General features: G+C 41.5%; 1 protein-coding gene across 1 annotated transcript; it reads left to right on the top strand.

The window, feature by feature from the left end:
• The first annotated feature begins 32,253 nt into the window (after positions 1 to 32,253).
• On the top strand, positions 32,254 to 52,662 carry Sypl1 (synaptophysin like 1). The gene is made up of 5 exons (XM_051175133.1): positions 32,254 to 32,430; positions 43,091 to 43,215; positions 45,413 to 45,620; positions 49,910 to 50,098; positions 51,306 to 52,662. Exons 1-5 carry the CDS (start codon positions 32,362 to 32,364, stop codon positions 51,438 to 51,440), a joined length of 726 nt encoding a protein of 241 aa, XP_051031090.1. The 5' UTR covers positions 32,254 to 32,361; the 3' UTR covers positions 51,441 to 52,662.
• The last annotated feature ends 19,427 nt before the right edge of the window (positions 52,663 to 72,089 follow it).

Here is a 72,089-nt window from a genome sequence, read left to right on the forward strand (position 1 = left end):
CTCTTGAGTGATGAGATTACAGGAGTGTCCTCCATGCCAGGCTTCCTATTTCCGACCATTTTCCAGCTGTCCCTCAGTTGCATGCCTCCTTCCCTTCCTTCTCCTCTTAATTCTGCCCTTGCTCTGCTCACTTGCTTAGCGGTAAGTAGTTCCCTAGAGGAAATCTCTGGAGCTTCCCCAGAGCTGTCTGCTCTTGCAGAGTTTCAGGTCTGCTGTTGTTTCCCTTGGGGCCCTATCAGCCTGGAGCTGTTCTAAATTTAGCAATGTTGCAGGGTTGTGGTTGTCTTTTTAATCATACATTGTATATAAGTTTGGACCTGGACTCTAAGAAAGCCAGTTTCTCATTATAAATTGTCAGTATATTTTGAACAATTTTCTTCTATCTAGTGTTAAAGTAGAAATAGTGACATCTTTTTGTTCTTCCATGTACCAGGGTTATCTGTGCGCCGTCCTACACTCAGACCATGCCTGAATTCTCACCCTGGTGCAGAAGGCTCTCCTCATAACCAGCCCATGCTGCTATGCGCTCACCGGCCCTGGGTTCTATACTCTGCCATCCTCTCTACTACCAACGATGACCCTCAAAGTGCACAGCCTTCTCCCCAACCTCAGAGTTCTCTTGGCAGTGTTTCATGAGATGCCTCTCCCCTCTTATTTCCGAACCACTGTAGATTTCCTTTATTGAAGCTTACTGATAAGTTTCTTAAAGCTCTCGTTTTATCTGACATTTTAAACTTCGTTCTTCCAACTGAGAAACCGGTCCTACTGGCCACCAAATCTGATGATCCAAGTTTGATTCCCAATACATATGGTCAAAGGAAAGAATCAATCCTGCAAGTTGTCCTCTGACCTCTATATGACAGCTGTGACACTCATGTGCACAATAAATAAGTAAAGAACAAGTGACAGAGAAGCAATTTATGGTTGATTTATGGTATCTAATTTACTATATGACCCAGAACAATTACCTCACCACACAAGGGTAGGCCAGTGGTCTGCAGGCCTCTGCCTCAGTGTCCCACAAAGTGGCCAGTAACTGGAAGGGGCCTGAGTCTATTATGTTTCTGGGGCCAGGCTTCATTCTGCAAGATCCTGAAAGAAAAGCCTTCTAGGAATTCATGGTTAGGCTGGCAAATAAGGATTTTGCAAGACCCTGGGATAGCCTTCCTCTGCAAAAAGGCTGCTTCAAGAAGCATCTCCTCACACACTGTGGTGATAACACAAAGGCATGTCACCTCAGATCTGCATGATCTTGCAATGACCAATGGAGAATCTGTGGCAGCTAACATCACTGTCTGTTTCCATCTTCCTCTCTAACACACACACTGAGTGTCTTACCAAAGAAATTCACCCTGGGTATGAGGTAACTCGTGGGTCCAACTTCAGGGAGCATAGATCAGAGGACCACAGGGAGGATAAGCACAAAACAAGATCCAGACTCAGGTTCTTCAGCTGACAAAGATGGCAAGAGGGAAAAAAAAAATCTGTGATTAAAATTTACTTGGTGGCGTATCAAACAATTCCTAAGGGAAGGGACAATGTTAAGCCACAGTGTGTAGGGTCACACATTAAATGGCCAACTAGAAAGATGCAAAGATGTCAAAACGCGGTGGGGCCTGGAAGGGGAAAGAGGCAGCTGTGACGTGCTGTCTTTACCATCGCTCATTAAGCTATGCTTTTCTGTGGTTTTTCTGCCTTTGCTTTCTTCCACAGTGACGGGGGATTTTAAATGTGGGCTGGGGCAGAGGCTTGCTCCCAACATACCATCTCACTGCCCAGTCAATTTTACCCAGTCCCACACAAAGGTGTCAGTCACACCGTACTTGCTGTTCTACCTAGCTGGTTGCTGTCTCCTGGGTAAAACAGTCACACTTCACCTTGGCATGGGTGACCTTCCCTGTTCCCTGCATCCGAACTCTCTTTCCCCTGAGCTCCGTCCACCGCCCCCCCACGATATTTTGGTATGTCTCACTTTATAATCATATTCCTCTTTCTGGGTCACTGCTAACTGAGAATGTCTAACTGGTTGCATGTGCCCCTCAAGGATGAGCACGGTGTATTACAAAATAGTCATCAACAAGTACTTGTTTTGCAGTGTAAAGCACTTACTATCTTTTCTTTTAAAAAGGCAACTGTCACCAGTGGCTGCTCTTAACAGTCTTGTCGCTCATTCTGTTAATACAAAACGACTCTACTCAGTATTCTGCTATAAGTCACAAAGTCTGTAACTTTCTCGGAAGCTTCTGTTACAGACCACAAAAAAAAAAAAAAAAAAAAAAAAAAAAAGAAAGAAAGAAAAAAGAAAAACCCTGCAGTGAAGAACTGGCCCAAGTATTGAAGATAAGCACGGTTCGTGCTGGCAGCTAAGTTCCAGTAGAGGGCAGTAGAGGCCCAGAGCGGGGGCGGGGCAGCAACGCTCTGCGGGTTGTTTGCCCTGGAACCCTAAGAACTAAGTGTGGGGCTAGGAACCGGAGGAAGTCTCCGATTTCAAAACGGGGTGTTTCCGGGATTAGAAAATGAGCAGTTTACCACGAGCCTGAGGATCTGAGTGAGCACAGTCCCAGCAGGGCCCACACTCCTTCATGGTTCACACGGGCGGGGTGGAAGCCGATGGTTCTGCTTCTTTTTGTTCCATATGCAGCAGTGTTTCGCCTGACTCAGAACTTCCTTCTGGAAATGGACCTTTCTTCCGAATACTGACTTCGCAGAATTCTTCAGGGCGTCTTCCCTTCTGTTCCACAGGGCGGCTTATTGGTGTTCCCTCCTGTGAAGTGCCCCCGCCTCAGTCCAGCCAGCGAATCCTTTGCTGCTGACTGGCTTTTTAAAGAGGCCAGTCTTGGCATCAGGTCCGTGGATCTCAGACCCAGAGAAAAGACAGACGAAAAGACAGACGTGCCGAATAGGAGCTGTGCACACCATGACAGGTGCCAGTCCGGAAGCAGATCACCCTACCTACCTAGCCCTGATCCACTGAACACAGCAAAACAGCCATCCTCCTACACAGACCTTCGCTGGGTTCTCTGCTACCTTTGGTCTCTTGATTTTTCAAAACTCCAACTTGATTTGGAAACCTCTAGAGCACTTAAAAATTAGGGAAGTTTCTGTAAAAGCAGAACATTCGGCTCAAGTGGTAGCACTTGTCATCGGGCCAAGGTCGAGTCTTCCAGGTTAGCTGGGGAGGAGAAAGGGGAAGGGATAAGGGAGGGAAAGACAAAAAAAAAAAAAAAAAAGAGGAGGGGGGAGGAAGGAGCTGCTGAAGGAAGGCCTAACCACCTGTGGGGTGCACATGGGTCCTGAGTGTGGCTGCACATGCGTTCTGAGTGTGTGTGCTCATGTGTTCTAAGTGTGGGTGCACCTGTGTTCTGAGTGTGGCTGCACATGTGTTCTGAGTGTGTGTGCTCATGTGTTCTAAGTGTGGGTGCACATGTGTTCTAGTGTGGCTGTACATGTTCTGAGTGTGGCTGCACCTGTGTTCTGAGTGTGGCTGCTCATGTGCTCTGAGTGGTAGATTCTGCGTGGTGAGATTGACATGCAAGAGGAGAGCCCAACTTCCACTCTTCTCCTTGTGAAGAAGCAGGGCTTCAGCTTGGAGCAGCTGCACCAGCAGGGTTAATCCTGTGCCCTAGCATTCTGCACAGTAAGAAAGTCTTCCACCTGACCAAAGGCAGCAAGGCCTATCCACTGTCAGGGCCTTTAGGAGCATCTGCTGGTAGGGTGGCTTCAGACCACTGGGGCATTTTACATAGACAAGGACGAGCATTGAGATGAATTAAGGACGTCTCATATCTGAATGCAGTATAAATGGAGAATGCTTGAGAACAAGAGATGCACTTTAAAGATAAATGTGGACATGTAGGCATACTTCTAAAGCTATAACCAGGGCAAGAGTAGGTATTCTAAATTCTATCAGACTACAGAAACAACCGGCTACAAAGATTGAGATTTGGTTCTGGGAATTGAACTTCTGTCCTCTGGGAGAGCAGCCAATGGTCCTAACTGCTGTGTATTGTGTGGGAAATAAGATTCAGGGACACAATATAGGCTGATGATGTTTATTTGGGGAGAAATCACTTACACCAGAAACAGATGACCGCTGTGGGTTCCTGCTCCAAAGATGTCCCCAGATGCTCTCTCCAACATGACCAGGAAGTAACTCAAATTCCCAAATATTGTTTACAAATGTTTTTTTTTTTCATTTAAATGGGGTTGGTTATAAATGGTTAATGATCATAACCAATCTCTTTTTAAAGGTAAAAAGGGGATTATGGTATAGAAATGAATACTTTGTCTCCCCAGTAAGATAAGACCACGTGGACACTTAAATTAATAGAAATGGGTTAATACTTAAGACAGAGCTATACTTAAGACAGAGCTAGCTAAATAAGAAATGCTAGTAACAGGCCAACAGCTTTATATCTAATACAGCATCTATGTGTTATTTGGGGCTCATGCGGCTCTGGGACTAGGCTGGCGGGAAAACTGCTCATAACAAAATGGTGCCTACAACATGGGTATTAAGAACTTCCATTTAAAATTTAACAAAAGCTTATAAAAGGGATTTTAGACACAAAAGAACAGAGATAAGCAAGGCTTCTTGGTAGCAGCTTTTTTTCTCAGTTGGGCTCTGTTTTGCTAGAGACAAGCAGAGATTTACATGGCTCCTTTTAAGGGAGATTTCCTGACTCGGCATTAGTGGCAAGCCCTGCTAACAACTTAACGGTGTTTTCGAGAGCTTGCAATAGCAGTGACCACATCTCCAAGCCGGCAACATGATGCTGGATGGCAGTGTAGATCAAGGTGGTGAGCACAGCTCTCAGTGCTGGTGCTAAACATCTTGCGTAGACATCTGCTAAAATAGCAGTGGCTTTAATTTTAGCAATGTTGTTTAGCAGATAAAAGATTCATGGCCAGAAAAAGGCAAAGATTTACAGTAAAGACAGATTCAGATAAAGAAAAACCTCTAATGGTTTATAGTGTGTTTTAAATATATATAGGCTTGGGAGAGAAAAGGAAACAGGATAAAGTGGTTTAAAAAAAATAGAAAGAGAGTAGCTGGGTGTGGTGGCACATGCCTTTAATTCCAGCACTTGGGAAGCAGAAGCAAGATTTCTGTGATTTCAAAGTGAACCTGGTATACAGTTAATTCCAGGACAGGCAGAAGTTACACAGAGAAACCCTGGTGACACTACTTAGAAACCTTAAGAGGGAAGCCTAACAGGTCACTGATGACATGCCCTTGTGTTTCATCTTACCTAGCCCCTAACTGTATTCCCCTCCTCGGCTTCCTGTCTGCCATAGGATAAATAGCCTAGTGCTCCCAACACCCTAGTATTATGCCTTTCCATGAACCAGAGTCAACAGAGCCAAAAACTATGGGCTGAAATTTCTAAGACTGCAAGCCTAAATAAACAGTTTCTTCTTTTAAGTTGTTTATACCACTCATTCTGTCACAGCAGTGAAAAAGGTTTTCCAAAAAGGCCAGGTAACAGGGATGTAGGTTTGTAGACTAGATGGTCTGCCATTTTACTGTGAAAGCAGGCACAATGAACTAACAAATGAACGACAGTGGCTGGCTCCCAATAAAATCTATTTACAAAAGCAATCAGCCCCTCACCCCCTCCACTGAGGCCATAGTTTGCCAACATCCAGAGTGGCAGATGTTGTAATAGAGTGAGGATGCCTCCAGGCTAGAGAAAGTGTAGTAATCAATTCATGCTGTCTACATATGCAACGTAAGTTCAGTGGCAGGTTCTAGACCAGCCAGTGGTCTATGGAATGAACTGTGCCTACTCCAGGGTGCATACATGTAAGTTACATGTAAGTCAATGAGGTGTGGGAGGTGTGTGTGGAATTTCTACATGTGTCTTGTCTACTTTCATTTTAGACTGCTGATCTTGTCTATCATTTGAAATAAGTAGGGTCTAACATGTTAGTCAGAAATCGGTTCTGAAGAAGACTCGGCAGTACATGAATCCTTGGAGTAGAAGTATATGCCCATTTCTACTCTGGGTTGGTCTGAGCTGTGCATGTCTGCCAGGAACCCCCACCCCAGGAAAGCAGCAGCACACACCCCTGCCCCCAGAACTGCAGGCATCTTGCCCCTCTAAAGGAGTCTTGGACTCACCATTCTGTTTTGAGAATGACCAATAGTTTCAGCAACTGGTCAGAAACCACCCAAAAAGAGGGCACACACACACACAAACACATGCATACACATAGATGCACATGCACATGCACATGCACGTGCACTCACTCACACACACACATACACACACACACACACACACACATATGACATTCACAAGTATATTGCACAGGCTGTGTCTCTTTTACCTGTTTTTGCAGGAGTTCAGGCCTGTCTTGCCAGGGGACAGATTATGTCTACGTAAGCATATGAAAAAGCATCACTCAGACTGTCAACATGGGAGACTAGTGTTGAGACAGCTTTATGGTATACGAGAAAGCAGCCTCTCGGTGGAATAACATTAGTAAAATTATGACAATTCTGACAGATGGGAGCACACAGTGTCTCGAAGGAGAGCCTTTTTATTTCCACAAAGGACACAGAAGACAAAATTGGGGCAGGGTGTCCTGTGGGATCCCTGCACCTAGCATAGGTGGGGGTAAGGGGCTCTTTCAGAGCCAGCATTTGAGTGCTGGATCATTATCATAGACCTGTGGGTGAAAGGGCTCGGAATTGATGTGTGCCCTCAGCAACTGCTCCTCTGTTCTGCAGATGAATGGAAAAATAAGAGGAAATGTTTTTCTCCTGTCTACTCTTTCAAAGACAGAAAATGAGGTTTGAGTAGGAAGGCAAAGCAGAGCAGTGTGTCACACGAACAAACCAGACCTTTGGAAAAGAGCCTGTGTGGGCCTAGTTCTGCATGCACATGGGCAGTCTGGGGCACTGCTAAGCAAAGCACCATGTCCTCTACTGTGTGAAGAGGTGAGCATGAGTCACACTGTCCCTTTCTTCCCCAAGGATGATGAATTTGACCACAGAGACAAAGTATTTTTCTAGGTTGTTTTTTGGTGCCATTAATGTTTTAATCAGGGCCTGGAGAGGTGACTCTATGGTTAAGAACACTTGTTGCTCTTGCAGAGGACCAGGGTTCGGTTCCCAGTATCCACATAGTGGCTCACAACCATCTACTACTCCAGGTATAGGGGACCTAACACCCTTTTCTGACCCAGTCCTAATAGAAACATCTCACACAAAGGTGATCTCAGCACCTGAGATCACATGCCTTTAATCCCAGGACTAGGAAGATGGGGACAGGAGGATATGGCTGGCCAGAGAAAGGAATATGAAGAGGAGATCTGAGAGCCTTTTGCCTCTGGGGATTTGTGGAGACAGGACTGCCATTTCAGCTGGGTAGAGGTAAGATCTGCTACGGGCTTGGCTGCTTTGCTTCTTTGGTCTTCAGCTTGAGGCTTGAACCCCAATATCTGTCTACTCTTGCACAGGACCCCAGTCAGTCTCAGCATCCGTGTCAGGTGGCTCATAGTCACTTATAACCGAGTCCCAGGGGAGCCCCTCCCATATCTGTGCTACTGCTCTGATGAGGGGAAACAGCCAGGGTGAAGTGACCAAAATAATCCTGGCTCTCAGGGAACTTATCTCTTAGAAAGTTCTTCCTGCTCAAGTAGAATAACGTTTTTTTTTCTTCAGTCAAGGCCTTGTAACATATAGCTCAGGCTAGCTTCAGATTCACTATGTAGACTGGGTTAGCCTCAAACTCCCAACCCCAGCTTCCTGAGACCTGAGATTACAGGTACATATCACTACACTCAGCTTCAAGAACCCAAGAACCTTACCTTTTTCTTGTCCCCAAAGAACCCTGCCAGATGTTCACTGTCTCCATAGAGACTTCAAATGCTGGCCCAGACACTGCTTTCTAAGAGGCACTGGAGAAAGAGGATCCATGCTCTGGAATTCCTGATGGTCTCTGCTCCATTCCCACACCAAGCAAAAACCCGGCACCACCATGAGGGCATGTGCAAAGTGCTTAATTTTAGTTAGTGAATGGCTCTGCAGGACCCCAACTCAGGGAAGCCTCAGTCTAAGCCATTTTAGGATGGAGATTAGCCGGAGAGTGAGCAGCACATCGTTTGTGCTCTTTTTATGACTTGTTTTTTCTTCACTGGAGCCGTTGTAATGTCTTCCAAAGCCCAGAGGATTCATTCTGGGATTAGTCAGGAGTGGAGCTGAGAGGCCCTCTGAAACGGCCAACCATGCTTTCTCACCAGACAGCACAGTTGGTTAACACAGACACAACTCTATCTTGCAGCAAGCAAGCATGCTATTGGCTTCACTGTAGGGGTTTTGATGACGATGGCTAGGAATTGTCACAGTTTAGTTTAGTGCTCCTGGCAAACTTTGGAGCCAGTTTGCATAATGCAGTGTCTAAAGATTCCAGCTGAACAGAGCAAGTTCGGTTAAAAATAGGACACAGGCACAGAGCTGCTCATCTATTAACCATGAGGCTGGGGGAGGACCAAAATTAAATAATAGTCCCTGGGGGTTCTTGAACACCTGTCCCTGTCACTCAAATCATGTAATAACTGGGAATTGCCAGCACATTGAAATAGGCCCTGCCCTGATGCCAAATGGCAAAAATAAACGACCAAACTGACCCAGTTAAGTCAGGGAACATGAACATACCTTTAAGCAGATCACAGTTCAGGTAGTCTCTCTATTCCAGGCCCCCTTGGGATTGAGATGTGTGTTGGCCCAGTCTACACTGCCTTAGCCTGCATAGCAGCCAGCCAGTTTAGACTGCCTTAGCTGGCACAGCAGACAGCCAGTCTAGACTGCCTTAGCTCGCACACCAACAGAGTGGGACTTATGGAAGCTGCCTCCTCCCTCACGCTGTGGTTCCTCAGCATCCAGCTGGGCAAACTGCATCTCTCCCATGTGACTGGGCTCTCTCCATACACAGTGCCTTCCCTCCCAAACCAAACAAAGTAGCAGAAGACTGATTGGATTCTCATGTCAGTATTTGTTTCTGACTCTGAAACTCTATAGTGGTAATATTCTCCATGTTATACAGCCAAGTGGGTAGGTTTTTAAAATTATAGTACCCAGGCTGCAGAGATGCGCAGCATTCACTGGCTGCCCTTCCAGAAGACCTGCTTTAATTCCCAGCACTCACAACCAGCTCAGAATTGTGTGCAAGTCCATCCCCAGAGGATCCATTGTCCTCAGTAGGACATGAACAAAGTTTTAAGGGATTGTTTTGCCCTGTTCTAACCAGGTCTTTGTATGTAACACAAGCTGGGCTTGAATTTAGGATTTTTGTCTCTACTTCCCAAGTTTTAAGTTCATGATCGGTGGCCACATTGTATCAACATGCCTATAGAGGATTTACCCTTTATGTATCAGCAGAAAAGTATTATTGTTCCTTTTAGGGATAGGCAAACCATACCCAAACCCAAAGCCTTATCTTACAGACATAAACCGAAGAGGCCATAGATAGTAAGGTACAGGACACAGTAAGGGATATGCTATTCTTAAGAAGCTCACACTGGTATGGCTGTAACACTGAGCTCCTTGGTGGCCTTGATGGATGCAAAAAAGCAAGATGATAGACCATAAGTGCTAAAGGCTGTTCAGCCTGCCCTATGGGAGTGGAGGGATAGCTTTCTCCCCCAGGATGACTTAGGCCACTCTGCACAGACTGACCTCAAACTCAGTGGATCTCTGCAGACCTTGGCAGTGTTTAGCAGCAGAGTCCTCTGAACTGGCTCCATGGTTCACTGGAAAAGACATCTGTAAGTAGTAAATTTTTCCTCCCGCTGCTGGCCTTGTCCCTCCACCCTCACCAGCCCCAATTAACCTTTCCTTTTTAACTGGTCATGTCCACACCTGTGAACACACCCAAAAGACGTGGTCAGTGCTGCAGTTGTGGAGGTGGATATATCACTATAGGAGGCAATCCCTAAGCAGCACTTATTTACATGTATACAGTGTGTATATGTTGTCTTGGAGTTTCTATTGCTGGGAAGGGACACTATGACCATGGCAACTTTTATGAAGGAAAACATTTAATTGGGGCTGGCTTACAGGTTCACAGGTTTAGACAGTATCATCTCAGCAGGAAACATGGCAGTGTGCAAAGCAGACATGGTGCTGGAGAAGGAGTTGAGAGTTCTACACATGGACTCGCAGCAATAAAAGAAAAAGACACTGGGCCTGGCTTGAGCACTTAAAACCTCAAAGCCCAGCCCCAATGATACACCTCCTCCGACAAGGCCGCATGTCTTAATCCTTTCAAAAAGTGCCACCCCATGAGCCTATGAGGGCCATCCCTATTTAAACCACCACATTCTATATGCCTTTACCTTAAACTTATCTTTTAGGTTTCACTGAAAGCAGGGAGCTTTTGTAACCAGGCAGAGGGACTCACAGAACCTGGTCTAGGCTGCTATGCTTAGAACAGACAGCAATCTTCATGGTGATTTTCAACAACATCTGCAACCAGGTGGAGATGTTGAGCTGTCATTCTCGGGCCATTATTAGTGAGGCATATAGTGTTAGCCATCCTTTTTCCCAATAACTATAGCAAACACTTGAAATTATCAACTCAAAAAGATAAGTTTGGCTTAGTGTTCAGCCCATGATCAGTAAATCTATTGCTTTACCTGGGTGAGGCACACATCACAGGGGAGTGTCTGGTAAACCAAGCTAGCAAGAATAGAGAAGGGTTTGCAATACCACAATTCCTTCCAAGGACATTCCCCCAGTGCCCCAAAGACACCTTTAGGCCCAACCTCCTAAAGTTTCTTCCCCCTTCTTAGTCCCACCCGTGGGCCAGGCCTCCACACACACAGGTCTTTGGGAGACATCTAGGATCCAAACCACAGCAGATGTGTTGGCATTAATTATGGCCACCCTGCTGTAAGATATGAATGTTCCAGAGACCCTGTACTAAGTGTATGATGTCTTCATGTCATTGGATTTTACTTGTTTTCCCTCACTCTCCCGCTAGGCTGTTAGAACCTGCTCCAACGAGTCAGCTGGGTTACCTGAGTAGGGGCATGAGGATTGAGAAAAGGCAGATAAAAGAAACAGACACAGAAACACAGGATAGGTTCAGGAGGACTGCCCAGTCCATGCCTTTCAGCACACGGGATAGCCCCGAGTTTAATTTAGACCCTGCTTATATACATATTAGAGGCAAAGCAGAACAAAGAGTAGCAAAGTCAATTAACTAGCGCCCTGCATTGTCCCTGAATAGAGGAGCAGTCAGGTTCACTATCATGAGTCCTGCTAGCAACAAGCAGTTTCATTCCCTATCTCTATGTGCCTTTTGGCTGGCATCAGAAGCTTGTTAGATAATATGCTCTTTTCCACAGGCTTAATCAGAACTTTCTCACAGCTCTCAAGGAGACTGGAACAAGCAAGCTTGAACTCCAATGTCTTATAACTCAGAATAGACTCCAGATGGAAACTGAGTCACTTGCGGACTCCCACACTAGGATCTATTCCCTTATGACGAATGCAGTTTTTATGGCAGAAGAAGAAAAGTAGTTTTTTTCTTACTCTTTCTAGGTTCATGACTTCAGGCCTTTGTAATAAAAGACAGGTGAACAAGGCAGGACACACAATTTCATCTAATGCAGACTTTATTAGATGCAAGAACCTTCACAAAGAAATGGAAACTTGAAGACACAGGTGAAACCTGTTTTTTTTTTTTTTTTTTTTGTATAGATTTATTGTAGAGTGCCAGTCATGTAGGAAGATGGGTTAAACAGTGTGATTTAATGGTAACAATCCAAGGGAACTGGACAGGACTGTGTGCTCAACCTCCTCCCAGCAAGCCCGTGTCTCCAGAGATAAGCATGCCTCTCTTTAGGCACAGGGACATCGTGTCTGCTTTGTGACCGGGCTTCATGTAAACAGCAGTGCAGAAAGAAGTCAGAGAGACTTTTCTCAGATCCCTTCAACTTTAACTCAAGACAACGGTATGCCCCAGCCAGGGCAGCCTGCCATTTTACCATTTATTCTGCATCTCTCTCTGTTCTTTGAAAATATTCAATATGTTTCTCCTGTGTGAATCTCACATTCGGCGGGAAATGAAAACCTTGGCAGAGACACCAAAGGGCCTGGCAAGGTCGTAGAGAAGAATGTGTTCAGGCACAGGAACCAAATAGTGGTAAGGATGACTCTTTACTCTGCATCCTTCAACACCATATTTACCTCTCTGTGACTCAGTTTACTCAACCATACGATAAAGTTTGCTATAAACCCTGAATCAGTAAATGATTGGTGTGATGGTTAAGTGTATTCCTGGCATCTTATGATGTCTTAAAATATTGATCACTGTTGCCACCAATGTTTGTAAGGGTGGGAGGAGCATGGCAGGCCGTTGGCATCTCTTCAGGAATGATGTGACTTGGGTCTGTGAAACCCAAACATAGACCCATTCCCTCTCTGTGTGAACTCGGTAAGCCATATCACCTCTTAGAACTTATTTCTGCGAGGTTGGAAACTGTGGTTTCCAACCACAGTTGGAATACTGTACAAATAATGCTGTCTTGTGGGTTACTGACAAGACTACTTTCAATAATGCATGTAATGTTGCTCTCCAAACCAAACCAATCATATTATATGCTCATATCCAATTCTTAACATGGTCTACGTTTGATCTGGACAAACCGAAAGGGGATAAATGGATACTCTTGAGAGTGGGAAGGTTGAAAAGAAACCAAACATAGGTTAACTCCAAGGCCTTTAACCTGCAGCTCAAAAGAAGCCCAGACCTTGTGAGGGGTCCACAGGCAGTAAGGAGTCTGACTAGAGAGGAGCCACACAATTAAGGGACACAATTATGTGATGTTAGGCTCGATTCAGCAACTATTTACCACACAATCTTACTAACTCGAGACATCCTAGTCTGAAAGGTATCGACTCATAAATGGTGCCATTCCTGGAAGTTGACTAACCTCACAGGGTATTAACAAAGGAGGAGGGAGAAGTGGAGAAAACCCCACAGGGATCCCTTCCTTTGAGGAGCCTTGATTGTGGGCTCTTGGGATTTTTAGTACTGTGCTGTTTGAAGTGTCACCTCTTGCAGGATACTTTCCTGCTATTTTATTGTTTGTAGGTCTCTTCCTCTGCTAACATTGCAGGGAGTATCAAAATCTCACTAGTCACCTGTAACTCCTACCTAGTGAGCATTCTCTCTGTGTCCTGGGTCATTAATTGTCTCTCAACTGTCCTTACAGCCACTGCTGACTCAGGCTGCTGAGCACTGAAAACATATGATGGGACTGGACAGATGGCTCAGTGGTTAACAGCACTTGGTGCCCTAGCAAAGGACCCAGGTTCAGTTCCCAGAACCTACATGGAAGCTCCCAACCATCTGTAACTCCCATGCAGGAAATACACACATAAGAAATTTAAATAAATAACAAACTAACACAGATGAAAATCATATACAACTTAGGGCAGTTTAAAACAGCGGTCACTAGTCCTCAGGTCTGGTGGATGGCTTGGTCTGTGAAGTGCCTGCCCTTCAAGCACAAGAATCTGAGTTTGGCTCCAAGCACTCATGAAAAGGAGCCAGGCAGTTTGTTCATACACATCTGTAACCCTATCATAGCCCGTGTCCATCCCTGGGCCTTGCTAACTATCCAGTCTATCAGATCTGAATTCCTGATTCAGTGAGACAGTGTGTGTGTGTGTGTGTGTGTGTGTGTGTGTGTGTGTGTGTGTGTGCGTACGTGCATGCACCTGTCTGTCTGTCTCCTCCCCCTACTCTGTTTCTTGAGACAGGGTTCTCTATGTAGCCCTGGCTGTTCTAGAACTCATATTGTTGACCAGGCTGTCCTGAACTTAAGTGGATCCTCCTGCCTCTGCCTCCTGAGTGCTGAGCATAAAGGCATACAGAAAAAGTCAGGCAAGGGAATGGTAGAGGGGGAAAACCCCTGTATTGGCCTCTGGCCTCCACATGTGTAGCGCCTGCGCTACGATCTGTTCCACGAATTGGGTGAAGGCCTAGAGATTTAAATAAAGAGACAAGACAATGGGTCATTTGTTCAATGTCAATGTCGGAATGCCGAATGCTGTTTATTGAGGGGATGGAACGGGCTTAAATACTGACTTACAGCACAATGGAAAATAAGAGGATTTTTAGGCTTAGCGCTTCCCCACGAGGTGTTTGTTATCAAGAGGTGTGTGTTATCAAAACAGGAAGAGTACCAATAACAGCCAACAGCTTCAGGCTTGCTCAAGGTGCCTTGAGGGTCCATGCAGGGCCCTACACACATGCACAGACATGCATGTGCACTCATACACTCACACTCACAGAAATATAAAAATAAAACCACTGTGACCCTCCAGTGTGGATGATCTTTTCAAAAACAAAATTTGACTAAATGGAATAAATTGTTAACAGAATTCCAGGCTTTGCTCAAGAGGTGTTTTGCATAGGGCACATGCATATAATCCTAGCATTCTAAGGGCTGAGGCAGGAGATTGCTGCCTGGAATACATAGAGAGATCTGTCTCACAAAAAGTAAGAAAGAGAGGGAGAGAAAGATAGAGGGGAAGTGGGAGAGAGGGGGAAGAAGAGAGGGAAGAGGGGGAGAGACATACGAGTGTGTGTGTGTGTGTGTGTGTGTGTGTGTGTGTGTGTGTGTGTGTGTGTGTGTTTGGGGGCAGAGGCAAAAGATAATTTCTAGAGCACTAACTTTGCACCGTGGTACAAAATCTTTAAATCACTTCCTGCTCTCCTGATTTCTGTCCACTGGGGAAAGTCAAAGCTTCCAGTATCTTTGGACATAGGAACTGAGGCAGGAGAACAGAATTTTTTGCATGTTAAGGTGATGGGATAAAGGCAACCGAGCACTGGGACTGTTCTCTAACCTGAACACATTTCTGAGGAGTGCTGTGAAGTTGAGCATGGGTAAAAAGGCAGTAGACACAAGCAAAGACCCTTCTGAGAGTTTACCTCTGGCCAGCACCTACCCTCATTTTATCCCTAAGACAGAGAGCCAGGTGAAATCAAGGAAAGGAAATTGCAAGTATTCATGTAAACATATAAAATTAAAACCTCAACTACATCCTTCTAGCACATTTCCTTAGCACTGCAGCAGTGGGAGATGATTCTAGTCCCAGGTAAATGTTCAATCTTAAGAACCAACAGACACTGTGAAGATAGAAGCACACAGCTAGATAAGACAAGCAAATTAAGAAATGGACATAGGCACATTTTTGCTAGTACTGAAGAGTGAGCCCAGAACTTTACATATACCAGGCCCTCTGCCCCCTAAAACACTCCTTAGACAGAAATGGACTGCCTGCTCTCTCTCTCTCCCACCTTCCCTCCCCCCCCACCGTGTGTGTGTGTGTGTGTGTGTGTGTGTGTGTGGTGGATGCTTATGTATGTATGCAAACCAAGTCATGTAGAGGCCAGAAGTTGATATCAAGTTATATTTTACCCATCACTCTCCACCTTATCTTTTTGAGACAATGCTCATCATTTCAGCTACACTGGCCACCTGGCAGGGTTCCTGGGTCCTTCTGCCTCTGCCCACCAGTGTACCACTTTGCCTGGCCTTCTCGGATCCTTCACCCTAAGGAGCCATCTCCTAGTCCTTGAAATGGATATTCTTAACTAATCAAAAAGAAGAGCAACTCTGAATTAAAGGGTAGTATCTGTGCCAACAAGGTGTCTGGCTGACCTAGTCTCTCTGTGTGGCACTCTAGATACATAACGGAATGACCATGTGTCTTAGGGTTTCTATTACTGCAAAGACTCTATTCTTCCCAGTGTGTTTAGTTCATGCTGTGGAGGCAACAGAGCCAGCACTATCAGCAGATCGTGCAGTGGGGACAGAGCTGGGGTAGCAGACCCAGCATTGAATTCCTGTGTGAACTCACAAACATTCTATAATTTCTCTCAAAACTCATACGGAATATGGAGACAGCAATAGCTATATTTAAAGGGTTGTTTGGGGAACAAGGAAAGAGACAGTGGAATATGGAAATAGTAAGAGCTACATTTAAAAGCTTCTTTCCTTCTGTTACCTTCTTTCCTTCACCCAGAGTAGCCCCAGGACACTGACCTCATTCTACCAGATGAGGGAGAGAAAGGTAAGTTTTCTCCCTTAACAGCAGCCTATTGTCTCTGCTCTTGGCATGAAAGACATCCCAAATGAAGCTAGGTGTTCTATGCGGGCAAATGATTTAGCTCTTCAAATACCTACCAAATGTTTATTCTGGGTGGGGGCAGGGCTAGCCCCAGCAGGGTGAAGGTACTTTTACCCCCATGTTATATGTAAGGCATGATGGCAGGTTTCCAGTTTGTTTCAGAGATGTGTTAGCTCCTGTAAAACTTGCTGTCTGGACCTCTGTTTGACATGGTGTGGAGGTCTGGATAGGCATGGCCCCCATAGACTTGTGCTTGACTGCTTGGCCACAGGGAGTGGCACTATTAGGAAGTGAGGCCTTGTTGGAGGAAGTGTGTTACTGCAGGCGAGCTTTGAGGTCTCATATGCTGAATAATACAGTTGATCCTTCTGCCTGGGGATCTAGGTGTAGGACCCACACCATGTCTGCCTGCATGCTGCCATGAAGTAATGGACTAAACCTCTGAAACCATAAGCCAAATAAATGGTTTCCCTTATAAGAGTGGCCATTCTTTTACATCTCTCCATTTTCACATTTCTAACTTTTTTTTAGGCCTATCCCTCCCATGGCTGGATCACATGTAAATGGATGCTTGGCTTTAGGGTAATGGTTAACTGTTTTCCAAACTGCTTATACAATCAATGTCTTTTCTATCACACTGAGTGTTTTCTAAAGTCCAATTGTATTGTCCTATTAGTTCTGATAACTGCCAAAATTGAGAATTGTTGGCTGAAAACTAAATGTGTTACATTTCCTATGGGTGTTCGCATTTTTAAGAGGAGGTTTGGACAGGGAGATACTTTGATCCAAACAATGAGGTTCTGGGGATGAATCTATTTATGAAGTCCATCTACTTTCTAGAGCTGCACCAGGCTTGAAGATACAGGAGGTATCTGCTATATGCCTCCAAAAAGAAACCATGTGCATCCTGAGCACAGTCTCAGGCTTCTGATATTTTTTTTTAAATTTTTTTAAAAGATCTATTTCTTTTTATTTTATGTATATTGATTGTATTTCTGTGAGTGAGACTACACTAACACTCTTAAAGCCAAGAAGAAAGTCTTTATTTCAGCTGCATGGAGAACATTTCCAAATCACACCACCCTGATCCTTACAGCCCTATTGTCTTTTATGCACAAACACCACACCCTGGTTGTCACACTTTAGTTAGCAAGAAACAGGACTACAGAATCAAAACAGAAAGGTTAGTGCATTTAGGGACTTTCCTGGAACTATGCAGGAGGTCTTTGTTCCTGTTTTGGCAGGTATTGAGGCCTATGTGTTTGATTTTAAGGTCAGAATGGTGCCTCTAACATGGCATCAGTTGTGCTCAGGTCTGAGTGCTTGTTAGTATGTGTGTTTTGTTTGCACATCCTGCATGCCTAGTGCCTTCAGAGGCCAGAAATCATCAGATCCCCTGAAGGTAGGGTTACATGTTGTAGAATATTAGTTAAAATGTGTTATATTCCTTCATGCTGTGGAATATTTATTTAATGATGCAAATATGTGTTGCATTCTTTTATGTTTTGTTTAACTGTAAAGCTGTGTTACTTTGCTTACCTAAAACATTTGATAGGTCTAATAAAGAACTGAATGGCCAATAGTTACACAGAAGAGAGAAATAAGCGGGGCTGGCATGGGGAGAGAATGATAGGGAAGAGAGGAGCAAGGGGTGAGAAAAGGAGAAGAGTAATGACTAGGTTCAGTCACCCATCCATCCATGGACGAAGGGAAGAAAGATTAGAATAAAGAAAGGTAAAAAGCCCAGAGGCAAACTGTAGTGATTGGGGATATCCTTCTATAAATATGTTTCTCTTATTGGTTGATGAATACCACACTGTTTGGCCAATAGAGGAAGGAAGATAGGTGGGGCCAGGAGATAAGGAGAATTCTGGGAGAGAGGCAGAGAGATGCCTCGAGGAGCTGCCATGTAGCCACCAAAGGAGTAAAAGGTCCAGGCATTCTCAGGTAAGCCAAGAACAAGAACAAGTGGAAGTACATAGATTTATAGAATTGGATTAATAATTAAGACAGATTTAGCCAATTAGAAGCCCTAGCCATCAGCCAACAGCTTTATAATTAATATAGCTTCTGTGTATTTATTTGGGCCTGACGGGTGGCGGGACCTGGTGGGACAAGAAACTCCAGCAGCAATGTAGTTAAATAGAAATGGGATAATTTAAGTTAGAAAAGCTAGGTAGAAACAAGCCAAGAAGGTAAGGCCGGGCATTCATAAATAAGACTAGGTCTCCGACTAAGTCTCCATGTATTTATTTTGGAGATGGGTGGTGAGCCCCCAAAGAGTAAAAACAAACAAACAAACAAAATCCTTACAGTTACAGATGGCTCAGTCACCATGTGGAGACCGGGAAATGAACCTGTTCCTCTGCAAGAACAACAAGGGCTCTTAACCACTAAGCCATCTCTTCAGCCCCGATTCTTAATTAGATACATATATTGCCCCTCCAGGTGAATTAGATAACTCAGACTAATATTAGAAAGAACAAGAAAGCTTCAGACTGATGGACAGGTGATGGGAGATGTTATTCTATAAATATGTTTCTCATACTGGTTAATGAATAAAGCACTGTGGCCAATAGGAAAGCAAGATAGGTGGAACTAGGAGACAAGGAGGAAAGAGGAAGTAAGAAGGAGGAGTCAAGATGGAGAGTCTGGAGAGAGCAGAACCGCCAGCCGCCTCTCCCCGGTAAGACAAGACCACGTGGAAATACATAGAAATGGGTTAATAATTAAGACAGAGATAGCTGATAAGAAACTAGTACCTGACCAACAGCATTATATCAAATACAGAGTCTCGGTGTGATAATTGGGGCTGGCACGGCGGCAGGACAAGACCAGCAGCGGGAGGAAAAACCTTACTCCTTACAGACAGGGATATACCAATCTTGAAGCTACTCAAAGGTATCTAATTTCAAGTCGCAGCCTTCCTCCACCCCCACCCCCCAGCATCACTCTCCTCTCACTGTAAATACCCTGAGAAGCTAGGCTTTTCCTGACAAGTATATTCATTCTTTGGTGAGTCACAGACACATTTGCCTTCTCCAAATTCTGATGCGCTGTCCTACCCAGTTTCACACACACAAAACTCTTACAATAGATACAAGTGTCTATGGGGAGACTTTGCTCACTTATTGTAGTATTGCTTACCACTGCTTGGCTTCATCTCTAAGCTGAATCCCTCTCACAAGCAGCAAGATGGCTTCTAGCTGCTTGAGACCCCTAGAGATTGACTATGAACCTACAGAAAAGAGTACTTTTCTGAAGAGTTAATAAAAACCCAAATATTTCTGGTGTCTCAACTCACTTCCATGTTCTTCCATGTTCATAGTGGAAAAAAAATATGCAGACTGACTGAGCCTGGACCACACACTCAAATCTGAGCCAGATCACATGAGTCGGACTACTTTGCGATGTGGGGAGAAGGCAATATATTGCCCTCAAAGAGATGCTGGGAAGATATATAACTGTGTGCTACTAAAAGACTGGAGAGGATCGACATGTAAAATAATAAATTAAATTAAAAAAATGCTTTGACTCCAAAATTTAAGTTGAAGGACAAGTTACTGGGGAAAAGGATTTCTATTTTTGTTTCCACAGAAAATGAAAAGATGTGGATTCCTTCCAGACTAATGTGGTTTGATCACGCCAGACCGACTGAAACAGAGTACAAGGTGATCCTACATTCAAAACAGCTGGACAAAACAGCCTTACCGACTACAGCCAGGATATCTGAAACTTCTTCGAATCCCCCATGACAGCGCCCCTTACCAGCAGGAAGTAGTTTGGAAAGAACGACGCCCAAATTCCCAAATATTGTGTATAAATGTTTGTTTTCATTTAATTGGACTTTGTTATATAAAATTAAATAAAATAATTAAAAAAAAAGACTGGAATCTTGCCTTCTTATATTTCTCTTTTCGACATACGTATGTGAGAAGCCAAAACATATTTTATACTGATCCTCAGTATTCTGATAGTATAATTATCCTTGTAATATGACTTATAATATGTAATATCCTTGTAATATGTGTCTGGTGTCATTTGCCTGTGATCCTAGCACTGGAGAAACTAAAGCAAGATCCTAAGTTCAAGGTCAGCCCAGGCTATATAGGGAGGCTAATACTTAATAATTGGACCCCAAATCCAATAAAACAACAAAAACAACTGTTATCTATCTGACTTCATCTTGTAAAGTTTAGTAATCACATGCTTTCATAAAAGGATGTTTGGGGCTATGTTTTCAGTCTATTATAGCATATACTCACTGTTCCTTAAAACCAAATAGCTACACCCTTACAGACATAGTTTGAAGTTTTATGTACTGGCTTTCCATACTGTAGCCATCCTGGCAACACAGAAATATTTAAAAGAGAGACATTTATGATGGGAGATGTTATTCTGTAAATATTTTATTGGTTAAGGAATAACCAATAGGAAATCAAGATAAGTGGGACTAGGAGACAAGGAGAGTTCTGGGAGATGTAGTAGAGAGGAGTCAAGATGTAGGACATGAGAGAAGAGGTCCAGACCCTCTCTCCAGTAAAATAAGACCACGTGGGAACTATTAGATTGATATAAATGGGTTAATATTTAAGACAGAGCTAGCTAATAAGAAGCTCAAGCCATTGGCCAATAGCTTTATCACTAATAGAGTCTCTGTGTGTTATTTTGAGACTGACGAAGACTCTGAGACCAGGCTAACAGGAAAGTGCTCGCAACATATTGATATTATCAAGACTTCAAATAATTAAAATTTGTCCAGGAAACTTATAGTAGGCTGGAGCCCTTTATCAGCCAGAAAACAAATCTGACTCCCCACATAAGATGTTATATAGTTCTGACACAAATCAGATGTCATTAGAACAGAAGCAATAAAGGGTGGATCAGTAGTGGGTGTAACCACACCTTGACAAGGACCTTTTAGTTACCCATACCCTCTTACCCTTATTTAAATCTAAACCATGGTCAAGACTCTAAAGATCAACTAGATGTATTGAGGATGTGTCAGTGAACCTCTTCCCAATGTGGCCACATTAAAACACACACACACACCAAACAAAAACCTCTTTTCTCGACTTTTTCAAATTACCTGCCTTTTTAATTAGCATATTGGTGACAACTGGTGGCTGTCTCCAGAGCCCAGGCTCTGACCCTAAATACTCAGGAAACAGCACCTCACTCTTAGCTTGGGAGCTGTTCTGGACTTTCCTCCTCACTTGAGTTACTGGTCACCAGCTGGTGAAGCTTTCCAATTTGCTTTCTTGTTAATTTTTTTCCAGGACCTGGTCACACTCCTTCTGTCGCTAGCTGCTCCATAACCAACTACTTTTCTCTTTCTTCCCTTCTTTGGCCTTGGGATCTTCATGTTGAAATGCTGGAAAATACAGCAGAAGCATAGGTGTGGTGCTGGGTACAGAATGACAAACAGAAGCTATGTCTCAAAATCAAACCACACAGGAGGCTACAGGTGGAGGACGTGTGGTGTGCAGAATTTCAAAGAGCCTGAGAAGTCACAGGATTATTCCAAAGAACCTCGGGATCAATAGCATTGGATCAATTACATTGTGAAGACTGCAGTGCTCGTTCTACCACAGATTTTTATTGATTGATTGAGGGCAATCAAGTTATAGATGAGAAAACAGAAAAATGTGGTTGTTTTATTACTGTTATTACTCTTTTGTAAGGAGGGGGCGCCACCCAGCTCCAAAACCATGACACAGAGACTTACTATTTCTTATAAAAGACCGGCCTTAGCTTGGCTTGCTTGCCAACTTTCCTTAAATTATCCCATCTACCTTTTGCCTCTGGGCTTTTTCCTTCTCTTACTTCTGTATATCTTTCTTTCACTTTTATTCCATGTCTGGCTGGCTGGGTAGCTGCCCCTAGCATCCTCCTGTCCTTGTTCTCTCTTGTTCCTTCCTCTTCTTCCCAGATTTCTTTTCTCTCTGCCTGCCAGTCCTACCTATCCTTTCTCCTGACTCGCTATTGGCCATTCGGCTCTTTATTAGACCATCAGGTGTTTTAGACAAGCAAAGAATCACAGCTTCACAGAGTTAAACAAATGCAACACAAAAGAATGCAACACATCTTTAAATCATTAAAACACATGTTCCCCAGCATAAACAAAGATAACATACCTTAAAATAATATTCCGCAACAGAAAACAGTGTTTTCTAGTCTTCCTTGTATTCATTGCTACTTGACAATGTATTTTCATTGTCTTTATTATTATTATTAGCCACTCCTTCCTTTTGGATGTAAACTCTTGGAAAGCAAGGATGACATCATGTTTTTCTTGTACGATCAGGGCTTATCAAGGTGCCTGGTGTATACAAATGATTAATCAATTTTGCAAGGAAGGTATGGGGCATCTGTTTTCTCTTTACAGATGTCTGACAACCACTTTCACTGTCTGTGCTAAGTTTGCTTTGGTTTTGCTGTTTTCCTTTTCCTCAGCATCAAACAGAGTCTGCCATGTTCCTAGGCATTCAGTAGTTCTCATGGAAGGCCAAATCTTTGCCCTGTGGTAAACCTACTTTCCTTGGATTGTATCCGAGACTCTAAGATTATCTCTTTGTACACTTATGTGAAAACTTCCATTAGTCTCACTGCCAGAAAAAGAAAGTCAGATGATTTCCTGTCATACTGTAATAGACTATTTAATGTAATAATCCTCCAGGGCATTTGCATTTTAAAACATGGAACTGTTAGCCTATGGTGGCATTTCATGGTTTAAGTGACAATACAGTACAATAGGTAGATGTTGGATGGATGGACGAATAGACAGATACAGATAATCCCTATAGGTGGGTGGTAGGGTGCTCCAACCCATCCTTATTCTTCTAGGCTCCATCATAAAGATGCTCAGCTGCCTTGATCATAAGGTCAAGGTCATGTTAGAAGTCTGAAAACAACAGTGAAGAGAAACAAGAATCCAGAGAAGCTCAAATACAAAGAATGAAAAACCCTTGCTTTCCCACAAAGGGAAAGTAACACAAACTAAGCAAACTGTTTAAGAAAGTAAAGACTATTTTTTTAGCTTGTAAGAAAATTACAAATGATTATTACTTAAAGAGAGACTTGGGGAGGCTGCCAAGTGTGGTGTCAATGATGTAATCACAGCACTCCACAAACTAAATCAGGATTGTGTTCCAGGCCACACTGGAACCCTGCCTCAAACTTGTGAGCTGCCTAGCACAGCCTTGCTCTGGGTTATACCTTGAACACCACAAAACAAAGCAAAAGCTTAAAGTATAACAGGCAAAAAGCTGCAAAACACAACAAATGATCAGAGCAGGTTACCCTGAGGGTTTCTTAAAATGACCATCTCCTAAAGTACATTTATAATTAAATCTAATTGCATTTATAATTAGTTTTCTAGAAATCCAGCTAGTATGTAGAGTATTTTCTTCTGCTGCCTAAAGCAACTACATACAAACGTTCACTGTATTCTGTCATTGGTATTTGTATTTTCCTGGCTAGTTTCCATTTTGTCATTTCTGTATGTCCTCCCTTCGAGTGTTGCAAGAGGATTCTGTTGTTGCGACTCCTGCTGACATTATAGATGGCAGTGGCTAAAGGAGCCAACAGGGAAAGTGATCACTTTTAGTGGTCTATTCTTAGGAAATGCTGTCATAGCACTCCAATGATCATGGTGAGCCTAATACAAATTCTAGAGTCGGAATCAGGACAGGCTATTCTCTAGACCTCTGTCTGCAGACACAGAAATTTAGATCCTAAGGCCATCCTGATCTGTGGGGGTAAAACAAAGCACTCTGTCCACCCAGTTCACTGTCCTAGACACAATCACACTCTGTGTTCTCCATGGCAGGAACACGGTTCTCTGTAGGATGGCAGACAAAGAAGCAAACCATTCTTAAAGAACTGGTTCATGCTGCTTCTCGCCTAATTTCAAGAACAAGCCTTCCATATAACACAATATTAAACTTGAAAACACTGTGAAACTGTCTAGAGAGACACTAAAATGTGGGAGTCCTCTGAATAATGATTTCTCAGACAAAGTGCTCAAAGCTGATTTCTTATTGATGTATCTTACCAGTGCAGGCAGCCTGCTGAGCTCATTGCCCTGGGGTATGATTCTGGGAGCAGCCTGGGACATTTGTCTTCATTCTCTGGCCTGATTTATTATAAAAACATTTAATCGTTGTTAATTGGCATATGCAAAATTGGTGAGAAACACATACCCTCATTACATAGACAATGTAAGCCACAGAAAATTAAATAGCAATGCTCTGGGAAAGCCTGCACGTGTGACAAATCCAGTGGGGATCCAGTGGTTTCTACATTTCAACCCCATGCTTCTGTCATGTGTAATACCATGCTGCTGTTACTAACCTGGCTGTCTATTCTTGGTCATTGTTACCACACTGAGGCATGAGAGCTCTTTACCAACAGGGTGAGAGCACTCCAGCTACTGTGCCCACACCAACTAAGGATCTTTCCCATTTGTGTTCTATTCTCCTGTCACAGTGATCATCTGAACTAAGATCTCCTTATGTCACTCCATTTTGTTAGAAACAAACCCACTGTGGAGGAATACAGTGCAGACGTGTCCATTGGTGTGTATGGCTGCTCCTACAAGTGTTCCCTCCCCACCTGCCACACATGGAAGACTCTGACCCTCTATAGGATGTTCCCCCTTTCAATCACCATGCTCTGTCCTAGCCTCTTACCTGAAGAAGCCCTGCACATCTCTGTATTAGTGCTACATCACTTCCTATGTGAACCCTTTTCTGATATTCTTTTTTCCTTTTGAGCCTTGGCTTCCAGATCATCAAGATGTGGATCATAATTCCTAGCCCCTTTTTTGTTTAACTCAAGTGTCACATGACTGAAAATTCTCCAAAAAGTGCAAAATATTATGCAAATGCCAATTTACTTATACAAATGCAAAATTATACAATAGTCACTATTTATTTAGAAACTTAATATGTGTGATGATTATAAAATTAGCATCTACAAATTAGAACATTTCCCCCACTTATTCATTGCTGTAGTGTAATCGAAGCTTGAAACATGCTGAGAACTATGCTCAATTCCAACATAAACAAAAGAAATAAAACTGCATCCATACAAAAGCAATTAGAATGACTTTGTTCTGTGTGATGTTCAGTTATGAAAAATTTTATTTTCTTTGCTTTTTAAGATTCCAGTCTCATGAGAGATCACTGACTCAGGTCTGACAAATGGGAGACATGCATAAGACCAAACTAGACTCCCTTAATATAGATTACAATGATGTGACTGGGACAATATATGAGGCCACTGGCAGTGGGTCCCAGATCTAACACTAATGTACAAACTGACTTAGTGGAGCCCATTCTGTATGGAGAGCTATCTTAACCAGCCTAGACACAGTGGTGTTGGGGGTGGAGAAGTGGCTTCAACTAGATGATGGGACAGACTTAGGAGACTTTCTAGGGGAGGCCTTACCCTCTCCATGGAGCAGATAGGAGTGAGGGGAAGAGGAGGGAGCAAGAGGAGAGGAGGGAGAGGGAACTTGGATTGGAATCTAAAAAATAAATTTGAAAAATTCCAGTCTTGAGTTTTATATTTCTTTCATCAAAAGAAGAGCCTTCTTTATAACTCCCTCTGCCTAATAAAGTGAGATTTCCTTACATAGTGCTTTGCACAATACATGTGTGGAGGTCAGAAGACAACCTCTGGAAGTTGTTTTTCTTCTGCTAGTACTTGGGTCCCAGAGATCAAATTCAGGCTATCAGGTTATCACTGAACAATTCCACCAGCAACTGTCACCCACACTCCTTCAAATGATCTCTGATTATAAATTTCAAACCTTACCACAACTTTCATTTCTTTTCTGCCACGTAGGAATGAGGATATGAAAACCTCTAAGCCTCCCACTGAAGGGCACAATGGAATTTAGAGGCAGAGTTTAACCACTGAATTGTGTCACTGTTCTACAGAACCAGAGACAGATAAAGGACTTTCTAGAGGTCCACAATTAGAATAAAGATTGGGGGAGGGCAAGAGGAGGTGAGGCTGTGTGAACACATGTCAAATTGTGTGATTTGTAGAAACAGATCATAAACACAATATTGAAACCAAGACACAGGGGTCCAAGAAGGGTCAGTGCTGGGAAGTGGAGGTACGATTATCAACAGTTTAAGACCAACCTAGACTACTTAGCAAGTAAAAGTCTGTCAACTGGTGGCTACGAGGGTCAAGGGAATCTGCCATGCATTGCTTTCTTGTGCATTTCATTCTGTTTGCAACAGAATGGAAAATTATTTTGTCTTAAGATTAAATGTAGTTGCCAGGCATTGGTGGTGCACGCCTTTAACCCCGGCACTCAGAAGGCAGAGGCAGGTGGATCTCTGTGAGTTTGAGGACAGCCTGGTCTACAGAGCGAGTTCCAGGATAGCCTCCAAAACAAAACAGAGAAACCCTGTCTCAAAAAACAAAACAATAACAAAATAATAATAATAATAATTTATAAAAAGATTAAATGTGGTTTCCTGGGTTGGTAAAAGAACACTAGTGGACTATTGATGGGGTTTGAATATTTCTACAGGTTAGTCAGCAGTAATACACACATATTAAATTTATTTTTAATCAATTCATTTACTCCCAGAGAGAATCTCATGTACCTCAGGCTGAGGTTGAACTGATCTTCATACCTCCATCTCCCAAGTGTTAGGAGCGCAGGTATGCCACCATGCTCAGCTAATTAAACATTTTTTGATAAATGTATGGTGGTAATACAAAGTGTTAAATTAACATTAGAGAAAACTGGTTAAATTGTATCTGGAACTGTATTTTTAAACTTCTGTGTGGCAAGTATTCTTTAAAATCGGAAGTTTATGAGGGTGGAGAGATGGCCCTGTGTTAAGAGAACTGACTGCTCTTTAGAGTGCTGGGTTTGGTTACCAGCTTCCACAGGTGACTCACAACAACTATCTGTAACTTCAGTTCCAAGGGATCTAACGCCCTTTTCTGACTTCCATGGGTACCAAGCATTCATGTGGTACATACATTCATCCAGGCAAAACACTCATACAAACAAAATAAATCTGAAAAAAAATTAATACATTTTAAAATTTTAAAAATGAAGTTTTTAAAAGGCTTTAGTTTAAGTATTTTGAGATTTACTAAGCTGCCTCAATTGGGGTTTGCATTGTTGGGAGAAGACACCATGACCAAAATCAAGTTTGAGAGGAAAAGGTATATTTCACTTACAGTTCTACAGCATAGTTCACCACAGAAGGAAGTCAGGGCAGGACCTCAAACAGGGCAGAAACCCAGACACAGAGCTGATGTAGGGGCCACAGAAAGGAGCTGCTTATACTGGCTTGCTCATGGCTTGCTCTGCTTGCTTTCTTATAATACCCAGCCCAGGTGTGGCACTGCCAGAAGGAAGCACAATCAAGAAAATGGGAGTCAGGAATAGTGGTGTGCATTTTTAATTCCTGAACTTGGGAGGCAGAGACAGAGGTAGAAGGATCTTTGTGAGTTCGAGGCCAGCCTGGTCTATACATCCTGAGTTTCAGGAGAGTTGGCAAAACTACATAGGGAGAGCCTGTCTCACTCTCCACTCCAAGCCCCACAAAAAAAAAAAAAATGCACCATAGGCTTTTCCTTAGGCTAATCCAGGTTCTTAACTGAGGATTCTTTTCCAAATGACTCCAGCCTATGTCAAGCTGACATAAAACTTGCCAGCACACAAGCCCACTAAATCAATTTATTGTACAATTAAATGCATGCAGTTATTTTTTTCTAAAATTACTGTAGAATCCACTAATGGAAAGAAAAACTAGTTGTATACATAAACAGAACAAGAAGGTTTTGAATTTGATTTTAAAGCATTCAAAATACTTTTTAGGAAAAAGAAAAAGAAGAAAAATATTAGTTGGGAATTAGTTACAAAGACTCATTCTGTCAGTATGTCAAGAAATTTTGTTTACCCACCAAGAAAAACGAAAATATATTCTAGGTACCCAATGATGTGATCTTTATCTAAGTTTGGCAACTTTTCTGGCCTCTGAGCATCTCTAAATCCCAGTGTCACAGTCTGGCAAATGTTCTGTACACAGCATAGAGAAAGCAGAACAGTGACAAGTCATTAGCATCTATATAGATCTATGATGCTACTTCAGATAGAACAATTTGGCACTATAAGCATTATTTTTGTAACTGCCCTCATAAAAGAGAAATGGGGCAGTAGTTAAGTGCTCTTGGGGGGACCTAGGTTTGATTCTCAGCACCCATGTGGCAGCTCACAGTCATCTGTATCCCCAGCTCCAGGGGATCTAACTTTTGACACCCTCTTCCAGTCTCCACAGGCTCCTGAACTCATGTAGTACATGTACACTAATGCAGGTTTATACATACACAAATAAATGAATGAAAATAAATACACCCTTTTCAAAAATTAAAATGAAGAGGAACACACTGTGCCAAGAGTTCCTGGTCCTTTCCTCTCTCTGGTTTGAGGAAATGACCACAGTTGTAGCCATTGTAGAGTCACCAGCATCTTGAAAAGTTATGCTTTCATTGAAATGCTACTGCTTAAATACTCTTGTTGTGGGAACATCCAAAGACTCTTACAGCTGTCTTCTTAACTACTCAGATATAACTGTCTGTGCCAGCCACTGTCAACTCCATCCCAAGCAGCAGCACAAGTCAAATACAACTGAAAGATTATGCTCCATTGTAGTTCTCTTCAGTCAGATCCTGCAAATGAATCCTAACAAGTGAGCTGATGATTCTGCTCACCTTAAGTTGTCTCCATATTGAAAAACTAATGACACAGGGCCAATCGAGAGACCCTCTTAAAATTCAAGTATTACAGTCTAGCATCTAGATTACATCTAGATCTCCTGGAAGCTGTAATAAGATCTTCCACTGGTGAGTTTGAACAAGCAGGAGAAAAAGGAGACAAAAGTAGGAGAGGGGAAATATAATTACAGATCACAGGTTGGTTAAGGCCCAACCTATCTTAATTCCTGAGACTATAGTAAGTGTGTGGGGTGGGGGGGGGGAGGACCATCAAACAACAACAGCAATTAAAAAACAAAAGGTAAGCCAGGTGGTAGTGGCACATGCCTTTAGTCCCAGCACTCCGAAGGCAGAGGCAGGCCAATCTCTGTGAGTTCTAGGCTAGCCTGGTCTACAAAACTACAGAGAAAAACCCTGTCTCAAAAAACCAAAAGCAAAACCAAAACAAAAAACAAACAAACAAAAAACAGAATTGTAAAACCTGACTAATTTATACAATAAATTTTAAAAAATTGGCTGGGGATGGTGGGGCACACCTTTAGTCCCAGGATTTAGGAGGCAGAGGCAGGTGGATCTCTGCATTCAAGACTAGCCAGAGCAACATGGTGAGATCCTATCTCAAAAGAAAAAAAAAAAAATGTAAGAAACAATAAGAAACAAGGTCTGACTATGTTACCCAGGATAGATTTCAACTCTTGGACTCAAATTATATCTTCTTCCTAACTCTGAATAGCTGGAACTAAGACAGTAAGACAGATAAATGTAGAAACCCACTACACTACATGTACAATATGTTCATTAAGTTTCTATCTTAAATATTCCTTCTGATGTCCATTTTCCTAAAAATAAAAACAGATACTGAGAATGGAGCAGTTTTGCTCCCCTGATCAAAATAACTGTCTGCTGTTTAATAACCAACAGGACTAATGTCATGCCAGGGTTGAGGGCCATCTTGAACAGCCCATGGACACCTTGACACAATTATGCAAAGACTGTAGTCGATTGCTCTGGTTCCTGGAGGCACAGAACCAGCCAGGGCTGTTTGAAATAGTTTATCTTTGTGAACAGTCCTGCAGTCATTCCCACCATGACCAGACAGGGAGCTAAGAAACGAATCTAGGATTGCCCCAAAGTGATGGCTATGCATCATTTAAAACAAGCAGGTGTGTGGTTGGTCCAAACACCTGGCTGTAATTGGAGGACACAGTCCTCAGACTGTGTAAAGATGTTCAGGCCCAATCAGTGAGTCAGTGAGTCAGAAATGCTCCAGTCAAGTCTTGCAGCAGTAGGCTCCCAAACAACTGCTCTCAAGTGGCCTTGATGGCTTTCGGTGGTGACAGATAAGGTGGTGACACAAGAAGGAAGCAGCAGAGACTGAGGTAGTGGTTGCAAATGACCCCAGCAGCAGCAGCAGGCACCCTGTGTCTAAGGTGCCGAGGTATGATGCACTAGTGGCTCCTGTGGTGACTGAGTCATTCAAGGGTTTATAGCCAGCTATGTGACAGCCGAAGTAGCTGAGAAGTTCAAGACATATCAGACAGGAAGAAGAAAGGCAGCGGAAGTAGGAAAAGAGAGAACCAAGAGTAAAGGATAAAATGTTGTGAGAGCCAGAGAAGAAAAGGAGCAGGCCCTGCTCACAAGAGTTCCAGACAGCTGTTAGGCTGTGAGGGCCAAAAGTCTCACCCTGGGCCCAGGGCAGATGCCAGGTGAGAAACTCAGCTTTCTGAACTTACAAACTTAACACTTACAGGGTTAAGTTCTGAGGGCTGCAACACTAGAGGGTGCCACTCGCTGTTGCCTCTGTGTGGGTGCAGTTACCACTCACTTCTGTCTAACATCAAGAAAAACAAAAGCTGCAATGAACCAACCCCTCACCTGTTTCCCTGCCTACTCACAGTTCCTACCCAAGTAGACAATCAAATGAGCCTTAGCCAACTGGTGGCAGAACTAAAAGGAATGAACCATGGGGTACAAATTATTTTGGACCTCTCAGCACCATAAAGGTGCAAGATGTGCATTATTCTGCTATCATCTATCTCATTTTGAAATTGCATCGAGTCTACTTTGAATATTTTTTATACGAAGCTAAAGCTACACAATCTACTCCTCGGTGGATACCCTGCAGGCCTCGGCAGAAAAGAACTTAAAAAAAAAAAAGTTTAAGGAGAAATGCGGAGTGGAATATGTAAGAGTAAGGGAGGAGAAAGTGTTAGCTTGGCAGCAAATGTTCACTAATACTGGTCAGTCCTGATGGAATAATTCAGCGACATTTAGTACACACAGGGAAGTACCTGGAAGCCAGTCCCGGGATCCTCTCGTGGCAGGCAAGGGTCTTTCTTCCTTTGCCATCATCTTACCATGCTTGAAAACAGACCACTATCCCAGCTCTCCCAAACTCAAGGTATTGAGCAAGCCAGACAAGAGAAGACTAGGTTGGCCTCCCATTCAGGGAGAAAGAGGCAGTGTTATGTAAGGTAAATCATGAAAGAAGGGTTAACTTAAAAAAAACAAAAAACAAAAAACAAAAAACAAAAACAACAAAAATGCCCAAATGCGGGCCTAGCAGACTGGGGCAGTAGACTGTGATACCTGTGAAGCCATGACTTCTTTTCTTCTCCTACTCTCGCTCCAACAACACTTAAAAGTAACATCCGCAGAAATGCTTGGTGAATCATCTTTCAAGTACCTTTACACAAGGTAGGTTCGCCGAAGGTCTGCTGTTTTGCAATAGCTCATTTTAAGGGCCCTTAACACGAGCTTTGAAGTGCGGCGTTATCTGTATTCATGCTTCATAAATTAGTTCAAAAGCTGAGCACTGTGAAGAGCAGTGAGACAGAGGACAGCGTTGCGGGGCGGGTTCCAACAGCCACAAAAGGACATAGCAACAAGAACGCCGCTAGGGTGGAGGTCCGCGCTGCGCAGGCGCAGATACCCCCCCCCCCCGCACGCGCGCGCGCACACACACCCCAGGACCCCAGCCTGCACCCCGCAACGCGCGCTCACGAAGACCGAAGCGAGTCTGGGGCTAGGGAGCGCGCTTGCGTTGTAGAGAAAGCGATACGCACTGGGTTTCGGGAAACGGGGCCCGGCGCACGCATGGCTTCAAATGTTTACTTAGTTCGCCAGCGGTTCAGCCGGATGAGCCAGGTGCGGCCGGGGGCGGAGCCAGCCCCTCCCAGCCGCCTCTCAGCCTCGTCTTTACTGGCTCGCCCTCTCAGTCTCCTCGGTGACGATCAACCGCCACCCGGCCCCGCCCCGTCGGTCGCCCCGCCCCGCCGGCCGCTCCGCCCCACGGCCCTTGGGCCCCGCCCCTCGACCCCGCCCCTAGCCCGGCTTGGAGCCCGCGGTCCCGCCTTCCCGTTCTCGCCGCCGAGCTGCTCCGGTAGCGTCGCTCCCCTCCTCCGCCCCGCGTCCTGACTCTTTTCCCTCCTTTCCTTCAGAGGATGTCCGCCTTCCAGATCAACCTCAGCCCGCTCAAGGAGCCGCTCGGCTTCATCAAGGTCCTAGAGTGGGTGAGTGCAGCGGGCGACGCGGACCCCGCCCGGCCCAGCGCGGGGCGCCCTGCGCGGGGCGGAGATGGCGGCCAGCGTCGAGTCGCCGGTGCGCGTGGTGGCTCGACCCGGCCACCCCTAGCCGCGGAGCGGTGGGTGCGGCTCGCCTTTCTCTCGGGCTCCACCGCCAGCCGCAACGGAAGGCAGGACTTCCTGCTGCGGTCCAACCGAAACCGAGCGCCCGGAGGCCGGCGCCCTCCGCGGGCGAGCCGGCCTGCGCTGGCTCTTCGCTGGCGGCCGATAGGCATTCGGGTTAAAAATAGTGTGGGTCAGGGAAGCGGAGCAAGGCCCGCGCCCCGAACCCGTCCCCGCGCTCGGCCCATTTAGTAGTACCTTGCCAGCAGCGGACGTCGAGATTGTTTTTACTCAACTTCTAGCAACATCCTGCTTGAAAAGTCAGCATTCAGCCCTTTCCTGGCAAACAATCATTAACATCAAAGGAGATTTACTAGTTCGACCTTGGCACTTGAAGTTAGTTTACCAAGCACTGCATTTTCCCTTAACGCTTCGCGGTCCACTATAGTTCAGTGCTGTTAAATTGAGCGCTTGGCGTTTATTTACCCGCTGTGCAGTCAGGTTGTGCTTTTATATAGCCAGTGACGTTTAACTCCACAATTCATTTTGACGATGGGAAAGTAGAACGTTCCAGTTTCCTACACGTGTTTTAACGTAGAACTTCTAGTTTTCTGATGATGCTCCGGTTTTTCTGTTTATACGATATGCCTCCAGTTTTATGTAAACTGGAATGTTCTTGCAACTGACAAAAAGACACGTGACCTTTTGTACAAACCTGTTTATAAGAAAATTAATATTTTAATTACAAAAGTGAAAATTATAGAGAAATCAAAGAAATTTAAAGGCGGGGGGGAGCCCTCACATACAGTCTCATTGAAGGTAACGTTTCAGTTTAATAATTTAGATTTTCACTTAAATGAAGACGCGATTTTAAAGTAGGGGCATTTTTTGTTGTATTTTGAAATTATCCTTTTTAAAGTAGGGGTGTCTTTTTTGTTGTATTATGACATTATTCTTAAGCTTCTTAAGGAATTTCTAGTTTCAGTTTGAAGGCTTTTTATAACCCAGGCAGTAATTTTGTGTTAATGGTGTGGCGAATATTTACCTAACAAATATTTGAGTGGGTATATTCCAGCACTATTAAGTGCCAGCAAGCAGGTATGAAGAAATGATCTTTTTCCTCACGACTGATCAGGGATGTATATAAAGATTCCATATGGTAAATTCTGTATTAGAGATACTTGTAAAGTATAGTAGATGAAACAGGAGGAGGTATTTGGGGAGAACTTTAAAGACAGAAAAAACATTTGAAGGAGGAATACAGATTGGCTTTCTAGGCAAAAAGATCTCAGGTTTAGTAGGAGGAAAACTTGAAGCAGCATCGAGTTTTTTAAGTACTCGGTTAGAACATGGGCATATTGGGCAAAAGTACAGTACTCGACGATTGTGACAAGTAGATTTCAAAGCCCGGGTTCCTACTATAAGATGAGGCTTGAAAAACTGGTCTTTTATGTACAAGATACCAACCGTTGGGTTGTATAGGGAATAGTGTCCAGTGAAGCTCAGGTGTAGGTGAATCATTGCATTTGTTAACAGTATAAAAATGGCCAGACATGGATGGAGATCTGCTGCTTTAGAAGTTATGTGTGCCTAAAATCAGTTGTGAGGATGGAGATGTCTACAAGTTACTATACAGATAGAAGAAGCAGTCTTATGATGACTAGCATGTTTCTGGGTTGGGTTGGTAACAGCCTTATTGTCCAAGTCCTTAAGAGGAAGAAGTCCTTGAAAGGAAGAGGAAAATATTTGGATAGTTAATAAGTATATATTGTTGGTAATCCCTTCATATTGCAGTGTCCTTTATATAGGTGGTGGCATATATGAGCTTGTTTAGAATACAAGTCAGCAAAGAAAGGAATGGTTAGGATGGTGGAGAGAAACATCTTGACATCACTGTTAGAGAATTTCAAGTAAAGAGTGCTCAGTAATGTCAGGCGCCATGAATAACTTAAATAAAATAAGAGTCAAAGCATGTTGCTTGTTTTTGGTGGTCAGGAGACTCTTGATGGCATTAGCAAGAGTAGTCTCAGTAAAATGAGAAACCACATCAATGTAGGCTAAGTAGGTGGTTATCTAGTAAGTTAATGAATTCAATATTTGAGGACACAGGAAGAGAGTTGGTGGTATTAGAAAGAAAACTGAGCCTGGTGGCGGTGGTGAATGCCTTTAATCCCAGCACTGGAGAGGCAGAGGTAGGCAGATCTCTGAGTTCAAGGCCAACCTGGTCTACAAAGCTACATAGAGAAACCCTGTCTCAAAAAAACCAAAAAAAGAAACGGAAACTCAAAACTAGTTTCAGTTACAACTCATTTGTTTAAACACTTTCTTTAGTGCCAGCCATTATAATTTGATATGCAAAAAAATCTTTGTGTTTTCCACTTAAACAGACTATTAAGGTTCAGGACTCAGGGTTTAAATACTTTTACTGCTTCATCAAACACTTTTTCTTTTAGCATTTTGAGGCGGTGTTTCCCTATGTAGCCCTCCCTGGCTGTCCTGGAACTCACTTTGTAGACCAGGCTGGCCTCAAACTCAGAGACCTGCCTGCCTCTGTCTCCTGAGTGTTGGGACTAAAGGTGTGTGCCACCACTGCCTGACTATCAGACATTTAAGTGAATCTTTTTCCCTCCAAGCTGGTAATATTGCCGATTTTTACTAAAGCCCAGCAATTTTACCCATTAGTCTATTTGCTTAATCAGTGCAAGTGTCAACACACTTAGTAATTTAAAACATAGTAATTTTGACCTTTGTAGGTTTCTGGATGAGAATTGGGAACTCTCAGGAGTCTGAGGGCTGGGATTAATGTTTTACTGTAAGAAAACCATTTTAGGGGACCATAAACAGAATAGAGTAAACGCCCCTGTGGGTGTAAAGTAGATATGAGTACTTCAAAGGTAGGCAGAGAGAATGGGGAATTGGCTCAGTGACGAAAGTGCTTGCTCAGGTCCTTGCTGAGGACCCGAGTTTAGATGCCCATCAGGTACACATCTGTAATCTCAGTTCTGTGGGAAGGAGACAGGTGGGCTCACTGGCCAGCTGATCTAGCAGATATAAGTTCCAGGTTGGGTGAGAACCCTGCCTCAAAAACTATGAGGGAGAACAATGGAAGATGCTTCCCATTGGCCTGTGACCCTAACATGGGCACACATAGGTTAGTGCACACACTTAAGAAAAAGCAGAGCCACTTGACAACTAGACCTGGGCCAGTCTCCCTGCTGGGGGAAAAAAAAAACCCCAAAACAATGAGCCTGCATCAAATACCCTGAAATGTATGAAGAAAACCAATTTTTATTTAACCCAAATTTTATCAGTGGCAACAAGTCCTACTAGTTCTCCATAATAAAACATACTCATGTCAATCCAGCTAACCAAATCAACAGTGAAAATGCTGATTTACTCCGGAAATTATTATTATTTATTATGTGTGGTCAGAGGATGGCAGGTCTCTTTCTATCATGTGGGACCTGGTGGTGGAATTCAGGTCACAAGGCTTAGTGGCCACCATCTTAAGTGGCTGAACCATTGACCCTGGAAATGATTTTGAAGTAAATATGTTTATATTCCTTGCGGATTTACAGCTCTGTACTCAACCAAACATGTTTAAGTTAAAGATGACACAAAATGCTTTCAGCATAATGAGTAAGAATCAGAAAAGACTTTAGCTATTTCAGCCATATCTTGGGAATCTATATCCTGAAAGGCTATGGAACTGTTAGCAGAGGTTTTTGTAGTTGTGCTGTAGAAATGGAGAGAGGGCAAAAGAGGCACTGTGTTACTGATTTCATTGTGCATTCCATGAGAGTAATTTGAAATGTCAGTGCTCCCAGTGTTTGACTTAGTGAAAACAATAGATGTGTTTGGCTCCATATAGGAACACTCGTGTGCAATAGATTTCCAGGTATGTTTCTAAATATTTAATTTCTTTCCAATCAAAATATTAAACATGAAGAACTTAAGTAGATAACTGGTTTAATGGTGACATTAAATAGCAGTGAAGATCCTACATCTAGAAAGAAGTACTTTATTTCAGCACCCATAAATTAGATGAATTCCAGCATTTCCCAGTAGAATTCCAAGAATAAGCAAGATATAGGAATAGGAGATAGTATTGTGACTCTGGCTATAGGATAGATAATTTACTGAAACTACTAAGTATTCCCAAGTTTTTTCTTTGTGAACTTTTATCAGTGTAAACATTTTTGTACAAAGTCCCTTTCTGCATCTGTAATTTGTGTGTGCATTTTAATGTTAGTGCCTTAAGGCATATTGTACATTGAGAGAAATTTTATATTCATATATTTTGTTTTTGTTAGCTTGATTTTTGAGATAGGGTCTCATGTAGCCCAGGCTGGCCTCAAACTTGCTTCGTAGCTAAGGCTAGCCTTGAACTCCTTGAATTCTAACACCTGAATGCTGGAATTATACATATGTACCATCATACCCAGCTCATATCTTTAAATCCTCATTTAAGTTGTATTGCAATAATTTCCTTTTCTCCTGACTTCTAATTTGATAAAGTAAAATCTGTTTTTGTTTTACAGTGTGGCTTCCAGTCCTCTTTTGTACATGAATGCATTATCAGTCTATACATCTTAGACAGGTTCAGACCATTGATGCATTTTGTAAAGGTTCATTTGGTTACACTATTTCATTCCATAGACCTCTCTAAACCAGGGATATGTACACTGGAAGATATGGACAATAAGTGAGAAAATAAGTGAGGTTATTGTTCTGGTCTCCCAGGTGTGGGATTCAGAACATAGCTAGTTTGAATCTACATACCTACATAGCGTCTACATATGATCTTCTTAACATGCAGGCCCAGCAATAGGGTGCTGATTCAGTGAAAAATGATATGAATAGAAGTTTAAATGTTTAAAATGATGTTAGCTCAAGAGAAAAATTCCATGTTTGTGCTTTCTTTCTTCTTGGGTAGCTGGAAATAGGCAAGGAACTAGTGTCATTTATCATAGACTGCAGTACAGACTATCATATTCATAGACCCACCCAGGTAAAGTGAGTGAATAAAACTGTTAGAAAGGAAAAACAAATAGTATTATTACCAAGTTTAACGTGCATCCTGTAGATTAAGACATGAGAGAGGGAGCCAGTCTGGAAAGCACCTGCCCTGTTGTTAATGTCACTTCTGTTCTGTATGATTGCTTCTCCATGAGAGTGTGATTCTGATGTTGCATTATTATGCTCAGGAAGAGCAGGAAACCCAGTTTTTATGTGCAGCATCCTGAGTTTAATGATGAATTTACATTTTAAAAATAAATACTGAAGGAATTATACAAATCTAGCCATACGTCAGGTTTTACTGATTATATATAACTATATAACTTACTGTTTTGGTGGAGGTTTCCCCCCCCCCTTTGGATTTTGTTATTTGAAACAGGGTTTTATTATACAGCCCCAGCTGGCCTGAAACTTGTGCAACTCAGACTGGCCTCAAACTCAAATCCACCTGCCTCTGCATTCTAAGTGCTGGAATTAAAGGTGTGTGCCCCCACTTCTAGCTAGTAAAGCTTCTAATCTTTGCCAGACATTCTGTACAATAAAAATAAAATCATAGAGTGTGAGTTGGTTGTGTGGTTACTCAAAAAAATTATTTTAAATATTTCAGTTATTATAAATGTATGCCTTGTTCTTTTTTTTCTGGGTAAGATGAATATAAAAATTGCTAGCATGAAAGCAACACTTGATAGGACAGTACAATAGTCTAATTTCTGTATTAAGAAACTGATGTAATGTCAGCTTGCCATACAAGCTAGAGTCTGAGAGGAGGGACCCACAATTGAGAAAATCCTTCTGTAAGATCCAGCTAGAAGGCATTTTCTTAATTAGTGATTGATGGTGGAGGGCCCAGCCCATGGTGGGTGGTGCCATCCCTGTGCTGTTGGTCCTGGCTTCTAAAAGAAAGTAGGCTGAGGAATCCATGGGAAGCAAGCCAGTAAGCAGCTCCCCTCCATGGCCTCTGCATCAGCTCCTGCCTGTAGGATGCTTTCCTTTTTGAGTTCCTATCCTGACTTTCTTTGATGATGAACAGCAGTATGGAAATAGAATCAGAATAATCCCTTTCCTCCCCAACTTGCTTTTTGGTCGTGGTGTTTTGGTACAGCAATGAAAACTCAAACAACTGACTCCGTTCCCAGCCCCAGTTTATATGTTTTTATATTAACTCGTTGAATCTATGGTGTATTTTACACTTACAGCATATCACAGTCTAGATGGCAACATTCACGGTTCACCAACCATTGGTGTCTGGTGACTATTTTATTGGATGCTGTAGCTTTAGAGCCCACATAATGGAAGATTGGAATGAGATTAGAAACAGGAAAAGTTTGTTGAGTGAGTCCAGTGAAAACCAGTAAGGGCCTAAACAAAGAGTAAGCAGCTTAAAAAAAAAAAAAAAAAATAGTTCTAGACTAGATATGCTGGTGCAAGCCACAACATAGGAAGTGGAGATAGAAAGATACAGTCATGTGAGTTGAAAGCCTATGCAACCTGATTTTTTTTAACTTGGCATTAGGTTTCTGCAACCCCTGTATTGATGTGGCAAGCTATAGTTCTTGTATCTTTTTTTCTCTGTGTTTTTTGGTGGGTTTTTTTTGTTTGTTTGTTTGTTTTGTTTTTTTTTTGAATGAGGAGCTGGAGAGATGGCTCAGCAATTAAAAAAAAAAAAACAGTCCTAGCACCCATGTGGCAGCTCACCATGGCAGCATCCATGATACCAGTTCCAGAGGATTCATCACCCTCTTCTGACCTCCGAGGGCACCAGGCACTCACGTGGTACACAGACACATGCAAGCAAAAGTTTTGAGTCATGCTCATAAATCTTAAAAATGGCTTGGGGACACTGCAAGAGGGCAAGGAACAGGCTAGTAACTAGAGTATCTCTTCTGATATGTAACTGCATTATAAGAACATACTGCTACCATCATTTTTCCTATTGCTTTTCCTCCCCGCCCCCTTTGCTATAAAGTGTTGCTGTGAACATTCATAGCGAAGTCTCAGTACATGATAAAGGATCATTGAACTATTGACTTCTTTGCAAGCATTTTACAAACCATTTCACCTACCTTGTAGCTTGCTCTATATTCAAAAGCTGACTTTTGATTTTAAATTTTCTTCTGTAAATTGAAATTAACTATCTTTCATGGTTAGTGCTTTTAAAAAAGAGTATTAAATCCTACCTGGTTACAGATTTTCTTTTTAAAAGCTTTTTCATTTAAATTGTGGCTCATTTGAATGATGTACTGAGTAGCCCTTTACCAGTTTTCTGTTACTATATAGTAAACTGCCCTAGCATAGCATCTTAAAACAGCAGATAATTATTATCTCACGTTTCTGTGTCAGCTATTCGCTAGGGTTGTACTACTCTCACAGCCTCCGGCTCCCTCATGACTGCCATCCTCCACAGTTCCACTTCCAAGCTTGGTCCTGTGGTTGTAGGCAGGTCTTGGTCCTGTGTCCTTTGAAGTCTCTAAAATGTGTCTGAGGGGATTGAGGATATAATGGTAGAGCGCTTGGCATAGCATGATCAAGGTCTTGGGTGTAATCCCTAGTGTGTGGCATGGGAGACACACGCGCTTTAAATACAGTGGCTCACATCTGTGCTTCCGGTGCTCAAGAAAGATCACCATGAGCTCCAGGCCACCCTGAGCTAGACGATGAGACCCTTTCTCAAAAGCAAAAGTTGTCTGAGTCATCTGAATATCCTTCCAACATGGCAGTGAGCTTCTTGAAGTAGTGAGAACGTTCAGAATACAAAAGTAACATAACTTAGGGGTGGAAAGGTTGTTTACTTGTTTTAGGTAGTCTTATGTATCTCAGCTAGCCAAGAACTCAACTGTGTAGCCAAAGGTGTCCTTCAATTTATCATCCTCCTTCCTCTGCCTCCCAAGTGATGGGATCACAGGTATGCCCCCTTTTATTCAGTGTTGGGGATCAAGCTCAGGGTTTCTTGCATAGTAGGCAAGCTATATCCACAGGCTAGAAATACCAGTCCTATTATGATGTGATCTTAGAAGGAACCTGCTTCTCCCACTACATTCAGTACTCTGTGTAGTTCAAAATCAAGGGAAATTAAGCTCTTGATGGAAGTTGTGCCAAAGTATCTGGACATACCTCATGGTCACCACAGTCCGTTTGCAGTGATGTGCAGTAATGACTCTGTCACTTAAAAATTTGCCAGACTTGCTGGGTGGTGGTGGTGGTGGTGCACGTGGTGCACCTTTAATCCCAGCACAGAGACAGGAGGATCTCTGAGTTCCAGGACAGGCTCCAAAGCTGCAGAGAAACCCTGTCTCAAAAAACAATCAATAAATAAGTGAATAAATGAATGAATGAATGAATGAATGAATGAATGAAATTGTCAGACTCCAGTTTCTTTCCTCTTCAGTTTGATCTGTTGGTTCAGTTTATTTACATCATAACTTAAATGTGAGTTTCATGTTTAAGGTTAGAAAGACTCTTCTTGTTTTTCTCTCACTCTGTACATCCATTCTGAGAGAACATCCATAGCCCTTGGTACCTATGGAATCTTAACAGATCCCAAACTGTGTAGACATTGCCTCAGGTTCTTCATGTCTATTACCTATATGTATATATGGACACATACATATTTCTTTGATCATTATGATACTGATTATGTCCTATAAAACTCAATAACCCTGGATGACTCATGAGAAACAATGTCTGATGTGTTAGTTTTCCATTATTTAAAAATGTAATTGAGAGTAATCGACCTAAAACAAGGAACTATTTTAGATTAACAGTTACAGTGGTTTTGGTCCATGATTGGCTATCTCAGTTACTTGTGGGCCTGTAGTGAATAGTATACAACCCAGAAGCAGAAAGAGACAGATAGGGCCAGGTTCCCAATATTTCTCGGAAAAGAATGGCTTTCCTTTCAGTGAGGCCCCACTTCCTAAAGATTCTCCCACTTCTCATCATGTCATAAGCTGGTAGCATGTCCTGGTATCTAGGGGACACTCAGCCAAACTGTAGCATCCCATATTTAACACTGTAGGCTTTGATATTGTCCACAGAAATTTTTCTACTGCTTGTTGTGTGTAACTTTCAGCAGAGACCCCCCCCCCCATCTCTTTAGTTTTCTATTCTAGGGAAGGACAAACAGTAAGTATGGTACCTAGGAAATCTTAAATGTGAAGAAGGAGAACTAAAACAATATACATGGAGTTAGTGTTAGAGGTGGGCTGTAAAGGAGGACCATCTACTAAGATTATATGCCGGAGTGAATGTGTGTTACAGGCAGATGAAATGGCCAATAAAGAACCTGAAGGCTAGCAGATATATAATGTGTAGAAAGTTAAGATGATAAGATGAAGGGGGGGGGAAGCAATGTATGAGGAGTTAGAGACAGGAAGGAAGTAGAAGGTATTCAAGAACTCAGGAGCTATTTGAAGGCTCTGAGCAGAGGGAATGCATCTGCCTTCTATATGTGGGTTTAAACTGCAGGAGTGGTTATATAAGTAGTGCACTGAAGTTAGGGCCAAAAGGGAATCAGGGATAGGGGCCCTTAGCGCAGAATTCCACCAAGAGGTTAGACTAGGAGGTGGTAAGTAGACTCCGCGTGTATTTTGAAAGTAAGAACTATTAACTTTTACTGAATTATTGAATTTTTAGATACAATAGCACCCAAAACTTTTTGTAGTTTTGTAGTGGAAAAATTAGAAGACAAAAAGAAATCTTGTACCTTGTGTTGCACTGAAAAATGACCACTATTATAGCCTTTCTGGGTTTTGCCCTCTTTGGGTGTAGATGTGGAAACATATATAGTGTATATATGAACAAATTCTGTTTGTAGTAAGCATGTTGCTATGTTATTAAATAATCTCCATTGTTTTAATATTTTGTTTATTCTGTTGTATAAATAAATTCTAGTTTATGTGGTTCTATAGCAATACTTAGGATTTCTGTTATAAATAGAATTTAAGGAAGCATTATTATATTTTTAAGCATATGCATAGTCAAAAAAACAATTCCAAGCTACTTTTTGAAACCCAGAAATACATGAAAGGAATGTATCCTGGAAGTAGAGAAGAATCTCTTCCTATACAACCTCTTGTTTTCAACAGCTCACTGATTACTTGAGCCCAAAACAAAAACACCTTCCATTTACCCCTGTTTAAAATTTTGATAGGGATTTCTTTGCTCTTTTTTTTGTTGTTTGTTTTGAGACAGGGTCTCTGTTATCTCTGGCCGTCCTAGAACTCTGACTCTATGTAGACCAGGCTGGCCTTGAACTCAAAGCAGCTGTGTCTACCACCATGCCTAGCAATTTTCTCTGAATTTCATATTGTATGGGTTAGTGTATTCTATATTATACTTGGAAAAACAGAATGACATCTGTTGACATTTATACATTTTTTAATGTTTTTAGTGTATGGCTAGTAATTTCTAGAACACTTGTGAGCCAGCTTTAATGATCAGTGTACTTATGTTTTAATGACCTTTGTGTGGGTGAAGTAATGCTTTGTTTTGTTTTGTTTTGTTTTTTTCTTTTTCTCATTTTTTGTAGTTTGCTTCCATCTTTGCTTTTGCTACCTGTGGCGGATTTAAGGGCAAAACAGACATTCTAGTGAGTTGTCCTTCTAAAGCTGGTGACAATAAGACGGTTACAGCTACTTTTGGCTATCCATTCAGGTGAGTTGTTTTTAACTATTTAACAACTATTTTTAACTTCATATTTAGTCACTCGGGTTTCTGACAACTGGTCTGGACACAGTGACAGAGGCCTGTGCTCTCAGCAGTCACAACACTTGGGAAGCCAAGGCAGGAGGATGTTCTGAGACAATCTGTGGAGTAGACCCTGCCTCAACTCTCACATGCATGCACTTAGATATTCTTCAGCATTTACTCTTGGAGGGTGGTAGAATAGTTTAGATTTGCATCTTCACTTGTGAGTTTTACTCAGACTATGGTACAGACAGTACCTGTCTGCAAACTTTCTCTGGTGTCTGATGGAGAAAATAAAAAAGGGGAGTATATTCATTACTTCCTAGTTGCTGAGACCAAACCCCTGAAGAAATGAGAGAGGGAAGAACAGCCCACAGTTTCAGGAGGCTGCACAACAGTAAGTTGGCCTTATGAACTTGGGTAGAAAATCTTGGTAGTGAAAATTTCTTCATCTCATGATGAAGCAAGCATGTCCTCAAATGTCCTATTTCCTCTAGAAAAGCTCCTTGCTAATGTTTCCAGAACCCTCCATAATAGTGTTACTGGGAGCCAAAGATTCATTACATGAGCTTATGCGAGACATTTCACATTAAAATCATAACAGAGAGGCCAGGTGTAGTGGCACATGCCTTTCATCCCAGCACTCAAGAGGCAGAAGCAAATGGGTCTCAGTGAGTTTGAGTACTGCCCCAGTCTACATAACAAGTTCCAGGATAGCCAGGGCAACAGAGAGAGGAGAGAAAGACTGAGGGGTGGTGAAGGAGGGAGGAAGGGAGGGAGTATATTTCAAATGGTAGCAAAAAGCAAACATTTAGAAACGCAGTACTATGACATTGTCTTGACATTCTGTCATGTCACAATAGGTCAGAAATAGAGACTGTTCTATTAATGAGCCACTGTACTACCAAGAAGCAAACTTAGTTTATCAAGTTACACATATCTCATATTCTTGCAGTTACTGAACCAATAGTGGTTTTTTATGTAATTTTAAGACATGCATAAGGTGTACTTGTTTCTCAGATATAAAGCCCTATTTATTATACTTTTAAAGGAAAATAAGCAGTAGCAACTGTCTTCTGTTCTCAAGTCTAGTGTGAATATGTCTAAAATATGAATCCTCTGCTTAGCTTTGCTTGACTCAAAGACTCAATTTTCTGTCCAGTAAATTGGAAATACAATATTTTAAGGATGTTTGATAATTAAATGAAAGCTTTTTTTGAAGCAAAATTTCACTGTGTAGCCCTGGTTGGTAAGATCTGCTGTGTAGTGTAGACCAGACTGGCCCAAGAACTCGTGGAGCTCTGCCTTTCTGTTTCCTGAGTGCAAGGACTAAAGACCTGCTCTACTATGCTCTGTAAATAAAATATTACATTAAAGATTTTACTAATCTTACTAAAGAACTTACTAATTATCAACACTTTTCTATTACTTATCCATTCATTTTGTTATAGTAATCATCTTTAATAACAGTTGGGTTTATAATTTACAAATAGGTAAATGTAAGGCAATGTGATTTTTTTTTTTTCCTTTAGCAGCTAATTAATCAAGGGTTAAAATAAGAATCATGGGACTGGAGAGATGGCTCAGCAGTTAATAACAGTAGCTGCTCTTTCTGAAGCTCTAGGTTCAATTCCCAACACCTACACATGACTCACAATTGTCTGAACTCTAGTTCCAAAGGATCTGATGCCTTCCTCTGGCCTCTGCAGACATGAGGCACACAGGTGACTCGCAGGCACTAATGCAGGCAATTAAAAATTAAAACTGGATCTCCAAGTTGGTTGAAAGTGTCTTTGAAAAAAAGAAGGAGGAGGAAGAAGGGAATCATCGTAATTGGTTCTCCTAGCACTAGTGACACAGCCCTCTGCCTCCTAGAAAAGAAATGAGTCCTAAGAGATTTTTTATTATCCCTTCTAATAAGATACATTTTTATTGCAGAAAGATGTTTAAACGTTAAAGCCGTTTAGCTCCATTTATATTCAACCTGTCATAAATCTATTACTGAATAAATTTATGGGCATATGTAGTATAAAATCTTACCTTTTTAAAAAAGGAAACATTTTTGGTGTATCTGGGGAATATATTTTGAAATGTCAGTATTCTGCTAAAGTATTTCTCTGTTAGATTCAGTGACTCATTTATTTATTTGAGTCTTCTTTTATAGGTTGAATCAGGCACCGTTTCATCCGCCTCCAAATGTCAATGTGTGTGATGTGAAGTGGGAAAACCATGTCCTCATAGGTGACTACTCTTCTTCCGCACAGTTCTACGTCACATTTGCAGTCTTTGTATTCTTGTACTGCATTGCTGCCCTTCTGCTCTATGTGGGTTACACGAACCTCTACCGGGACAGCCGCAAACTTCCCATGATTGTAAGTCGTCATTTTATGTCTGTCTCTATAGGAAAACAGTGTCTGTAAAGTATAAGCAAAGTTACATTTGTAAGTAAATAGGGATTTCCTACTAGAAATCCAATTACATAAGTGTGTTTGACATGAGGAGAGTTTTCTTTAGTTACTAACTTTAATCCAATTGTCATAGTCTGTTTAATTCTTCAGAGAGCTGATCTTGGTTTTTTATAATCCTGGAAACCCTCAAATATTTGATAAATTGTTAAGTTTTAAGTAGTTAAAGGTTAAGAAATTAATATCTTTAATTTGAAAAATTACAGGTAATAGTAGTCTCATTTCTACTACTTACCTTTTTCTCTTTCCTCAAAACTCCTTTTATGCCACTACCATTTTTTAGTGAGCTTAGTTTTCTTTATCAGCAAAGTGTGGCCCAAAGATCAAATCTGACTTTAAAATAGAATAATGTTTAGCTCTTCCGACCCCTTATGCATTTTATGGCTGCTTTTATGCTAAACTCTGACCCAGATAATTTCTATATTCCTTGTCACCAGTATCAGCAAGTTATATTTGATCTTTTGAGATGCCAACAAAGAATTTGGATTTGAAATCCTGACACCTTTCTTAGAGCTTCAGATTCTATTGATCAGAAAGAAAATAATCTTCGAGATTAAGGGACTAAACTGTCCTTCCTGGATTATCATTGGCAAGTCCAGAGAAAAGCCATGGTTTTATGATCGACCTCCACTGTAAGGGAGTAACTTTAAAGTCAGTGGTAGTATGGAGGTCCTTCTGATGCTAGTCATGAGTATCTATGAAAAAAGTACTGATGTCTTCAAAGAATTGTGAATTTATCTGAAAGAGAAGGCTGCTTTAATATGAAGGAATTGTTAAGATAAGTTATATTTACCAATTTATTTTTAACTTTTGCTGCTTGGATCATAAAAATGTAAATGGTAAGTAAAGAACAAAATAACTTTTTATTATGTATGTTTCTTTTTTCTTTGTCTGAAAAAGTATAAGAAACCTAGTTGATTTCATAAAGTACATCTGACTATTAACATTTTTCAAGTGTTTATTCATTACAAATTAAGAATCTATAGCTTTGAACATTTCAGGCTTTGCCTTAAAAAGTCACTAGTTTGTTTGAACATACCAATATTTTTTATTTTGTCTGTTTGCTTATTTGTTTCATTTTGGTTTTCGAGACAGGGTTTCTCTTCATAGTGTGGTTGTCCTGGAACTTGCTCCTTAGACCAGGCTGGCCTCAAAGAAATTCACTTGCCTCTGCTTCCCAAGTGCTGGGGAAAATTCTTTATTTGTAAAGGTTCTTTTTTTGCATTTTGTCATTATACCAAAAAGTTTCTTTTTACTAAATAAAACAATGAACTCTTTCTTGCATTTTATCTAATAATTTAAAAATTACTACACTTAGGTCAGTATTAAGATATAGTTTGTAGCTGGGAGGTGGTAGTTCACACCTTTAACCCAGCTCTTGGGAGGCAGAGGCAGGCAGATCTTTGTGAGATCAAAGCCAGCCTGGTCTACAAAGTGAGTTCCTGGGCAGCCAGGACTATCTCAAAAAAAAAAAAAAAAAAAAAAAAAAAAAATGTTTTTAGAGAGCTTTCGAGCTTTCTTTATGATAAAACAATCTAGCTGTATACCATTTAGGCTAACTAGCCAAAGATAACCTTGAACCTTTTTGTCCTTCTGCCTCTGTAAAATGCGTGTTTCTTTTTTATAAAAAGTAAAATCCAGGAGCTAGAGAGATGGTTCAACAGTTAGAGCATATACTGTTCTTCTAGAGGGCCTGAGTTCAGTTCCCAGCACCCATGTTGGGAGGCTTACAACTCCAGAGCTCCAGCTCCAGGAGGGTCCAGTACTTCTAATGGCCTCCCCACCCTCCCTAGACACACACACAGAATTTAAAGTAAATTTTTATGTACTCAGATTTTAAATATAACATTGACTTTTAGTTACTATTGATTAGCAAGATTTGTTGTTGATTAACATTCTCAACTCTGTACTAAAGTATTTTAAGTATTTCAGCTTTAGATTTTTGAGTCTAGGTTTTTTTTTTTTTTAATATAATACTTTTTGTGTTAAGTAGCAGATGATTTAATGGTGCGACAAAACAGGAACATCAAAAGTAAAACACACAAAAAAGGGATTTCCAGATTCTAAAATCTTTCGTGCATCATGTTTTTACTTATTGGTTGGAGCCCAGAAGCTCCAGGTAGCTGCATTGCAGGCCTCTAGTTAGAAGAGTTCACGTAGACTGCTATGTAACTAGAGTCTAAGAGGACCAGTATAGGGACCACAATAATCTCTCTCTCACATTTCTTCCATCAGAGTTTATTTTGTGTACCATGTTTAGAAAAGTTCTGCTTTTGAAATATGTGGATTTATGTCTTAATCTAATTATCAGCAAATTAGGTTTAAAGAGCATACCCTTAGGGCAGGAAAGAGGGTTCAGTTGGTAAAGTACGAGCTGTGCAAGCATGAGGACCGACCTGAGTTCACATGGAAGTACAGATGTGAAACCCCAGCTACAGGATGTGGTGTGCACTGACCAGGCCGCCTGCCCACAGTGAGCTCCAAGCCCAGTGAGAAACCCTATCACAAAAGATAGAGACAGCTGTGGAAGACACCTGGCACTCAATTCTGGCCTCCACACATGTGTTCCACAGCATTCATATACAAAAAAGAAGAAGCATAAGCAGAAGAAAAGCAGATGTTTTAGCCAAGAATTTAAAAGGAAGAAAATATCTGAAAATTAAGAAATTTGACATATTTTGGCCAAAGCCATAACTTTAGCATTGAGGGTTTTTTTTTTTTTTAGTGTGACATTTTATTAAGTTTCCAAAAGACAAGAAGTTCTTAGGAAATGTCTGTTTGCAGCAAAAGTAGAGCAGAGGATAGGAATAAAGGGGGGGAAGTATTCCCACAATGCAGAGAATGTCAACTACAGTATTTATTTTCTCTGATGGGCACAATTTTAAAGAACCAGGGGCAGTGGAGAGCTCAAATGCAAATACCCAATGCTTGTTTTGTTTGTTTTGTTTTTGTCCTCTAAGTACAAATACTTATTCACTGTATGACTATGATTAAGATAATTAAAATCTTTAAAATTTGTAACATTTATTTCCTATGTGTATATATGAGCCCATGTGTCCTCTGTAACAGCTAGTGCTGTTAACCATTGAGCCATTTCCCCGTCCCTAGTGAGGATTCTTAAATTCAGTCATGAACTTGGTTGTGTTCTTTTTTGTTTGTTTGTTTGTTTGTTTAACCACCTCATTATCCATCTGTTGGAGAATTAGAGAATTCTTTTTGACAAGACTGAGAATTTTATCTGAACGTAGGAGGAAGTAGCTTATATGCAAGGGATTATATCTTAGATTAGCAATAACTCAAGTAATTGTGGGAGTGAAACGACAGCTAAAAAAGAAAAAATGGTAGGTCTAAGCTGGGTCAAAGACTTTTGCAATTGGCATGCTCAAAAAAGATTATGGGAAGAAAAACTCTGACCTGGTGGTGTACACCTTTAACTCCCACAAAGCAGAGACAGTTGGATCTTTGTGAGTTCAGGGCCAGCCTGGTTTACATATCCAGTTCCAGGCCACCCAATGCTACATTGTAAGATTGTGTCTCAAAAACAACAACAACAACAACAACAAAAAACAACAAATAGATTATGATGACAATTTTTATGTAAAAAGTGGATTTTGGGTCTGGAGAGATGAAAGCCAGAGGATCTGAGTTCAGACCTCCATGTAAAATTTGGGCATGGCATGGGCATGTGTGCCTGTTATTTCAGTGTTAGGTGCAGAGATGAGAGGTAGATCCTGGGGCTTGTTGGCTACACAGCCTGTCTGAAATGGTGAGCCTCAGCTTCAGTGGGGGACGCTGTCTCAAAAGATAGGATGGAAAATAGAGAAGACACTTGACCTACTTTCTGTTCTCCATGTATGCATGTAGGCATGCATACACATACCAAAATTTTAAAAAATTTTAAGAAGGAACACCCAGCCATTCTTGCAAGAAGATTGCTATGAGTTCAAGACTAGCAAAACCCTGTCTCAAAAATAAATAAAATTTTAAGTTGTGAACCTATAAGGAGATGATAAAGTCTCACTGTATCTCTGCATGGTGCTAGAAATAGTGAACACCAATGGTGACCTTTTACATAAAAGGTATCATGAAGACCATTTACCATGGGTTTAAACATAATTCTGATTTCTGTATTGCTTATAGGAAAAGTGCTGCTTTTAAATTGATTACTCACAACCTGGTGCTTGTTTTTGCTCTAGGACTTTATTGTTACTCTTGTTGCCACTTTTTTGTGGTTGGTGAGTTCCTCAGCCTGGGCTAAAGCTCTTACAGATATTAAAATAGCTACTGGACACAGTATTATTGATGAACTTGAGCCTTGTCGGTCAAAAGCAGTGTTGTGTCACTTTGGCTCTGTGACTAGTATGGGATCCCTTAACGTATCAGTGGTAAGTATCTGATGCTTCCAAAGTTTTTTCATTTACTAGAACAACATTTAAGAAAGTAACTTTCAATAATCAATAAATTGATTCTTATTTTACTGAGCTACTTGGGTTCTAATTAGGACACACACACACATATGGAAAGTATATGTATAACCAAGATTAAAACTGAAAGACACTAATAATGGTAACTTTTATTGATGTATGCTAACCATTGTCCTGTAGTATCTGAAGGTACTCAGCTACTCTGAGAGGAATATGGAAAGCATTGTTAGCTTTGTTATACAGCTAAAAATAGGTGTGTTATTCCTCTAAAGAGGCACAGCTTTTGAACTAGATCAGACTTTGTACCTGTTCTCTTAAGCCTGGTTTACTTTGAGTACATAAAGCTAACACTTAAAAGATTCTTAAATCTGTAAAATGTAATATATGTAATTCATTATTTTTCTACTGTTTCATCAAACTGAAGTTGTCGGTAATGTTGAATATATTCTATTTTGGAAGGCTTTTTCCAGGAAATACTTTTCAATAATATGAAGTCAGTATTGCTTTATAAAGCAGTTTACCCACATTCTTCATAATAACCCCGTAATGTGAAAGTCAAATCCTTGGAGTTTTTATCGACAGGCAATGCTGTGACAATTAGAGAAAAATGTTGTGTGCACTTACACAAAACAATGTAAAGCATTTGCTGTGTAGTTATAGTTACTCAACTTCTTACCCCATTCTTACTTCATAAGTCACCATCCCTAATTGATAAAAAGTACCTTGTTAAGTAAGGTGGGTAGGTTTGTCTAGTCCTGTGTGTTGATCAGTGCAGGCTGTAAAGTAAAATTCTCGAATAGCAGAAGGCATTCAGAAGAGGGAAGGAAATAAGGTTCAAATCATTCTGAATGGAAGAAAAGTAGAAACCTTGAGAGATGCAGACTCAACTTCCTATTGGCCTTCAGCCTGTAGTACCAAAGTCTAAATTCAAAGTAATAAATACTTTTCTCAAATATAATTCTGTGTGCAGAAGTAAAGGTTTTCATCTTACGTTGTTTTATGTTACAGATTTATGTTATAGGATCCTATGTTATAGGATGTTGGGTATAATAAGTCATTATGTATCCAAAATTTGTGTGATGGACTGTATGTATAGATTTTGTTTTTTATTCTACTTTATAATTTAAAGCAAACATTAGATTTTTATATTTGTTTCCCTCTTTCATAGATTTTTGGCTTTCTGAATATGATACTTTGGGGAGGAAATGCTTGGTTTGTGTACAAGGAGACCAGCTTGCATAGTCCATCAAATACATCAGCTTCCCACAACCAAGGAGGCATCCCAACCCCTTCTGGAATGTAATTAAATGGGGAATATATTGTATGAAATGTGTGCTATACTATGCATTGTTGCCAACATCTTGAGAAGCATTATTGTTTCTAATAAAAAGTAATGGCTTTTTCAGTAAATTGGTGGGTTTAAAATTTTGCTGCTTTTCTATAAAAATGTGCCTTTTCTAGAAACATAAGATGTAAATGTATTTTTACATGTAAGTTTGAACATTCAGGAGCCTGTTATGAGATGATACTTATTCTTAAATGAATAGTAATTTCACTAAGTTACCTTCTAAAGTGTTTACACCTTAAGCCTTACCATAAACCTTCATTCAGAAAAGTTATGTCATATCATAATATAGGAAGAATGAGTTTGGAATATACACTACTATTAGTTTGTATACATCATATATCCCTAAGGCTTGGCTTGTTTAAGAAACCCTTGATTGCATAAATTGTATTTAGGAAAAAATTTAGTATAAATTTTGTATCTGAATATTGTTCATGTTAAAAATTTTTGAATTGCAAAGACTGGGTATATATTTTGTCTCTCTTTTCCTAAATGACATGCTGTACTTATTAGGTGTGCTAAAATTATCTTAGGAGCAAGGACTTGAAAATTGTAACATGTGTAGCGTTAACTCTGTGCTACTGTTGCTTGAGGTATATTCATTATTTCTGGTGGTTTCTTGGGCTTGCTATGTTAGAAAGCATGGTTGCCACAATAGCTTTATAGATGTGGGCATTCTCAGTGATGCTTCTCTGCTATCCTTGTTCATGCCAAGAGGGAAAAAGCTACCTTTTTTCTTCCAGACCCTGTTCAGAGGGTTACTAAAAATTAAGGTTGCCTTTTACTTCTGAAACATTTAACATTTAGTCAATGAAGTTGCTTCTCCTGAGTTTAACATTGATATTGTGAAAATAAATGCAGTTCAGATTTCATATTTCTTAATATTCATTCGTACTCCACAGAAGGCTGACTAAGGAATTATGCTCATAAAGGAACCTAAGTAAGCTGTATTGTGTGCGTGCTATGTGTACGTTCACTTTTGGGTATGTTCAGAATACAGTGCTTTTTGTTCCTCAGCTTTTGTTGTACAGGGATCCAGACTTCCTATTCTTACAAGATGATGTTTGTATGAGAAGCACATCTTGAGATAATGCCTTATGTTTATTGCTTTATTCATGGCGAAGTGTCTATGTAAGAATGTATGTTTAATACAGCAAACAATAAAGAAGTTAAAAGAAAAGAGTGCCCGGTTGTTCTGTCACAGCCAAGTCTTCATCTTAGGTGTGGACATCACAGAAGGGACCTGGTTTTCAAAGCAGGAGGCAGTGCTTAATTCTCATTTGAAAACATTTATATCTCTTAGATTGTTTTCCAGTTTCTACAGCTGCTTATACAGCACACTGCATAGACTGCTTGTCTTGCATACACTGGTTTTAACCCCCTGCGCTGCACATAATCCAGCTATGGCAGCCCAAGCCTCTAATCTCAGCACTGCAGTTTAAGGTCATCCTTGGCAACCTGGGGAGTGCAAGGCCAGGCTGGGATGTGTCAGTCAGGTATACTCATTTGCTTATCCTCTCTCCCCTCCTCCCTTTCTCCCCCTCTGTCCCTCCCTCCCTCTCCCTCTCCTGTGTTCTCTTTCTTTAGGTTGTGTGTGTGTGTGTGTGTGTGTGTGTGTGTGTGTGTGTGTATGTGTGTGTATGTGCCTGTCATCTCTGTGTGTGTGTGTCTGTCTCATCTATCTGTCTCACTTCTTGCCCCCTGCTTCCCTTCCTCCCTCTTGCTATTCTTCCCCCACCCTGGAGCTAAATTGCATGGGTAGATGGCTGGGGGTTAGGAGCACAGAGCACAGGCTGCTCTTCCAGAGGACAGGTTTTAGCTCTCAGCACTCACATGACAGCTAGCAATCAACTATAACTCCAAGGGGACCCAGTGTCCTCTTCTGGCTTCCATAGTAACCAACTATAACTCCAAGGGGACCCAATGTCCTCTTCTGGCTTCCGTAGGCATTGCACATGCACGCAGACGTCCACATGCAAGCAAAACACATCCTTTTCTTTATTAACGGACTTCAGAAAGTATATGAAAAGCAAATGGCTGTGAAACCATGTTCAGTACATCGTAAGTCTTTTGTAAATGTTAGCTATGTCTAAGACTCAGCCTAGAGTCCAGGGGGTTAGAGAAGCAGGAAGAGCTTCAAGCCTACACACTTGTAGTGTTTACAGTTTGAGTTCTCTCACCATTCTAGGTGTGTGACTGTGTTTGTTTTTCTGTTGGTGGTCGATTTTGATAAGGTTAATAAAATAAGGTAGTAGTCTATTGAAATTAGAGTGAACTTAGAAAGGGCTCCTCCTGTCCTCTCCCCTCCACACTGCTTTTCAGTGAACATTACAGAGACTATTTCCAAAACAAACACAATAAAAGCTCTCACTTCCCAGAGATAGATTGCAGACAGCTATTTAGAAACAGACTCATCGCCAGTGTGTTTCTTTAAAAAAATAAATAAATAAAAGTTCACATGGATAAAGAACATTTTCGATCTGTAAAAGGTAAGGGCAGCAGTACATGATGTTTTATGTTTTGTGTGTATTTATAAGTTTTTACATAATATTTCCAAAAGTAGATAAGTGTATAAAATCATTGCATTATATGCACCAGATTTTTAAAAGAAAAAAATATTATAAGAAGAGCCCTTTTTCTATTGAGATACAGTTGGTACAGATTGGTCAGGAATGAATATTTTTACCAATACTTGATGCTGCCAGGAAGTGAGAATTTTTTCCTGTTGATGTAATCAATGTCCCTCATCATCTTACTAGTAACCCCATGGCATTTACAGAGGCCACGCTTTACTTTTCCCATCTGTGCCTTGTATGTTTACTGGATTTTTGTCATATGAGTTTGTTCATTTCAATGGTATGTAACTCTCTTCCTCGTTTTTAGTTTTCCACCATGGTTTTGGCCATAATGAAGTCATGTATTCTTGTATTCATTTTAGGATCAGCTTATCAAGTTACTAAACACCTCTGTAGGGTTGCATTTGTAAAGAATTGCATTGAATTTATAAGTCCATTTGTGAAGAATTGTCAAGTTTATAATGCCATGGTTTTTACATTTATAACCATGGTATGTTTCTACACTTATAATATCTTCTGTGCTTTTTAATAAAGTTTTTTGTTTTTCATATAAAGACATAAAATTATACTTAGCCTCAAAAATGTTCACGTTGTTTACATAGTTACATTAGATTACATTCTGAATTAAGTTGCAATTGTTTGTTGCTGTTATTTTAATCTACTTGTATTAATAGAAGTTCACAGGTTTTCATACCTTGAATTTTTAATATGTAAACTCTTCTGGTATTTAACATATCTACAATAGTGATGGTTTTATTATGTTTGAAAGTTAGATTAACTTTCTAATAGTAATTGTCAAGAAAATCTGTTTTAAAAGTAGAAAATACATATTTATTGATGGGGGATGTTCTTCTGTATATCTGTTTCTCTTATTGGTTGATGAATAAAACACTAATTGGCTAGTAAAGGCAGGAAGATAGCCCGGGCTAGGAAACTAGGAGAATGCTGGGAAAGGGAAGGCAGAGGGAGGCTACAGGGAGATGCCATGTAGAAACATGGAAGATAGGATGCACCAGGCATTCTCTGGTAAGATAAGGCCATGTAGAAATGCATAGATTAATAGTTATAGGTTAATAATTAATACAGAGCTAGCCAGTAAGAAGCCCTAGTCATCGACCAACAGTTTATAATTAATATAGTGTCCGTGTGCTTATTTGGGGCTTAAGGGTGGCGGGACAGAAACCTCCATCTTCAGTTTACCTGACATTGGTAACTATTTCAGTGCAGCACTTGTCACCACATACTTATACTGTTGCATATTGGTGCTGTAGGAATATAAACTGATTCGAATCAGTTGTTTACACCTCAGGGGGAAATACTAGTTGGATTTAAATGATCACAGTAAGAATGGTCATGAGTTTCTTATTTGAAATGTGTTTGGCTTTGCTTGGATAACAATAGCATTAAGAGCTGGGCAGTAGTGGCACACACCTTTAATCCTAACACTTCAGAGCCAGAGGCAGGTAGATCTCAGAGTTGAAGGCCAGGCTGTTCTTCAAAGAATTACAGGACAGCCAGGGTTATGCAGAGAAACCCTGTCTGGGGTGGGGGTGGGGGGAAGGATGGCATTTATAAGTTGATGCATAAACATGTATGAGATACACAATTTAATATTGAAATGCATCTGGTGAAGCTCATCACATCTAGATAATGAACCAATATCAATTACTGCCCAGAGTGTCCCCTACCCTCTGACCTATGCACTCTAGCGACTGTTGTCACTTCGTACGTTTTAAGATTTTTTTTGTGAGTTCATCTTAGTATATAATATGTAATTATTATTTCTGAGTGTTCTATGTTTGAATTACCACGATTTGCTTATATACCTCTGTTGGTGAAAAGGCTGCTGGAACTTTGGGCTAATGACTGTCTGGGGACATTCATGAGTCCTTTCCCTAGGTGCAGTGGTATACACCTACAACTTCAGGACTTGAGAGGCTGGGGCAGAAGGATCATGAGTTGGAAGAAAGACTGAACTACATAATGAAAACCTAACTAAAAGGGTAAAACATCAAAACTGACAAAAATGTGTTAGTGATGGCACACACCTTTAGACTCCACATTCAGGAGGCAGAAGAAAGCAGATCTTGCTGAATTCAAGGCCATCCTGATCTACATAGTGAGTTCAAGATCGGCCAGGGCTGCATAATAAGCTGGCTAGCTATATGTCAACTTGTCACAATCTAGAGGCTTCTGAGAGGAGGAGCCTCATTTGAGAAAATGTTTTTATAAGGCCAAGTCATAGTCATCTAGTTTCTTAATTGGTGATTGGTGGGGAGGGCCCAGCCCATTATGGGTGGAGCACCCTAGGGCTGATGGTCCTGGGTTCTATAACAAAATAGACTGAGTAAGCTATGGGGAGCAAGCCAGTAAGCAGCACTCCTCCATGGCCTCTACATCAGCTCCTGTCTCCAGGTTTCTGCTCTGCTTGAGTTTGAGTTCCTGTCCTGACTTCCTTTGATGATGAACAGTGATATGGATGTATAAACCAAATAAACCCTTTCCTCCCCATCTTGTTTTTGGTTGGGTTTGGTTTGGTTTGATTTTTTGGTCATGGTGTTTCATCACAGCAATAAAAACTAACTAGGACACATAGTAAGGCCCTGTCTCAAACAATTTTTTTTTTTTAAAAAAAAGCTGTGTATATAATATAACTACCTGGACAGGGTACATATCTATCATTCCATCATTTAGGAAGTAGATAATAGACAGAAGTTTCTGTCCTACCTGGTCCTGCAGCCATTTAGTCCCAAATAAACACATAGAGGCTCTGTGGATCAGGCTTCTTACTGGCTAGCTCTCTCTTAATTATTAACTCATTCTATTCTGTGTATCTCCATATGGTCTTGGCTTACTGGTGATGTCCAGAACTCTGGCTCCCTCAGCAGTTACATGGCATCTCATCTGAGATTCTCTGCCTTCCTTTCCCCAGCTTTCTCCTAGTCTGGTAGTCCTGCCTATACTTCTTGCCTGGCTATTGACTGTAACAGCTTTATTCACCAGCCAGTAAGAGAAACATATACCCCATCAGGTAGAGGCAAGAGAATCGGGTTAAAGGCCAGCCTCAGTTACATACCATCTTCCCCAAATTAGGGCTGGAAAGGTGGCTCAGCAGTTAAGAACATCTCAGTTTCCAGCATCTCAATCAGCCAACTAGTTCCATTGCAATATCCTATTCTGGCTTTTGTGGGCACTACACAGGCATACATGTGGACACATACACACCTGTAAATAAATAAAAAATAAATATATATGTGTGTATATACACACACACCACACACACACACACACACACACACACACACACACACACACATATATATATATATATAGGAAACTACTAGTAGAAAATTTGGATCATATGGTAGTGATATTTTAACTTGAGAAGCTGTGAACCAACAGTGTCTGAGACTAGTTTCTTTACATCGTCAATAGGGTGGCATAGTCAGAATTTGGAATTGGAGCTGTTTTAGTAGGTGTGCAGTGCTGGGAATTTTTAATTACATTTTCCTATAGACTAATTTTGATGGATCTATAAAGTATTTAGTAATTCAAGCTCTCAGATATCTTTTGGAGTTCATAGTTTTTGAGTTCTACATCCAGGAATCCGCATTTTAGTAAGTTCCACAAACAGCTTGCATGCCTTCAAACTTGAGAACCAGCAATGCCTGTTGACAAAAGGTGCCACAGAGATCCTTTACTTTGGGATCTTACTTTTACTTAACAGCAGGTTCTGCTAGCTAACCAAAAGGAGTCTCAAGCTGCTTGGCCGTATACCAACATAAATTCATTCTGAACAGTTTTACGCTGCTTCTTGAAGCAATTTAATTGCCTCAGTTTAAGTCATTTTGCAGTGCTTATTGGTCACTATCAGAACTGAAAAGGAGGCTCTGTGACCTTAAGATCTCAGAATGTGACTAGCATCGCAATCACCCACGGTATGACTCCCTGGACCCAGCTGTCCCTCTGCTTCTACACCACACTTCATTCACCCACTTTACCCAATTGCCTCTGAACTTTTTCAGCTGATATTTCCCCCTGCAACTGTTTCATGGCTGATTTCCTTACTTCCTCTCTGCCTCTTCTAGTCATCTTAAATTTGCTTCTCTACCTAGTAGTAAATAGCCAAGAGTTAGCTGGGCATAGTGTAATGCTGTTGTTCTCCACCTCCACACCTCTCTAGCGAAAGCCCAGCCAGCCATCATTGCGCAGCCATGCTCTGTGTGAAGGCTGCTGAGCCCTGCTGTGCCATTGGTACACCAACACACATCTACGTTTCTGCCTGGGCTCCTTAGAAGTCCTGTGACAGCTCTTACCCATTCTTCACCATGGGCACTACTTTCCTGAACTTGCTGGAACAGATTGCAAACTGAAGTAAAACAGGAATTTGTTGTCCTACAGATTTGAAGCCAAGAGAGTAAAGCAACCTGTGTTCTTCTGAATTAAAGGTGTCAGGGAGTTCACACTCCTCTCAGAGAATCAGGAAGAGTTCCTGCATCTGTTTCAAGTGGTTACTGGCTTCCAGGACTAACAGCCACTCCACCCTGTACTCTACCGCTCTTCACTTCACCTTGTGAGTGTGTGTGTGAGAATCTCCTTTTGTTCACCTGGGTTATGGTTTATTGGGACAGGGTCTTACTATTTAGGCCATACTAGCCTGAAATTTACTGTGTAGTTCAGGCTTGTTTTCAACATAATCTTCCTGTTGACCCTCCTGGATGCTGAGCTTAAAGGCCTGTATGTATTGCCATGCTCAGCTTACCGTGGCCTTTTTATTATTAGTAACATTATAATGAAGTAATTTCCCTCCCTTCCCTTTCTCTTAAAGGAAAATTTGAAGGCATCATAGACTACTGGATAGATTGATCCTTCATCACATCTACAGAGGTTATTTCCACATAAGGCAACATTTGAAAGTTCTTAGGGTAAAGATTTGGCATTTTAAGGGTGATCAAATGTCCTAATTGTACTATTCAAATACTTTTGATTTAGAATATATATGACTCAATCTGAAGAGTCTTGCTGTTCTTACAGAGACCTGAATTAGGTTCCCAGCATCCATCATGGACAACTCAAAACCCTGCAACTCCAGCTGCAAGGGATTCAACAAGCTCTTGTGGCCTCTGTGGGCACACACATGTGACACGTGTACACACACACACACACACACACACACACCGTGGAAGGAGGGGTGTATGTGTGCAAGTAAGAAAAATCTTTAAAAATATATGAAAACATTAATGTACAGTTCTCGGGCTGACATGCCTGTCCTGAGTAGTGTGTTCTCTTCCCTTGTCGTTTTCACTGCCTTAACAACATGAGCGGCTGTTGACTTCTGAAATTCATCTTTGAAAATCATTGTATTTGCTATGTAAAATATATATATATATGTTGATGGATTTAGCTGTACTGTTGATCCTCACAGACAGTATTGCATTATAAATATGTGTCTTCATGTATCTATCCTATTGACAGTGTCTGAGATGTTTAAAACTTCTACCACTATGAAGCAATGCAGTGGGGATGCTGGGCTGTAGAAACATTAAGGTTGCCAAACAGGTTCTCAAAATAGTTATATGACAGTGCACTTCCCTCAGTTGGATGAGGGGAGTCGTTATTTCCTGGCTTAATTTTGCTAATTTGGTGAATATGAGATGTTTCATACTGGCTTTAATTTTCTTGATTATGAGTGAGTGAATAAGCTTAAACATTTTTTTTTCCTTTTTCTTTTTCAGCCTGGAGTTGTAAGTGTACTAGGCAAGCCATTTGTCACCACCTGCACTCCTGCCTTAATACATCTTGCTCAGATTCTTTCTGTAGAATCACTGTTTTTTGGTTGGGGGGGGGGGTTCCTACTGTAACTAGGTAGTAAACTCAGCGACTTGTTCTTCTAAATTAATCTGGAAACTGATCCTTCATATCTCTGTTGTCTGCCCCCAGACTCCTGTCTAGAGCCAAGAAGTGTTTGTCCTTATTTATCAACTCTGGGATAGTTTATTTATGATTGGGATATTTTTGTTCCTTGAAATATGTAATGGGATTCACTAGTCTACTGCAACCTGAAATTCTCTCCATGGGAGAATAGCTTCTACATTGTTGATGCAGTCTTGCTTGTGATTTCAGGACTGTAGAGATTTCTATTCTTCAGCCATACTTTCCAGAATTTTCCCACATCATGAGCGTTCACATTTGTTAGCATGAAGTTCTTGTCTCTTAGCTGTATTTCTAATATCTACAGCTATGTTCCTTTCATTTCTATCATTTCCATTAGCTCTACTGATAATGCTTTTTTTCTCCCTCTATTTTGAAGAGTTGCTTAGCGCATTAAGTTTTTCAGCTTCTCTTTTCTTCTTAATACATATAAGTTACCAAATGTCCACTTTATCCCATGAGTTTGGTCGTGTTTTATCATAGATCAAAATGTAGTTTCCAATATAATTCTTTAATTTTATGTGGATAAAAGTGTTTCAGATAAGAGTGTTTGCCTATATGTATGTATGTGTACTGACATACCCACAGAGGCCTGGCACTAGAGTTACACATGGTTATGAGCCACCATGTGGGTGCTAGGAACAGAATACATGTCCTCAGTAAAAGCAGCAAGTGTTCTAAACTGCTGAGACAACTCCGTAGCCCCCCAATTTTTTTTAATCACAATTCTGCAATCAAGTAGTTATGTTTCCAAGCTTATGGGACTTGGTCTTCTTTTTTTTTTTTTTTTTTTTTTTTTTTTTAACTGCTGAAATAGCGATGTTCTGATCTCTGCAATATTCAGTCTCCTGAAGTTTTGTGAGCTTTAGGGGGCCTAGTTATAAGTCATAATTTTAACCACCATTACATACCACATGACATAACCATCAATGACCACATCTATGACAGAGCACATGGTCTAGGTATACAGTGTCACACACAATCCAAATTTGTGTATGTTCTGATGTTTGTATAATGAAGAGATTCTCTTCTGGTGCATATCTCTGAACTCTCTAAACATGCCCCTGCCTTGTATTCCATGAGTATGAATGGGAATACTCAAGTATATCATTCTATTTTCAGTATTTGCATATCTGCAGGGTTTAATTTTTTATTTATTTATTTATTTATTTATTTTTTGGTTTTCCAAGACAAGGTTTCTCAAACCTGTCCTGGAACTCGCTCTGTAAACTAGGCTAGCCTTGAACTCACAGAGATCCTCCTGCGTCTGCCTCCTGAGTTCTGAGATTAAAGGTATGCACCACCAACACCTGGATGCAGTTTAAATCTTTTAAATTTGTGATAAAGTGCTTATAAAGTAAGGATACAATAAGTTGACAACACTAAGAACAAGATCCCTCACTTTGGGGTTGGCTCAGTTTCTTGAATCTGGAGCAGAGGTTTATATCTTTAGTAAGATTTGAGGGTTTGGGGTGCTGTCCTGGTACTTCTTTTTCTGCTATCCTTTTAGATTTTTGGTTAGAATTCCAAGGGTCTCTGAGACATATCTACTTTAACTCTATTTTCTCTCTAGAAATTGGATAATTCCAAGTCATTGATTTGTTGCTGAATCCATCAACTAAGTTTTCATTTCTGAAATTTCCATTGGTTTCCCCATGTTTTCTATTTTTTTGCTAGGACTCTATTTTCTCTTGCTTGAAGCATAACTGTAATATCTTAGTAAGCATGTTATATGTTTGATTTGTTGTAATCGCATAGTAGGCATGTTACATAATTGGTTTGCCCGGCTCATGGGATAACTCTGACATCAGAGGTGCTGCTGTCATCTATTGTGATTTTCCTTTGGTGGAAGGTCACACTGACCTGAAGTATGGTGAGTAATGTTAATTATAACCTAAACATTTTGAGTATTAAATTCTAGGTCTTGCACTGTGCCCCAATAGGCTTCCTGTGACTCTACTCCTCCAGGTAGATGAACACCCCCCTCCCATGCCCTCTACACACACACACACACACACACACACACACACACACACACACGCACACACACACACACACACCGGCACAGCCTGGCACAGGCTGGAAATGTCAGTTGTACATATACATATGACCTCCACATGTGAGTCAGTAAGAACAGGTTCCCCCTTGTGAGTCAGTAAGAACAGGTTCCCCCTTGTGGTATATGGCTGGAATAGGTGAGTTTTCTGATTTGTCTTGCTGTCCCTGTCCTCATCAATTACTAGAGTCTACTTTGGGGAGAGGGGACATGGTGGTTTGAAAGAAAATGGACCCCAAAGGGAATGGTTGTTAGCATTCAGGCATTATGTTGGCCTGCCCCCTGTCACCTGGCATAATGGCTTGCCAGTACTCAGGGCAGCACTCTGATCTGCTCAGGGTCCTGACAATGTTATCATCTACATCACTACATTTGATAAGTCCCTTCTTAAAAGGCAGGGCTCACCCACCTCTTCTCTCTCTGCCTCTCTTCCTCTCTCTCTTCCCTCTCTTAAACCGTTCCTGTCCCAGAGGCCAGTCTACCTCATCTCTTCCTCCCTTTCTCATTCCCTTCCTCCGATAAAAAACCCTCCATGTGAACCCTGTTGCGCGATGGTGTGTCCCCGCCCCACACAACTGTGTTTTTACATTACAACAGTGACACTATTAGGAGATGTGGCCTTGTTGGAGGAAGTGTGTCACTGTGGGGTGGGCTTTGAGCTCAAGCTTTGCTCAGCGTGACACTATGTCCACTTCCTGTTGCCTTCTGATCAAGATGTAGCCGGTACCATGTCTGGCTGCACGCTGCCATACTCCCCACTGTGATGGTAATGGTCTGAACCTCTGAAGTGTAAGTGAGAGACCCCAATTAAATGTTTTCCTTTATAAGAACCATCGTGGTCATGTGTGTCTTCACAGCAATAGAAACCCTAACTAAGATATGGGGTTGCCAGCTTCTTCAGGTTCAACTTTAGAATTTATGAAACACAGCAAAAATCCAAACCTTGGCTCCCACGGTTCCTAGCCAGATTTGAATGAGAATGGCCATAGGTTCATATGTTTGTGTGCTTGGTCCCAGTTATTGATGTGGCCTTGTTGAAAGAGGTGTGTCACTTTGGGGTGGGCTTCGAGATTTCAAAAGCCCATGCCAGATCAAGTAACTGTCTCTGCTTTTAACTTGCTGATCAGGATAAGAGCTCTCAACTCCTGTTCAGCACCATGCCTGCCCGCCCGATTGCTGCCATGCTCCCTGCCATGGGGGTCAAAGATCACCCCCTGAAACTGTAAACAAGCTGCCAATTCAATACTTCCTTGTATAAGTCACCTTCATCTTTATGTCTCTTCACAGTGTTAGACAGTTTGAGACCCCCAGGAAAAGACCACAGACTCACTCCAGGTTATAATTAGTTAAATTTATTGATTCTGCTAGCAGGACAGCAACCTCTAAGCCAAATTAGAAACAGTCACATGAAGAGCAGTGAGGAGAGGAGTTTTAAAGGTGAAACCCACTACAAGACCATGAATATTTGCACAAGCAAGCCAAAGCTGTTCCACTCTGCTAAGATTAGGTAGTCAAGGTGACCTAGTCATTGATTGTCTGTATAAGCAAATTACAGAAGCCCCCCCCCCCAAAAGCAGTAATAACTAAATGGTCACAACTATATGTGTTTAGGTGGGGGTCAAGGAGTAGAAGTTATCTGCCAGGGAATAGAGTCGGCAACAAATGACTAGTGGTTCCAAATGGATGCTGAGCATAAGATGGGTCTCATTAGTTATTAAGACATTGATAGAAAAATAAGACAACACCAGGTTTCCTCCATCTCTCCACCTTTGGAGATTTGTACTTCTTTATGTATAATGACTTTTTCTCCTCAGCAGAAGTAAGAAGTATAGCTTCTCTGACTTTGGGGGACAAGTCCTCCCTCTTCTTGCTGAGTAAAGTTTCTGCCCAACTGTATACTCAGCAAGCAGAGGAAGACTTGGTAAGGAAAGTGCACCTTTGCCTCAGTCTTTGTTTCCCCCCTGCTCAGCACAAAGCTACTAGAAAAATCCATCTAAGTATAAAAATAGTTTTGACACAAAATTTCTTTTCCCAGGATTTCAAATGGCAAAATAGTCTGTGTGTAGTGTCATTGTAAATGAGAAGTTGTCTTCATGCTCCTGGCTTTATGCAATAAGTAAGAAGTGTAAATCAGAGTGCAGAGATTCAGTGTCACAAGAGCAATCCCTCTATTTATAAAGCAGATCTGGAATAAGCTTAGAAAGCCTGGCATCCACATGATCCCCAAAGCAGAAGTCCATCCGGACTCCCAATCCAACCCCGTTTAGCCTGCACATTTAGGCCAGACACCACATCCTGAGTCAGGACACGGAATGTCTCTACACTCTCTCTGGGACAGAGCTGAGAAGCAGACTGTGCTGTAACGACTCTCGGTTGTAGAGCCTAGCTTCTCTATCCTCTTTGTCAAAAGCCCTATGCTGAACTAAACTGTGTGATGCGAAACTTCCTGCCACCCCAAAATATAAATGAAAAATAAAAGAGCTAGAATCAGATATTGGGGTTCCAGATGAAGATCAGGGAAGCAAAGCAGCCAGCCACTGTCTCTCACCTCTAGCTCAGGCTGTGATCCACACACATGAGCCCTTCACCAAGTCTCAAACTGCTGCCGCTCCTCAGCGTGGCTGGAGAACGAGTGCCTTATATTGAGTATTAACTCCTGTCCTCTATACCCCTCTAGTGCTGGGATTAAAGGTGTGAGCTATAATTCTCCTTTAGATTGATTCAATATTGTGTAGATATGGGTGGCCTTGGCCTCAGAGATCCTTACCTTTTAATGCCGAGTTTTAGGATTAAAGGTGTGTACCACCACCTCCTAGCTTCTGGCTGCTGGGATTAAAGTTATTTATCACCACTGTCTGACCTCTATAGCTTGAGACTGACTTTGCTTTCTGAGTCCTCAGGCAAGCTTTAATAAATCATAAATAATATATCACTTCGCCAAAAAGCTATAAAAAGTCAGACCTTTCCTTTGAGGGATTGGTCAGAGATCCTTGACAGAGGTGCAGTGAGATGCTCTAAAAAGGCTGCTCAGCTTGCTCTACCCTATCCCTCTCATGCCTTCCTTATCACCTTATCTCTGAATGAAGCATCTCTCCAAGTTTTAAAGGGAAGCCGCTCCCTTCTAAGGCCCTATTAAGTTTAGCTCTCCCTATGTTATATTGCTCCATCCCACCTTGAGGCTTCTCATCAAAGGGGAATATGTCAGTCTCCTTTGCAAGCTAATGGTGTGTGTGTGCGTGTGTGTGTGTGTGTGTGTGTGTGTGTGTGTGTGTGTGTGTGTACATGGACCATGTTCCTTCTAACACACTACAAATTTTAAATTAACAAGGAAGCCTTTTTATTTCTTTTGGCAATAACAGAAAGTTATTTATATCATATTAGCCAAATGCCTTACTGTTTTGAAAAAAAAAAAAACTAAATGGAATCCATCCAGGCATTTACACCCGCCTCATGTGGTCCCAGAGGTTGACTCTGTTATCTCTTTTGAGACAGTAAGTACTGATAGGACTAGGAGTGAGATCCACTGCATTTGTTTGACAACGTGTTGGTTATTGTCCTCAGCAAGGGCAATTTCAGTGGAATTTTAGAAACAATGGCCTAATGAGAGTGGCTTGAGAAAGACTAATCTGGGTGAGTGCTGGGCCTAAAAAGGCCCAGATGCAAGGCTTAGTGGAACTTCCTGAGCCTGGCTAGAGTTTGGCGACATGTCTTTGGCCTATCACTTCCACATAGGAGTGACCCAGCAAAACTGCCTCTGCCCAGCTACTGCTAGTGGGGTGAAATATTACTGGCCCTTACATCTCGCCCATCCTGAGGTCCCAACCCTCTTTCTCAACACTATATAAGCGCATGCCTGCTCCTGCTTTGATAAGGCACCCAGATCAGTGTGTGATTCTCTCTGGTGACTAAGAGGTGGGTCTGGGTCGAGGCAAGTGAGGATGATATTAGCAGATGTGGGCGGTTCTTGGGGAACACTCTGCTGTTGGGGAGCAGAGAACTGGCGTGGAGGGTTTTGTGTTTTTAAGCTGAAAACAACGGTTCTCTTTAGTGATGGAAAACCTTGTTGATATGGGAGGAAAAGCAGGAACCCTGAACCCGAGGGAAAGCATCCATCCATTATATGAGGCCACTGTTTCTGTGTGTGCACACATGTGTGTGCCTGTGTGAATGAGAAAGGGCTTGTGTATGTGAGTGTGAAGGCCAGATGGTGATTTCCTGTGTCTTCCTCAGGTACTCTCCACAGTGAAACTGAAGTTCACTGATTCTTTTAGGCTGTCTGGACAGCAAGCCCCTAAGATCCTTCCAGTCTCTGTTTCCCTCGTGCTGGCTATACAATCACACTCTACTGTACTCGGCATTTTTACATGAGTGCGGGGATAGAACTGAGATCCCCATGTCCAATGAGCTGTCTCACCAGCTCTGCCAAAAACAGAATTTTTAACGATGTTAGATTTAGTAGTAAAGAATGTTCTCTTTAATTGCAACCATATTCTGAAAATGAGCAAGACCATCGACCATCTCATGAGAATGAGTAGGAGGGCAACATATATGGCTGGAGGTTGGGAGAAGCAGAATATTTACATCAAAAGCCTCTGCTAAGCATGGTGGGTACTTGTAATCCCAGCACATGGGAGGTAGAGGCTTGAGGTTCTCAAACCCAAAGCCAGTAATAGTGAGACCTTATCTCAAAAAGCTAACACCTGGGAAGGAGCTTGCTTAGAGCCATTGTGCTGGTCCTGAAAAGAGGATTGTTCCAGGGATTCTAGCCAACACAACAGGATGAGTTAAAAAAGGAGACACTAAGCTCCTGCTGTCAGTAGATAACAAGTGTCCAGGTAGGAGACCCAAGATGAGCTTCAAACACTGGAAGTAGCTTAGAGAGAAAGTGGGATGGAAGATAGCTATGTGAAACTACACACGCAATTATTATAAAACAAACAAACAAACAAAAAAACAAAAAACAAAACAAGAAAAAACTTCAAGACAGGTTGTGAACTAAAAGTCACCACTGTGAAAGCCAGCAAAGAAGTCAGATGAGAAGAAAACAGACTAGCCCAAGGGGAAAAGAAAGGAAGAACTTTAGAAATGGGAAGTTAGTGATAGAACAGCCGAGTGTAAAGCTACACTACACACGGAAACATAAGCCAAGCTAAACACAGCCCCAACCATGCAGCCAGCTCCCTGGCAGGCAGGAGGGCAAGCAGAGGCCTTGTCCAAAAGTTGCAGGTTTTGGTGAGATCATAATTCCTTCAGCCAGAAGCGAGGAAGAATCCCATAGTACCTCTCTCTATGATTCAGAGAACAGTGGCCAAGCACCATTTTATTAGAGAATCTATTGTGTAAAAATGAGCTGCCCTGGGGACCAGACAATAGGGAACAAGCACAGGTCAGGGAGATGGAACTTAATGTTCCAGAGCCCCAGGCTGAAAGTCAGGCACAGGACTGTGTACAGAGCAGGGATGGGATGAGTGAGGAGACCGGGGTTGCAGGTGCTAAAAAAAACCATGAAAAATGTAGGCAGCAGAAGGCTCTGTTTAGGCAATGAAGTATACAGGGAATACAAGCAGACTGCTCATCAGGGAATAACCAGCCTGACAGCCTCAGGCCTGAGGTCCAAGTGGATAAACGGGTCTCCTAGCTGCCATTAACTGCTGTGGAGTCTGAGCTCTGAATCTCCCATGGAATGAATCACCCACAGCCATGACTGCATCTCTATAGCAGGGTTGTCAACTCTCAGGAGGCTTTGGAAATTACAGATGAAGGTCTTCTACCTACGCAGATTCCAGGGCCGTGGTCACTTCCCTCATCCCGTCTCTAGGAAGACACCTCCCTCCATATAGCACACATGCTGTTTGATCTGGGGAGTCTCAGGAGGGTGGGTGTCTCAGTCACTGTTCAATTGCTGTGAAGAGACACCACGACCGTGGCAACTCCCGTAAAAGGAAGCATTTAATTGGGTGCTGGCTTACAGTTTTAGAGGTTTAGTCCATTATCATCATGGCTGGGAGTATGACAGCACTCAGGCAGGCATGATGCTGGAGAGGTAGCTGAGAGTGATACTCTGACCCACAGGCAGGTGGAAGAGAGTGTCACTGGACCTGATTTGGGTTTTTGAAATCTCAAAGCCCACCCCCAGTGATATACTTCCTCCAATAAGGCCAGACCTACCCCGAGGCCACACCACCTAATCCTTCTCAAGTAGTGCCATTCCCTGATGTTTAAGCATTCCAATGTATGAGCCTATTGGAGCCATTCCTATTCAGACCACCACAGTGGGATGATCTGCCTGACCCACAGACTGCAAAGCCAGATGTGGCCAAGAGGGTACTCTGACTTACAAAGAGAAACAACTGCTAAAGATAGTTCTGACAGACACTAAGCACCTGTCCCATACAGGCTCAACACCAGCATAAATCACAGGAAACACACTTAGCAGCTTGTGTTAAAGCAATCTGTCAAGAAAATTATTCACTAAACGTTGGATCTCACAACTTTATAAAACAACAGTTAGTGGCATAGAAGATCATGTGAGCCTGACACAACAGTAGTGGGTGACTTGAATAATCTATTAATATACCTCAGGGTCTCAAATACAAAGCAGACAGCAAAAATTAGTGCAAATCAGAGCGAGGGCTGGAGAGATGGCTCAGCAGTTAAAAGCATTAGTTGCTTGATGGGGGATGTCCTTCTGTGTATATGTTTCTCTTATTGGTTGATGAATAAAACAGTTTGTTCAAGATAGGTGGGACTAGGAGATAAGGAGAATTCTGGGAAAGGTAGGCAGAGGAAGACGGGACGCCATGAAAAGACCTGGACAGGATGCGCCAGGCATTTTCCAGTAAGATAAGGCCATGTAGAAATACATAGATTAATAGTTATGGGTTAATAAGTAAGGCAGAGCTAACCAATAAGAAGCCCTAGCCACCGGCCAATGGTTTAATAATTAATATAGCATCTGTGTGTTTATTTGGGGCTAAGAAGGGCAGCAGGACCTGGTGGGACAAGAAACCACTAGCATCAGTTGCTCTTCTAGAGGTCCTAAGTTTGAGTTCCAGCACCTAACATGGTGGCTCACCACCATATAACTCCAGTGGGCACCAGACACACATTTTGTGCACAGATACAGATTTAGGCAAAATACCCATACACATAAAATAATAAAGTATTTTATAAAATTTAAATCAGGTCAGAAAATTATTAAATGGAAACTAAGAATAACACACAGAATCAATCAAAGAAAAAGTTATTTGAAAAAGAAGACAAGCCCTGAAAGAAAAAAAAAGATCCAAACTAATAAAATTGCATAAGGAAAAAAAACGTGGGGGGAGATTGCAGAAGGTTCCAGTGAAATTCAGAGAGTTGCTAGGGAATGTTTTGAAAAGATCACAAGGGAGTATTTTGAAGAGGTCATTACGGAGTATTTTGAAAACATATGTCAGACAAGATTGGGTGTGTTCAGGGTGGTATGGCCGTAGACGAAAACATATTTCAAAAACGTAGAAAATCTAGAAGAGATGAATAAATGTCTAGATACATATGACCTACCAAAATTAAATCAGAATGTTAATAAACAACAAGATGGAAACTAATAAAAACTCTCTCAACAACGAATAACCCAGGACTGGATAGATCTGTTGTCAAATGCTATTAAACCATTAAAGAAAGGAAAGTTCCTCTTGCTGTTCTGTAAAGTAGAGAGAGAAGGGGATGGCCAAATTCATTCTACAAAGCTAGCATTCCCAGAATACCAGAGCTAGAGAAGGGTACAACAAATAAAACTGTTGATCAGTTTCCTTGGTAAACAGACAAAAAAATTCTGAGTAAAATTCTTACAAACTAGGGCTTGAAAGATAGCTCAGAGGGTAAGAGGATTGACTGTTCTTCCAGAGATCCTGAGTTCAATTCCCAGTAACCACATGGTGGTTCACAACCACCTGTAGTGAGATCTGATGCCCTCTTCTGGTGTGCAGGCAAACATGCCAACAGAACACTGTATACATAATAAATAAACAAATAAACAAACAAACAAATAAATAAATAAATAAATAAATAGACCTTTAAAAATAAATTCTTGCAAACTGAATTCAAGAAGGCATTAAGAAAATCATATGCCACAACCAAGTAGTTTTCATTCCAGAGAAGCACAGATGGTTCAAAATATGTAAATCAATAAGTGTAATACAGCACAGAAATAGACTCAAGGGCAGAAATCACATGATCATAGCAATAGTTGCAGAAAAGACCTTTAATGTTGTTTGATGAAAAGCTCTAAGGAAACCAGAAAGAAATAAAAATAATGTATCTCAGAATTATAAGCCTGGATAGGCAGACCTATAGCTGACACTATACTTAACAGGAGAAAGCCAAAGGCATTTCCTCTGCACAATTAATTCAGTTTAGAATTTGAAGTATTAGAGTAATAAGAGGAAGAGGTAAAGGGGATGTAAATAGGAAAGGAAAAAATATCATCTCAATTTACATGCAACATGATGCTATATTTAAAAGACTCTAAATGCTCCATAAGAAAACTCTTAGCCCTGATAAACATCTTCAAGGACCCAACGATATAAAATCAATGCATAAAACTTCATAACTTTTCTATATACCAATGATGAACTTGCTGGAAAATAAATCAAGGAAAAAAATCATTCACACTGGCTTTTTAAAATAAATCTAATCAAGGAAGTAAAACATCTTTATAGTGAAACTTTTAAGACACTGAAGAAACTGACAGACAGAATACTGTGAAAATGGCTATATTATTTAAAGCAATCTGCAGATGTAATGCAATTCCCATGAAAAGTTCAATGAAGCTCATCACTGAAGTAGGAAAAACAAACAAACCCTGCAATTTGTATGGAACACAAAAGGTCCCAAATAGACAAAACAATATTGCAGTCATCACAATACCTGATCTCAAATTATACTGCAGAGCCACAGTAATAAAAACAGTATGGCACTGGCATAGAAACACTACGTGCTTTGGTCATAGGACATGGGGAAATCAAGTTGCTGCTGATCAGGAAGCTTCCTCCCTGCCAACTAGATTTAATAGTACAAGAAGGTGTTGTGTAAAAATTACCAACAGTCTTAACCAGCTACAATGACAGATATGACGATATGCCCATGGATGCAATGGTGGCATGTGTTACAAATAACTGCTTTTTTATTGAATTCAACAAATTTATTGAATTCCTCCACAGGAGGAAACTCATGCCTTCTAAGGAACATGGTTGGGGAGTGCAAAGGCCCCAGAATGAACTTACTACTATTATATTACTAAATGAACATAATATCAAACTTCCCTCTTCACTGTATCTCTCTACCCACAGATTGTTGCAGCTCTCAGACCTTATCACAGAAGGTTCTTTGTGCAGGGGACAATGGATAATGCAGAAGTTCATAACTGATCAAAGTGCAGAGAGTAAGTGTCAGTGGGGCATCTGCATCCCCTCCGCCACAGCTCAGGGACCGGCTCTCAAGAAGGGATGGGAAGATTTTAAGAGCCAGAGGTTAGGGAGTGCCAGAGAGAAACTGTCCTCTGACACAACGGCCAGTACAGCTATGACTTCACAGCAGTTGTGGCTGCCTGCAGAAGACCCACAAGATAGCTTGAGTGTCCCTTATGTAAAATGCCTAGGACCAACCAAGTGGTTTGAATTTCAATATTTTGAATAGATAGATGGTCAAGGCATGCCTCTTTGAAAAGGTGAACGCTTCAAGGAGCACAAGGGTGCTTGTTTGGTCTTGTGCTTATCTACAGGGGAGTGTCATGGCAGAGGGAAGGCAAGGCAAAGATGCAGTGGTGAGAGTACATGCATGAGATCATTCAGGGGGCAGCGCCTGCAGCCATGCTGGGAACCCAGCTGAAGAGGGCTCTGCCTTGAGTGATAGAGCCAAAGTCCTGGTCAACTAGCAAAGCTGAATATGTGGCAGGGGATCTAAAATCTAGGGGGAAAACTGGAGTCTGTGAAGTCAAATTAGAACCCATGAGAGCCTAGATGGACACCTTAGAACTCCCCCAGTCCCTGTGCTTCCCCCTCG

Source organism: Phodopus roborovskii, unplaced genomic scaffold (genome assembly GCF_943737965.1).
Source record: "Phodopus roborovskii unplaced genomic scaffold, PHOROB, whole genome shotgun sequence".
Lineage (NCBI taxonomy): Eukaryota > Metazoa > Chordata > Mammalia > Rodentia > Cricetidae > Phodopus > Phodopus roborovskii.

Coding starts and splice junctions, on each gene's coding strand:
- Sypl1 (XM_051175133.1), top strand. CDS start 32,362: ATGTCCGCCTTCCAGATCAACCTCAGCCCGCTCAAGGAGCCGCTCGGC. Junction 32,431..43,090: donor TCATCAAGGTCCTAGAGTGG/GTGAGTGCAGCG, acceptor CATTTTTTGTAG/TTTGCTTCCATCTTTGCTTT. Junction 45,621..49,909: donor GCCGCAAACTTCCCATGATT/GTAAGTCGTCAT, acceptor TTTTTGCTCTAG/GACTTTATTGTTACTCTTGT.